At 39.7% G+C, this 72,089-nt stretch overlaps 3 protein-coding genes across 3 annotated transcripts in view; 2 read left to right on the forward strand and 1 right to left on the reverse strand.

Annotated features, from left to right (window-relative positions):
* Positions 1–12,030: 12,030 nt before the first annotated feature.
* Positions 12,031–32,690, reverse strand: LOC134846970 (histone acetyltransferase p300-like). The gene is made up of 17 exons (XM_063864433.1): positions 32,121–32,690; positions 31,610–31,779; positions 31,045–31,431; positions 30,237–30,479; positions 27,898–29,548; positions 26,534–26,652; positions 25,724–26,056; positions 25,115–25,438; positions 24,477–24,634; positions 23,983–24,102; positions 22,882–23,081; positions 22,366–22,513; positions 21,945–22,082; positions 21,419–21,698; positions 16,219–16,434; positions 13,856–15,581; positions 12,031–13,636 (listed from the first exon to the last, which is right to left on the reverse strand). Exons 1-17 carry the CDS (start codon positions 32,449–32,451, stop codon positions 13,038–13,040), a joined length of 7,143 nt encoding a protein of 2,380 aa, XP_063720503.1. The 5' UTR covers positions 32,452–32,690; the 3' UTR covers positions 12,031–13,037.
* A 13,419-nt stretch (positions 32,691–46,109) lies between these two features.
* Positions 46,110–47,611, forward strand: LOC134846834 (delta-type opioid receptor-like). The gene is made up of 2 exons (XM_063864229.1): positions 46,110–46,630; positions 46,827–47,611. Exons 1-2 carry the CDS (start codon positions 46,189–46,191, stop codon positions 47,609–47,611), a joined length of 1,227 nt encoding a protein of 408 aa, XP_063720299.1. The 5' UTR covers positions 46,110–46,188.
* Positions 47,612–49,054: 1,443 nt separating this feature from the next.
* LOC134845706 (nuclear receptor subfamily 4 group A member 1-like) overlaps positions 49,055–72,089 on the forward strand; it is a 271,497-nt gene continuing 248,462 nt past the window's right edge. Inside the window, exon 1 of the mRNA XM_063862758.1 lies at positions 49,055–49,075. The gene's annotated coding sequence lies outside the window, so the exon portion shown is untranslated. The remainder of the gene's footprint in view (positions 49,076–72,089) is intronic.

The raw sequence follows: 72,089 nt of genomic DNA on the forward strand, positions 1-72,089 counted from the left end.
TTCTCAGCTCTGTAAAAGTCTTGGCCGGCTGGAAGCTCTCCTGCACCACAAAATGCTCAAAGCTGTCAGGCAGTCCGTTGATCACGAGCGCATTGAAGAGTGTGTCCGTAATTGCTTCCCCAGCTTCACTCAGCCGCGTCATCAGCTCTTGACTTCGAACGAAGTAGTCATCGAGATCCTCCTCTGATCCTAGGCGCAGCTTCGCAAGCTGGCCTACTAGACTGACCACTGTAGGCCTCTCCACACTGCAAAACTTCTCTTGCAGCAGTCTCCAGGCCTTCGTCCCATCGCCATAGCCATCCGCAGCCACGCAGTCGTTCTTGATGTACATCAGTGTGGTGTTGTTCAGGACCAGAGCTAGATGTGACCACACTGTGTTTCGGTTGTCTTTCCTCTGCTGGATCAGCACAGCTCGCTCCTGCATCTTGGTGTTGTACGCCGTCATCTGGTCAGCATTCGGATTCTCAGGTAGCGTAGGTTCAGCTTCTGGTAGATCGTCATTGCCCATCACAGTCCTGAACAGGCCTTTGGTATGCATCAGTGCCACAAACTTCGTCGACCAAGCTGGAAAATCTTCAGACTTTCCACTGAATCCAGCCAGTTTCAAGTCCATCTCTGCTTTGCTAAAGGCTAGATAAAAGCTAAAAAAAAACTCTGACAGAAATCAAATAATTATTAAATCAAAAAGTTTAGAAATCTGGGCCCATAACCTGTTAAGATTCAGAGTTAGAGCAAGTAGGACTAGGGGATAGAGGTTTGAGAGTTATCTGAGGTTTCAACTGAGGAGAGAGAAGAGATACTGATTGTTGAAGAATGAATTGAGATTGTGTTTATAAAATGACACGACAAACTGAGCATCAAATAGTACCAGTTAATTAATTACCAGTTAATTAATTAGTTTATCAAATACCAGCAGACCAGTTGACCTTGTCTGAGTGCATTGAGTTTTATACCAGTTGACCTTTAATTAGGTTTCTATTGCTCAAGTCTGACCTTGAGTTTGGTCTGGTATTTCACTAGTCTGGCATTGAGCTCGTCTGTCCTCAACACAGGCGAGGAGATTTGAGCGGGGGAGAGTGGAGGGTGGGTAAAACGTGGGGGGTGTGTATACTGGAGGGACGATAAAAAAAGACGACAAAGGGAGGTAAATTTGGCAAGGGAAAGGAAAAAATATCAACAAAAAACGAGAAATTAAACAATTTGAAAATTGAAAATACCATAACTTTTTTAAAAACTAAATCTTGTTCCATCTGTAACGTGTATCAAGCCAAAAGCGACTGTTAAATTTTGAATATACTGCACTTTGGCTGAAATTAAAAAGAAAATCATAAAAAAATTGGATTATAATCCATTATATTTCATTATTATCCATTATAATTGATTATATTCGATTAAAATGGACATTTTTGATTTCACCAAAAAGTTAAATACCATTCACTGTTAAATGATTATAATCAAATGTTATAGAGACTGACTATGAAAGCCCAATTTATTCGATTATTTAAGATCATTTATCCACGAGGGATAGGACCAACATACGAGCTGTACAGCTCATCACGGCGAACCGCTGTTGTGCCCCTGCTTAAGAACTACATGCAATTTTTTTGGTTATTTTTCTGGGCTGGGTAATGTTGCCTCACCCTCAAGCAACGAGCACGGATCATGGTGGGCCTCGAACATCCGACCTTTCGATTGAGAGGCGGAGACGTAACCACTTCACCACTGCTCCCCTCAATAAAACTCCAGAATGGGTACGCAATAAGCGGCAGTGAAAAGTTTGAATTTTCGAGTTGCAAATACAATCGCGAACTCGTTTCGTATTGAACCATCAAAGTTTGATTGTTTTGTTTTAGCAGGGCTGGTTCTGCTCTTAGACTATACTTTTGTAACACCTCGCTATTATGATTACAGATTTTAACGATATTTTGTTTCGTCACTATTCATAGTTTTATTGGTGTCCGGTACATAAGACGACAGCACTTAGGACGACACCGAGGGTAACTGACTTTAATCGAGAACTACTTTTGATTCCCGTAAACAATTTTTGTTACAAATCCTCCTGCTCAATTCGGCGTCGTCAACTTCTGCTGCTCTGATATTCTCCGTTTTTTTTCGGAGTCTTGGTTTTCGTCCTAATTTTTGTCGGCCTGATTTTCAGTTTTTTTTTTCAAATGCAATTTATATTATCTGGTAAGATTTTCAAGCTGTTTTTTAAGTTTACTTTTTTGTGATTCAAATAACTTGGTTTTACTTGATTATGTAGGATCATGGTACAAGGAGATTCTTTACAAGGTACCATAGGGGGGGGGGGTAGTTAATATGATCCATTATGTGCTTTTTAATTCCAGTTTGATAAAATAAGATTTTTTGAAAATGTATGGTTTTTGTTTTTTTTCTGAGATGCGACAGAAAAGTTTTACCTAGTTTTTCTCAAAAATTACTCTACAGACTTTCAACAAAGGCACCAATTGAAAGGCAATCCTCTGCCCTGCTCGCATGCATATTCCTCTACACCATACCTCCCTTTCTACAACCATCAAAAATCTCTCTCGGTGAAATATTTGACTAAAGTTTTTGATTTTTTTTTTCAATTTCTAGAATACGATCCTCCCAAATAAAACATTTTGGTTTCATGCAATAAAACAAGTTGTGTGAACCTCCCTTGTTTAATTGGTCACGCCCTGATTCTTTCACAAAAAGTTTTGGCCGTCGGAAAATTTTTTTTGATTTTTTGAACGATATTTGAACCTTTTTGTCATTGTTTGAAACTGCGGAGCCAATTCTTAGACTAAATCTTCAATAACAAAACCAGATTTTGGATTTTGTTTGGTTTAGGCGGCCAAGATTTACGTCTTGTACAAAAAAGTTTCGGCTTTCTGAAAGTCTTAGCGAACTTTTGAATTTTGTCAAGTTTGTGTCCCATATTTCATATTTCAAAAATTTCCTTATTTCATATTCTTTCATAATTTAGAAGATAAACACCTCAAGTCTTGGTTTGAATTTTCAATATTACCTCTTTGATCCCGTATCGGACCAAATTTTTAACAATTACAAAACAAGTACCTTTGCTTTTTGCTGGGCCCTTAAATTTTTCGTTTTTTGAGATTCTTTGGAAAATAATTTCAATATTTTCAAAAGAATTTTTTTTTCAAAAAACAATTTTTTCGATTTGCAGAAAACAAGTACCATTGGAAAAACATCCCAATCTGCTGTATGCATGCTTACACGCCTTGTCTTTTTTAAATAGCACACTTTGAACAGCATTCGAAAAACACTGTTGGAGACTTTTGACTTATTTTTGAATTTTAGAACGTTTTTGAATCTGTTTGACTGTTTCTTGAAAGCTGCCATTCCAAACCTAAGATTTTGCACTCAATGAAAAAAAAAGTTTAAATGGAGTTCCCGTGTATTAACCGCTACGCCCAAACATTCTGACACAAAAATTATCGTCGTCGGAAAAGTCATTTTTTTTGATTTTCTGAATCTTTTTCGAAATTTTGTCTTTCCTTGAAAATAACCCTCGCAAGTCTGAGAGTTTTTGTTTCAAACGAGACGACAGGTTGAGTGAAGTTCCCTTGCAGCAGTAGCTATAGCCATTTTTTTCCAAACTTTTTTAAATAGCTTTCGGACAAGTCATGTTTGATTTTTTTTTACCGTTTTTGAAACGTTTTTACGCTTCGAAAACTACCCTCCCAAATGCTAGATTTTGGGTTCAACCAAAAAAAAAGGTTAGGAGCTCACTGGCATAAAATTTACAAAAAAGTTACGACCCTAAGAAATTTCAATGTTTTCTTGTCCATTTTTTGAGTTTTTTTTCCAGCCGAATACAATTTTCCAAAAACTTTCAGTCTTACTTATTTTATTACAGAATCAACCTGACCATTTCATGCAACATGAGTGCAAAAAAATTCAAAAAAGAATCAATTTATATTTCTAATTCGGCCAACTAGGGATAGTTAACACGCGATTTATTTCTTTTTATAACATGTGTAAGCGGCGGATTAATGCGTTCATAAAATTACATGTCTTCTTATGCATTTTTTTGTAGTTTACATTAGCGTGTAGACGGACAATATTTTTAAAAAAAATGAAAAAGAAACAAGAAATAAATTTTGCAGAATATTTTGCAGCAGCTCGAATGACAAGTGAAAGTGATCCCAAATAACTCATTAAAGCGTTGTCAAACAACTAATTTAGGATGATTTATTATAAAAGGTCGCATATTCAAGTTGAATAGCTGGATCGCTATCTTTATAATTCGAACATTATTTATAATTTATTTCTAGCCTAAGTTTTGGCAAAAGAAAAGCAAAATTTGATTTTTGAATAACATTTCATCTGGCATAGTATAAACAAAAATTTTTTAGTAGCTGGTACAAGTGATTGAAAATGAAACGAGTAAATTATTGTTCCGACTTTCGATACGAAAGTAACGGAATATTTGTGCTCGGGGTGGGTTTTTTTTTCTTCAGACAAATTTCGACTTTTTAACTAGCAATTTTTGATGGAATTTTTTTTATAATTCAAAAGGTATTGTTGTCCTGAGCTTAAATTTGAAAAGATGTTTCACCTGTGATCATTTTTCGTAAAGTTATGAGGGTTTAAAGATTGTCATTTTGGCCATTTTGACCAATTTGGGACAATTAACGCGCGATATAATTCGCGCTATTAACGCGTAAGCGGAGATTTAATCCTTCTTATAAATCGTTCCAATTGGTTGAACGAAGCTTATTTGCCATAATTGAGTTGTTACAAGGAACGAAATCTATCTTTTTGTAATTTAAATGGCGTGTGGGGGGATGACTTTCACAAAAAATTTCAAATTTTAGAGAAAAAAATTTCATTTATTTTTTCTTACATTTCATTTTTTAATGTTATTACTGATCCACAAAACCTTAAAAGGCAGTCGGAACAAAAAAATTTTATTTTATTTTATATTTTATCATTTTATTTTATTTCATTTAATTTTTTTATGTTATTACTGCTGCTCCATAAAACTTAAAAGGCAGTCGGAACATTCAGGGCTTCGCCATGTTACGAGCAGTCTTGTGCATATTTATGCTTAATTTAGTCGTTTTCATAGAGTTCTCAAATTTAATGCATGCACTACAAAAATATTTCTCAAAATGACCACCTATTGTAACAGTTCACCCAATTTTTTCGTGGCAAAGGAATTGTGCTAAAAAAATGTTAAACTAAGTTCTGTCTGCGATTCGATTGCTGGAAAAATATTTCCCACAACCATTTGACTGAAAACAAACAAACAAGCAAAAAAGGTCTCCAACGCTGTATAATTTAAGCCAAAAACCTGTTAATTAGGAATAGCATTTCAAAAAAAAACGCCACCACTTTTGTAAGAACTAAATTCTATTAACAAATTGAGATATTCGAGCTTTGATAATTCCCTGAGTTTTTAAGTTTATCTGTTTTTGTATATAAGATCCTACATTTTCAAGATACTAAGCTCAAAGGCATTTTGTTTCAATTTGGTTACACTCGGAGAAATGTCACGAGTCCTGGAAAGGGTTATGGGAAAATTGCGGAAATGATGGGTTAAATAATAAGCGAAGACAAGAAAGACAGAAAGAAAGGCAAGACTTCATTAGATTCATCACGAGACAATTAAACAAAAATTTACAAATTCCGTGGTTAATTGCAATGTTAGACGAAAAAGGAACGCACTTAAGGGGAAACAGTTATTAATAGTTATTTTGTATGCAATGCAGTTTCATCATGCTCAGACTAGCCCGGAGATGGTCCTTGTCTCAACCAGCCGTTTATGCGTAGGCGGGGTGGGTTGTAGTATTGATGTTAAAAAATGAAGCTAAGGTGTGCATTGGACGCAAAGTAATAGCAAAATTAGTCAATGTCAACTTCAATTATTGCAATTGCGACACACTGACTGGGAACCGGCTCTTTTCCAATTTCCCCCTCTCTTATTTTAGGAGTGAAACACTTTTATTTCACTGAGAAATCTGAAAGTTTAATTCCACTTTCGAACCTAGAAGTCAATCACACTTATCGTGACCTTTACAGTTTTGCTGTGGAGTTTGCCTTCCGTTTCACAAAGGAAATGATCTGAACTTGAAAAGAAATCAAAAATCTAATTGCCAAAAGATAAATTTGAGCTTCAATAATTTTCAAGATTTTTCCTTTTTGAGAAAATTTTTGAAAAACAAACTAAATGCAACCGTAAAAATAGATGGGATCATCGAGCAATGCTTTCTCTTTCAAAAATTTAACTTCAATTCAGAGGTTTTTTTTAAAACTTCAATTATCAAATCTCCAAAACTTCCTGGTTTCCAATTTTCTTTATTTTAACGCAAAAACAAAACCCTAAAATTTACAAAATTTTTTTGAAATAATTTCATTTACAAAACCATTCATTTTTTAAATTAGGTTTTATAGATTCAAAATGTCAGACTCTTTTTTCTCAGTTTGATTCTTTTTATGAAAATTAACCTTCAAAGACCGTATGTAGTGAAAAGTTTTTGCGCCACAAGCAACTTTCCCAGAAAAAAAGGCTCAAAATAACGTTTTGAGCACTTTTTCAAAAAATAATAACCAAAAAATTGCGTTCTTTTCGGCGAGCGATCCAACCCTAAAATTTTTAGGCACCCTTAAAGAAGTTTTGAGGTTGGCCAGCCAAAAACGGATCTTGTAAAATTATACCAAATGGGGCAAAAGTAGGAACTTAGCAATCAGAAATTAGAGGAGGGAGGGTCGCATCCCCACTCTGCACGCGACTGCATGCCAGAAATTTAACACAGAGACAAAGTGTAGCTTCCAAACATTTTCAGCAAAACACCAGACTGGAATTTAAGGCTAGCAGACAGAAATTGGGACTCAAGCCACTAATTCGAAGAAAGAGAAATTTAAACACAGAAGCGAAGCTGAGCTTCGCACCATTTGCGATACAAATAAGAATGACTATGGCTAAAATCAAACGGAAAAATGAAAGAAAAAAAACATCAAAAAATCGTTTTAGTAAAAAAAAAAATTACAAAAAGACATCCAAAATATTCCGAAAAAATGGCCTGCACCATTATAAACTCTAAAACGAGCTTGGGGAATGCAGTATAGAAAACAAATTTTCAAAAAAAAAAATTATGTGGAACTAAGAAGACAAAAAGCGGACAGTCAATCTAAATAAGCCAAAATCTTCAATTTGCAAAAAAATAAACAGATCTCAACTGGAATCGAACTCCCGGGCTTTTTTGTCTCAAGCATGAGGGTTACAACTTGGAATGAATCTGAGCCATCGAGCAACGGGAAGCAAGTCCACAAAAAGACGGACAATAATCCGAAAAAGCACAAAAATACTAGTTTGTAAAAAAAAGTCCGACCGGATTCGAACCGCAAGCCTTTGCCGTCTAAAGTTGTTGTTTTAACTCTACGCCAGATGCGCCGGATAGTTGAATGGAGTTTAATGCATAATAGCCAAGCAGTAACAAAGCCGAAAATACCTCAGCTGAAACCCTTCATGCCGAAAAAAAAAATCAAAAAAATTCTGAGCTTATAAAAATAGAAAGTCCCTTTTCCCCTCAGAGCACACAGACACCCACAAGTTTTTTTTCGGTCGTACCGACGCAAAAAGAGGCCACTAAGTCAATATTAGTTAAGCCGAAAATTACTATGCCGAATACAAAAGACAAAAAATGAAAACAGGAGTGAAATTTTAACAAATCTAGCTGCTAAAATTACAACCTTTGTGAAAAGCAAATATCGTTTCGGCAGGATTTTTAAAATACTAAAAGCAACTGCAGTGAAAATTATTTACAGCTTAAATGAACAATCTTTAGATGTGGCAAATTACCCGACAAAACATAAGCCGACAAATAAAGGCCGAAATTTTTTAAACCGGAATATTTACCATTTGAAAAAAAACGGTCCTGGTCAGATTCAAACCCAGGACTTTTGCCGCAGGCGTATTCGTTACCACCAATCTAAGTCTGCAAGAGACACTACAGAATTTAAATTCAGTATGAACCAATGTATATCAGAAGTACAATGAGTCCTGTGGACAATGTGTAGAGGACACTGTACAATGAGTCTTGTAACTTTGACCATTCTGTGAACAAAGTTATTTAAGGGAGAAAGTCTAGTACCCGATAATAGTACCATTGCTTATCGCAAGAGTAAAAAAGTTACATTTACAAGAACATGACGACGTAACCATTCAAACAGTCATTCAAAAACATACCGAGCGGTAACTTAAACAGTAAAACCTGAGGAGATTCTATTTGAAAAAATTTCTCGCCCCATTCCTGAAACGCTCGAAACCAAAACAATACACTTTTCGATTAGACAAAGCAACCTGAAATGTGATGCAGTATCAAAATAAAATTACAATGCAGGGTCAATTCTATACGGGAAAAAAACCTAGTTCCTGATCACAAGTTCACTTGCTCCCGAGATCCAACAACTAAATTTGATTAAAGATACCAAAACAAAAACATTTTCGAGACTTTCAAAACCAATCAGTTTAGAGGATGATCGGAATTTTTTTCTAGGTTTTCAAAGTTAAAAAATTTTCTAAGGTAGCCTCAATTCTTACACAGCCACGCACGCTTAGCATGCACTAAAAACGAGACACAAGTAAAGCAGAGGACAGATGCTATGCAATTTCCAAATGCTGCAGTAAAATTTCCAATCAATAAAACAATTTTAATAATGAACTTTTATTTGCGAGTTAGGTTAGTAAAAAAAGAAGGTTCGTGATAATAACCTAAGCTCATGGCTAATGTAATCATGTGTACTTGCTTTTTCTGCTTTCATTTTCGAGCGCTAAAGTGAAACCAGCAGAGACCGATATCCGCGTGGTTTTACCAGTTTGTTATTTACCGAATAAATTCTGTCGGCGTTTTTGCTTGCAGCTGTAACAGAACAGTAGAGTTTGCAACAACTGACGCAGAGGCGAAGCTGTCTTTCACAAACACTTGCTCGAATGCGACTAAAAAGCAGCTATATCAAGTGAAATGATAAAAAAGTAGAAATAAATCTCGGCTACGTGTCGGATTTAATTTGCGACTTAGCAAATTTGAGTCTCACGCACTAACCACTCAAACACGGACGCTTTGAATCTCCAAAAACTAGCCACCAATAACGCAGCTACATTTGCTAAAAAAATGCCAATATGATGCAGCAAAAGTAGCACCAAATACAAAAAGACACAATTTTGCTTGCAATATATTGGAAAGCATAAAACCAAATTATGTATATATTATGCATTTCAAAAATATTGGATATACGTTGAGTTGGAAAAGTTCTGAAATTGAGCTTTTTATCATAATACTGCTGTTTAAATCAAATAACTTTTTTGATTCCTTTGATGAATTAAAAATACATCAGCTGTATTAACTTTTTACCAACCAAATGACAAAGCACATATGTTAAATGCTGCTACCGCAGCCTACCAATTCAAAACTGCCACCAAAAGAAGCATTTTTTTGCGACTTAAATTGGAAAAAAGGAATTTCGTAGTACTACATTTTGCTTCGCAAGCGTAACAAAGAGGCGAAGTTGCAATTCGCATACACAAGCAAAAATAGGACCGATAACGCTACTGGTAAAAACTGAACGAGTAAGACTTCGAGTCCACAAAATTTCTTTAGTAATGCACGCCAATCATGAGTCTACATAATTGCAAAGGGACGCAAGCCAATTATGACGCATTAGCAGTACCAGTCATTTGGAAAAAGAAATTTACCAACTAACATGCCTCAATTTATAAAGCTGACGCTTTTTAACTAGTATACGAAAAAATTCATTAGAAACATCCGACTCTGCCCAGATTCGAACTCTCTTAATTTGTTGGAGTCTCCTTCCCTAACTCTACGCTACAGATCTATGATATTTTGAAGCTAAAGTGCTATTTGTAATATAATAGTCTGTGTTAATATCATTAGCATAGACTTTCTTAATAGCTGGTTATTGATCAAAAGTGAACATTTTCAAAATGAACACATTTTGTCGCATTAAAATTTGCATTGCAACAAATTTAAAGTCTTAAATAGGAAAAGATAGAGTTCATACTGTCACACACGCTTTGCTTGTAAGATGACGTTGTATTTGAAAAAAAAATCGATTTATGTAGGTCGACTATCTCGAGTTTTTGAGCTCTGCGGAAACACTTATGCGCGCATACTTTGCAGAAGTTACCTGCACTGTGGATATTTGTTGGAGGATGAAAAAAGCATTTTATTGAAGCTACTTGAAAAAATTGTCGACTGACTGTTGGAAGTATCAATGTAATGAAGGGAAACTTGGTTTTCAAGTAAGTTAACATCACTTGGAATGCAGCCCAAGCGTACCATTGCAAGTTAGCGAACAGAAATGGAGACAAAAAACTTGAATACCAGCAAAAAATCAGCCTTTAGTACTACACTAAAACCAACCAGAATTATTTTAAAAAAATTTCAATTTTTTCCTTCAAACGAGACAAAACAAGTTGACTAAGCCCATAAAACATAAGCTCAAACCATACAGGCCAAACTTAAACCATAAAAAAAGAAGAAAAATATAAAGCCAGAGGTAGTAAATGAGTAAAGCTTTGAGTCTTCAAAATTTCTTAAGTGACGCGCGCCATTTATGAGTCTACATAATTGCCAAGTGACATGAACCAATTATGACGCATTAGCAGTACCAACTAACATTAGCAATTTACCAACTAACATACCTCAATTTATAGAGCGGACGCATTTTAACTAAAATACGAAAAAGTTTATTAGAAACATCCGACCCTGCCGAGGTTCGAGCCCTCTTGTTTTGCTGCTGGACTCCTTCCCTGCCTCTACGCTACAGATCCAAGATGCCTTGAAACTAAAGTGCTATTTGTAATATAACAGGCTGTGTTATTTTTTTTAGCGTTGGCTGTACTTAATAGCTGGATCAAAATGAACACTTTCAAATGAACACATTATTTCGCAATAATTGCATCGCAAGAATATGAGCGACTTAGGTTTGAAAAAAAGAAAGTTCATACTATAACACAAGCTATGCTTGTGTAATTACAGGAATAAATCAGCTTTTGCATACAGAAAAAAGTTTGCAGCCTAAGAAAAATCCGTATTGTGGCAACTAAGCCTACAAAACCAAAGCAGTCAAACAATGTTTCTACAGTGCAATTTTTTCCCGGAAAACAAGTTCAGTTTCATACATAGTGAAAAAGATGAAGTCCAATTAAGCTGATACTATTTACTGAGCGGCCGAATGAAGCTGTAAAGCAACAAATTAAATATACCAAAAACGGGCCGCTTGCAGTTCAGATAAGTAATGTAGCAACTACGCCGACAAACGAACGTCCGGAAAATCAATTTCAAACAAAATGAAAAAAAAAACAGCGTCCGGCCAAAATTTTAACCTCAGATCTCAGGGTGTAAATGCAACTGGATCAAATGGGAGGATGCTGGAAGTTGAGCCTCAAGATTAAATTAAGATCAAATTTTTGCAGATTTGCAAGAAAAAACGTTTACGGGAAAGACTAGTTCCCGATTACAATACAATTGCTCTAGCAAGTGTCAACACGAACCCAAAAAAAAGAAAATTAAGTACTGAGTGTTACCTTTTTTTCCGCAGAAAATAAAGTGCATTTTCAAACTAAAAGTCACTCAATTTTTTCATGTCATTTACACTTTTGTTTTTGGAAAGAAAACTAGCTTTTGATTTGGCAGTTCAATTTGAATCGAACTTAAAAAAATCCCAAGCCAAATAGCAAAAAATCAACAAAAGGGTAAAATCTAACACAATTTTTCTTATAAAAATTAAAAAAAAACAAGTCCTAAAAAAATGATAAATTACATTGTTTCTTAACAGATTTTGGCTATAAAACGGATTTTTTTAATTCTAGGCACAATTGATTTATCGGCCAGCATGTCAGATTGATTTCACACACTAAAACTAAAAGCGATTTAATAATGATACTTTCACCAGCTTGGTTATCAATATACGTGGTTCTCTCAGAAAGGTTTTGGTTAGTTTTTGTTTAAATTTCTATAGATCTACGTGTTTGAGTGGGTAGCACTTAGGGTAGAAAACGAGTCAAAGTGATGAAAAATGTTTTCAAATAGAAGATTTAAACAGTCATACTAATAATAATCATAATACAACTTGTCACATTAATATGAGAGCTAAGCAGTATTCACATTCCAAATTATCAGAAAATGATGAGGCCCCATTGATGGCGGTGTGTGTCACAACTCCAAATATACTTCTTCCCCACTACTTGCTTTTCACTCATTTTTAACGAACTGGAGCACAGAATAGATTTGATTCGACAGTGGATTGACGAAGCACACTCTTCTGTATATGACTGCCACTGAGAAAAGGAGAGAATAAAGGATGTTCTGTAAAAAATGTCGACAATAAAGGATGCTATATGGAAAATAGATATTAAATTGTTTCTGATTCAATTCAAATCAAATGGCGCAAGTGTTGTGGTGTAACGCAAAATATAAATTTTTCAGAACAGATAAGCTGGTTAGAAATTGAGAAGCACGCACAGATTGCTTGGTTGACTTTAGTTAGGCAAAAGTGGTTGTTATCGTCATCGTCCTCTAATCATCAGCTCGAGAACAGATTAGGGGTGAAGAGTTGACGACAAGCGACTTGTGCCAGTAGTTGAAATCAGGACACAAAACAGAGCAGAGGCAAAACATGGATTAACTACACTATGAGCAATACAATTTCATTATAGCAAAAAATAAAGAAAAAGTAAAGGCTAAAATTACATTTGCTAAACGAATAATTTTATAGGGAGACACGTTAAAAATTACAAGTAATGTCACGGCGGTTTCAATAGTTTTCAATAGTTTCTGTACAACATTTTGCATTTTGGGATGCATATGTTCCTCCATCGGAAGATAAAACCACTCCTTTCGTTCTTGGTCTGAAAGGCTGCGTCAGCCTGTCTCTTCTCTTCTCTTCTCTTCCCCTCTTGGGGCCAGTTGGGATAAAATTTACAAACTATGGATTATGTAGATAGAAACATGGTAGTGTTGGAAGAAGGATTTGTTCATTGCTCTCCTCTATGGGCGACATCAGAGGCCGTCTGAATATCGAGACAGGTCATCTCCACTTTGCATTTGCTGCTGAGATTGCTGCTGCATATTCTTTGGGTCATTGGTCTGCATTGGGTTCATTTGCTGCTGAGCATGGGGTCCATTGCCCTGCGTCATCAGGTTGGGTCGCCCACCGGACACCGCATTAGTTCCTGAGGTGGTTCCCGCCGTCATTGGTCGTATCTGTTGCATCATCATTTGATTCTGATTAACCTGTTGCTGCATCATAGGCGCGCCAGTGTCGAACCTCCTTTGTTGTACGGACGGTGGGCCATACGTCGCATTACCTGGTTGCAGCGGGAACTGTTGTATAGTTGGTCTTACAGCTGTAGGTTGGCCTTGCCAGTTCGTGTTTCTGTTAGTGTTCATCATTTGGCTGGGACCGCCATTTGGCCCCATAACAGCGGGTGCGGCACCGCCTGGTTTTATAAGTGTCATCATCTGAGGTGTGGATCGCATCGGCCCTTGGGGCGCTTGCATCATTCCTGACTGGACGTTGGATTGCATCATTGGTTGTTGTTGCTGCATTTGTGGAGTCACAGCACGAGGAATTTGGGTCATAACAAATGGGGGTTTCCCTGAAAATGTAAAAAACGTGCACTAATTCAACGTCGGGACACGAGCAACATAGATCTTTAAATTAGCTGAAACTTCATTCTAATGTTAATGTTCAAGAAAACTTAGGCTCAATTTTGGCATGATATTAATCAGAACTGATCTGAAGTTGCGATAAATTTTATTTGAGTGAGAGGATTGCTTATTGCTTGCACCAGCTGTTGGTATCAGCTTTTATTTACCTTGCATCTGCTGCATTCCTGGTGTGGCTCCTCCTCGCTGCACCAAATACATGGCTCCCGGTGGGTTCTGTTGCTGCTGCTGCCACTGTCGATTCTGTCCCCCGTTGGGCCCAGCCGACATTATCTGGTTCGGGTTCTGCACCTGCTGTGTGGTGACATATGTCTGTGGCTGTCCTTGCGGTCTGGCCTGGAACTGATTCTGGTTCGGGGGGTGTCTCATCATTTGCTGCGGTTGCATTTGCATTCCAGAAGGGACCATATTGGGCGTCCTGTGCATGTTTCCATAGGCAGTACTGCTCACGGCAATTTGTTTGTGCATTTGATTCATGTCTGAGTTTACAGCCTGTTGTTGTTGTTGGGACACGAGTACATGCTGCTGCTGCTGCTGTTGGTTAGAGTGGTACATATTTCCGCCCATCTGGCTGATATTCTGAGGATTCTGACCAGCGTTCCCCATGTTGTTCGACACTTGATTATTATTCATCATAGTATGTTGTTGCGTTTGCTGCTGTAGTTGTTGGTTATTCTGACTCACAACATTGTTTTGCATGTTTTGAGACATTTGCTGATATGCACTACTGTTAGTCTGCTGTTGAATCTGATTGGGTTGGTTTTGGTTAGTATTCATAACTTGCTGTTGAGGCTGCTGAATATTTTGGTGTCCGTGTGCTTGTGTTTGCGTGTTGTTCACTTGCGGGGCGTTCTGAATATTAGATAGGCCAGGTTTCAGCTTCTGGCCTGTGTTTTGTATCTGATTCGCACTATGCATTTTCTGATCACTCGGAAAATGGGCATGTTGTTGGTTATTCGCATTACTTTGCGTGCTAGACTGGGGTGTCGCGGGAGCAGCTGCAATTGACCCTGGATTACCACTGCCTACCATTGCAGCTCTTCGTCTCTGCCACAATACATCGCTCTGTCGCCTCAACTTCATTCGGATATTGTGGCAGTAGGGCACCACACATTTAGGCGCGTTGCAATGCTTCGCATGGTAGCAGCAAATCTGGAAGAACTGCTTGCAATTACTACAGGTGTTTCTTTGATCTTTATGCTCGCAGTTCTTTGCATGTTGCACTATCATTCGCATGCGCACACAGTTTCTCACTCGGCAGTTCGCATCCCTACAAGTGACAGCATGCGGCAGGTTTTTCAGTGTCTCCATAAATGCCTGCTTTTTGTTTAGCTCAGCGGATGCTTTGCTGTTCTGTGCTTCGGGGTCATTCTCCGGAGTTCTTCGCACCAACTTGTGCTCATGGGTGACCTTTCCGTTGCAGTTGACACAGAGGTCGAAGTCTTCGCAGGTGTTGCAGTGAAATCTAATCTCAACAATCTGCTTGCAGTAATTACAATTGTACTGCAACCTCTCGTTCAATTGTACGTGCAGTTCGTACAAGAAGCACATGGATGAGTACTTGGTTCTCCTCAGAGAAGAAAACTCCCAGAACTTGTCTCTGGCCATCTGCAAGAATGAGTCCCGTCCGTCCATCAGTTCACATTGCACCAGGGGATCTGGGTCTTCGGTGGTCTGTTGAGTTGGGTTTGGGTTGATAGTAATAGTGAAGAAGTTCTCCCTGTGTTTCTCCATGGTTGAAAGCACTCTGTCTGAGAGGTCGGCTGCTGGACTTCCTTTTTTGGACTTGTGGTTGCTTTTCTTACTCTTGCTCTTTTTATTCACTTTCATTGACTTTTTGTCGCCGCTGACCGAATTTGAGCCTCCAAAGCCGTACTGTGACACAAATAACAATAAATAATTCAAACATAATTAAGAAATAACTAGCGAGTATTAAACATTGATTTCATTGTTAATCACATGTATCAAACGACACTGATCGTGTTTTCAAACGGAAGCAATGACGATTAAATGAAAGTACGGTCGTTAAACAAAAGACGCGATAGTTTGATATCGTCAGAAAAAGTTACCAAATAAAGGGGCCTAATAGCCGTACAATTCTGACCACTCAGGGGGAAAATAAATACCCCCATCGTATTTAGAGAAAAAAGGCTCTTGTTCACTTCTTTTTTTTTTTAGAAATTCGCCCCTTCACCACCCATTACGTCTTTTTACTTATTATTCTACCAATTTTTGACCGATCAATATATTCTATTTTTGAGTGTGTGCACGCCATAAAACAAAATTTCTTAACAAAAAATTTCCCAATAGTGCCAAAAACGGCATTTTAAAACGCTTTGATCCCAATTTTTCTCCGGCGTCGAAATTTTTGCCGAAATAGGAACATCAATTTCAAAAAAGACTAAATTTTCGATTTAAAAATAATTCTATCAGCACAACTTAGGTCTGGCATACATATATCTTCCTCGACATGCATTTTTCACACGATGAAACAAACAATCAATCTACTGACGTCTGCTGAGTCGTCCATGTACCCTCCGTCACTGAACTCATCACTGTTCAACTGCTGCTGCTGTTGCAGTTCCTTCTTCCTGCTTTTCTCCTCCTCGTCCATCTGCGACACCAGGTCTTCTATCGTGTTGGGCCAGAAGTCCCCTTCGAAATAGGGCAGATGGACAGTAGAGAAGTTTGCCGCACCTCCGTTGTCCTCCACAGAACGCATGATATCCTAAGCAACACAACACACACATACTCTACTCTTCTCTGTGATCCAGTACTCTACTCTGTGAAACTATACTACAATTCAGTATTCCTACAATTTAGACAAGCTACTTTCCTCGAGGCAGTCACAATCACCTGGACCAAAACATAGCCAACAGATAGTTGGAAAAGAGTAAAAAAACGAACGGAAAAAGAAAAAAACTGACTCGTTTAAATTTCGGTGAAAAACTGAAAAATTTTAATTCCGGTGGGAAATCTTAAAAGAAATCCACTTTCGAAATTTGAAGTCGATCGCGTTTTTCGTGACCTATGCACTTTTGCTGTTTACACAAGCAAAGCTTGTGTTATAGAATGAACTTTTTTTTCAACCTAAGTCGCAAATATTGTTGCGACAAAATGTGTTCACTTTGAAAATGTTCAATTGATCAATAACGAGCTATTAAGTACAGTCAACGTTAAGGATATTAACATAGACCATTAAATTACAAATAGGACTTTAGCTTCAAGGTATCATGGATCTGTAGCATAGAGGTAGGGAATTAGACCAGCAACAAAACAAGAGCGTTCGAACATGGGCAGGTTCGGATGTTTTAATGAAATTTTTCGTATACTAGTTAAAATGCGTCCGCTCTATAAATTGAGGCATGTAAGTCGATAGAATTCGTTTTTCGAATTTACTGGTACTGCTAATGCGTCATAATCGGCTTACGTCACTTAGCAATTATGTAGATTCATAATTGGCGTGCGTCACATATGAAACTTTAAAGACTCAAAGTTTTACTCATTCAGTTTTCCCCAGTAGCGCTATCGATCATGATTGTGTATGCGAAATGCAACTTCGCCTCTGTATTAAACTTGAAAATATATCATAAATCACTCCGCGAAAAATCAAATTTTAGCGCGAACAAATTTACGACTTTTTTCCCAAAAATAAAATAAAAATTCACCAACACTTATACAGGAGTCTCTTCGTTCATCGACTCTTAAATAGAGGAATAAATAATCAACAACACTTGCAACTGCAATGAAAGTTGCTTGCAGCTCAAGAAAAATCCGCGATGAGTTAATTTCACTACGCTAATCGACTTTTAATAACCCACCCAACGCCACCCCATAGTTTCCAACCGTCGTAACAAAAACTATCAAAAATTATAATTTAAATATCTCATATATCTTAATAATCCTTTGGAATTCTCTCAAAAAATCCCTATTTATCCCTGGTCAAATTGGAGGTACTACTATGACAGAGTGGTCCCTTGAAAACAACCATGTCCCGTGAGAATTATACTCTCAAGCCTAGAGCTCTCAAAACGTTTAATATTATGATTTAGCTATTCAGAAAGATATCGAAGTATATTTCCAAACAAATTTTAACTTTCGTTACATCGTAAAACCTCCCCCTCACCATTTTAAGGTCGAAAATTCATCAAAAAAAACCGACAAAATTGAGTTTTCATGACAATTAAGTTAACCTAATTATGGTAGCAAAACCGCCGGCAAATGAGTTGAAACGAGCATATTTCTTGAACTAAACAATATTAGAATTACAATTTTTAACCTGAAAAATTTTGCTAGATAAATAATTAAATTATGCAGTTTAGTTTTCAAAATTATAAAAAGCTAAAGTCACGCGTGAACATTCTATCATAGTTTCTTTATCAGGAGACCAGTCTATTATAGTACAACCAAATTGAAATTAACAACGAGGATAGCCGGTTACTGTGAAAGTAGCACAGAATGTTCCGACCATATAGAAAACTACGGTTTAGGTTTTTTCCAAATTAGTGTAATTTTTTCTGCTGGATGTGAAAAGGATCTGAGGTAAAAATATAATATTTGTAAATTAGACAGTCATAGTAACATAGGCAAATTTAGGACAAAAATTTTTGTAGAAAATTGACTAGAAAAATTAAAAAAAAAACTTGAAAAACCTTTTTTTGAAGTTTTTTGTTCACAAAATGAAGCTAAAAAACTCCAAAAACTAGTTTTACTTGCATAAAATTAAATTTTAGGGTCTTAAATTAGCTATAATTTAGCTGTTGTAAGACTGCTTGCCTGCTTTATTCGCTCGAATTAGGAAAAAAATTCAAACCGGTTTTTCTCGAAACTGGGAAAAATTTTTTAATGTCGTTCGAATCACGACTGAAAGGGCTTCATTATGATATATCATTCAACCCAGTCCGACGATTATTTGTGGTACCTGATTTTGCGTGGAAAACAAAAATAAACTAAAACATACCCGAATACAAAGTTCCTCTCCATTTTCATCGGTCGGAACAAAAACATAGCAGTTGGGAAGTTTCCAACAGATAGTTGAAAAGAGCCAATGAACGCAAGTGTGACTTGTTCTTCTTTTGATAAAACGTCAACTTTCTAAAAATGGATGGCCTTAAAGCTTTTTGAATATCTGGAAAAATTGATATTTTTCGATAAAATTCACAAAATTTGGGAAAACTGGATCAATGAGTAAAACTTGTATTTCGCTGGGAAAAAACTAAAATCCAGTTTCGAAGATAGAAGCCAATCACGTTTCTCGCGACTTTTATACTTTCGCTGTTCGATAGTGGAGTTTGCCTTCCTTTTACAGAGGCGAAGCTGCGCTTCGCAAACACTAGCAAGAACACGACCAAAGAGCAGCTCTATCAATTGAAATAAAGAAAAAGTAGAAATAAGCCTCGAATTAGCAAAAACTTGCTACGTGTAGGATTCGAATCTGCATGCTACTGCAATTAAGACACTTTGAGTCTCGCGCACTATGCACTCAGCCACGCAAGCTTAATAACCGACAAACGCTAGTCACGAATAAAGCAGCTACATATGCTAATAAATTGCCAATGCGATTGTCGCACCAACTACACTTTATTTTGCAAGTAATAAATTGGAATATAACAAATTGACGGCATCCACGCTACCTTTGCATGTAACAAATTACAAAACATAAAGCCACATTATGTATAGATTATGCAATTGAGAAAAATTTCGAGATAAATTGAGTTAGAAAACTTCTGAAATCGACTTTTCATTACTGTTATGTTGTTTGAAACGAATCACTTTTTTCGGTTCATTCGATGAACTAAAAATGCATCAACTGTGTTAACTTATTTCTATTCGAATGCCAAAGCACGTACTATCAAAAAACTGTAAAGATGCCCCACCATTATCGGGGTTACTTATGGTGAAAAAAAGAAGGTTCGTACTAATACAATAGCTTTACAAGTGTAAACACAGGAAATGAACTGAACTTGAAAAAAAAACAAAAGTCTAAGCGCGAAAAAATTAATTACAACCTGAACAAAATATAAGAAACGAAAAAAAATAGCACGACCTATATAAGGGTCTGAACACCTCGCGAAACAGCTGGCAATGCCCAGCCACCGATAACTTTGCTAGAAAGGAACATCGAATACAAGAAGGAAGTGACGATACTGGGAGTCCAAATCGACTCACAGCTGAGGTTCGGCAACCACGCCCAGAAAGCCTGCAAGAAGCTCCGCAAGCGAAACCAGATACTTCAGGCGCTGGCAGGCAGAGACTGGGGGATGAGTGCTACCGACCTCAAAAGACTCTACAGAGCTTATGTCAGACGCGGCGGTTTATACGCAGCGGAAGTTTGGGGTGCGTTCACAGCAGACTCACACATAGCTCATCTGGAGACCTGCAACAACATGGCAGCCCGGGCCATCACAGGAGCACCGAAAGGCTCGCCAGCAGCCCAAACAAGGGCTGAGATAGCGCTTATGACCATCAGGCAAGAAATCGAGCACTCTGCAGCCAAACTGCTGATCAGATGCAGCCAGTTCCCAGAAGACCATCACCTACGTGCACTGAGCCAGCCAAGACCACGCCAGAGACTCAAGTCCCGAGGAAAAGACAACACACCCCAGGACTGGAGATCTACTGCCCGGAGACGCCTAGCCACCATCGAAGAAGGCAGAGACCCGAGAGAGGCCCTGAACATGGACAGAGATGACCGACGCCTAGAAGACTACCTACACCAAGTCCCGGCCCATCACTTCCATTGCAGAGCAACCGGAGGGCAGCCCATGCCGACAGAAAACAGAAGAAGAGAAGAAGAAGTTATCCTGCACAAACTCAGGCTGAATAGGGCGCCATTCCTACAAGCAACAAAACACAGACACGGACAAGTGGATGACCCAAGCTGCCCCTACTGTAATAACGGAGAAGAAGATACAGAACACGTACTCCTACATTGCAGCATCTGGGATAAAGAGCGGAAGGACACACTTGGAGAAAACCCGAAACTAGACGTACTTCAGACAAATACAACCGCCGTCTTGGAATACTTGGGGAGAATTGGGGTTTACCCCCCGTCAGCACTGTAGATGGCCTACAACTAACAACAACAACAACAACTACTACTTTCATCAATTAATAAACAGGTTCATTTTCATCAGATCAATCAGAAATTGAAAGTACAAAAAATAACTCCTTTTCAGCGCTTTCTCCACAGTATTTAGCAGGGTATAAATTTTGACATAAAGCTTAGCAGGTTTTACACAGAGGCGAAGATGCGCTTCTCAAATACTAGCAAGAAAACGAAATAGCAGCTCTATAAAGTGAAGTAAGAAAAAAATAAACCTCCAATTACTTAAATTTTGATACGTGTCGGATTAGTTCCTGAGACCTCGAGATTAAATTTTGATACGTGTCGGATTAGTTCCTGAGACCTCGAGAGTCTCATGCCCTTCCCTCTCAGCCACGGATGCTTAACAATCAGCAAACAGAAAGCATATATCAAAAAGCCACAAATAATAGCAAAGTGCCAAATGAGCATTTTTATTTGATAGTTAGCTTGGAAAAAATAGTCATAATGATACATTGCGCTCGCTAGCCGGCGCAATAAAAGCCAATTCAAGCTGATGGGCAACAAATTTCTTGCTCAATCAAAAAACACTGGAGGAGGAATAATTTTTTTAAACTAACGGACAATCGAGCGAAAAGATAACTGTTGACGAATGAACTTAGCTGACCTTATAATCAGCGATGACTCTGTCTTGAATGGCCTTGTCCATCATCTTCTTGTACCAGTCTTGAAGTCTCTTTGGTTTCGGGATTTTCTGGTCTGGCGGGTGGCAGTGGAAGATGTAATCATCGCCCTCGCCAGGTGGACATGCCCAGATGTGAGCGTGGGAGTATCCCATTTGCTTGCAGTAGTCTAGGTAGTTGATTAGGATCTCGTGGTAAACAGCTGTTCGCAGATTCTTCGGCTGGAAGTAGTGCACGCTGTCCAGATACGACAGATACATGTGTCTAAACAAGAAAGCCATGTATACAACTTAAAATTTTACATCGAATAAAATAAAGAACTGAGACAGTTCAGCCTGTCCATAAAATCACATTTAGCTTTAAATTCCTTAATTACAACGTAATGCAAAATCTTCCTTATGATAAGGAACGTGTCGTCATGCACAGAACATTCACGTGAGAAGCTTGATTATGTCATTGAGTCATTAAAGCACACACTGACTGACATGAAAGAGTCAATCTGACACTCACCTTCTGTTAGGAGGCATGGCGTCCGTCCCGTACTCCTGCACGTGCATTCCGTAAAAGCAAATATCAGTTCCATCAATAGTCTCAAACGCAAAGATCGCTTTCGACTTGTACGGAAAGCTCGCCGGGAAGTCTGCGTGCCTATAAACAGCGTAAAACAGTGATTTGATCAGACCATACACCACTTGCGATACATTCAAACATCACGAATCGACAAAAATTGTGAAAAATCGTTCATTCTCATTTAAATTTTGATCTTTGCCAGAAAAGCTCCGCTTAAACCGAAAAATCCAAATAGCCGCCCTTTAAGCCGGAAAACAGAAAAATTTTTCCAACTCAGTAAGGATGCTGATATTACTCTACCATAGATACGCTAATTTATTGTAAGAAGCTCGCTAAAAAACGTAACTAAACTGAGACTTACTTTGACCTGACGCCCATTTTGGCATCTAGAGTTTTTTCAGAACTGGATAGCACTCTAATTGTGATATGACCACAGTTTGGCTCACGCGCTTTAGTGAACTTGTTTACTCTTGTTTCCAGGAAATTCGAAAGTTTGTTACTCGGGAGTTCTGAAACAAAGCATTAATCGTATCTGTAAAAACATAGTTCGCAATTACGCACTTAAAATTAACACTTCATAGTTCAAAAGAACGTGTCAGTGCACCTGCCACACCAGAAAATCCCGGTTGTATAAATGAAAATGGCGGAATCCTTCCATGCACAAAGGACCAAATACGCGAAAATTAGGTCAGCCAATCATAATTCAGTATCATAAGTTTGAAGGAAATTAGCGATACATTCAGTCACTTTGGACAATTAATTTTCATTGGTTGAGATTTTTGCACATTCGTAAAAGAATGGAGCGAATAGCCCCCGATGAAAACGTCTTTGGCAAAAACTCTTTCGGACTGAGTGGTTCAAAGCATATTTCACGTACTTTGGGCAATAAAACGGTTGTCTTTTCTCTTTGTGCTCCTGTTCTTCAGACAGGGCTCACACGTGAATGTACTCCAGATGTTCTCATGATAGAGAGCACAGATCTGGTGCCACTTGCGGCCGCATTCTGTGCATTCTACGAAGGGTTCCGGTTCCACCTTGTTATTGACCAGCTCATCAAAACTATTCTTCTCAATCATTCTAAAATCGAGAAACAATTATTCTGAAAACTATCTACATTTAAACTAAAATTAAATAATATGAAATTAAACATTAAATTAATTTTTCCCCCAATTTTCTTTTGAATTTTTCAGTGACATTGAAAAAAAAAACGCATCGCCTTTAGGCTATTAGACTTTCGATAATGTTCTATGACTTAAACTTTTTCAATAACAAAACATACGCAAGTTAAGAAAACTGGATCAAAAAACTATTTTTTTTGGATAGGAAACTTAAGAACCATTTTTGAGAATAAATATCTAGCTAGATCTCGACTGGATCCTCGACTAAGCTAGCTCCTTATTTTCCGAAGGCGCATGCTTCAACTATAGACCAAAGGATAAAGTGCCTGAAAGGTATTGATGTTCCATTCTTAAGGAACTCAAATTTATAACATAGCCAACAGACAGTTGGAAAAGAGTCAATGAACGCAATTAAACAAAAAAAGACGTAGATATTTTTGAAAAAATCGCAACTATCGAATTTCAAAGAAAAAATTGATGCCCTTAAAGCTCTTTGAACTTCTGGGACAATTGATGATTGGCACTTTTTATGATATTTTTGATAAAATTAACCAAATTTGAGAAAACTGGATCAACAGGTAAGTTTTCACTTTCGCTGTTCGATGTGGAGTTTGCCTTCCTTTTAACAAAGGAAAAGAACTGAAAATCTAAAGTCAAACCGCGAGAAGTAAGTTTGAGCTTGAACGAACTTCAAGACTTTTCCATTAAAAAATCATCACGAGCTACATAAGAGTCTTAACTACGATCATCGACTCTTAAAAAAAGTTGTTAACGGGAAAAATGTCCAGTTCCTGATTACAAGTACACTTTCTCTCGCAAGTAAAAAAACATTCAACTGTTTGGTATGCATTACAGCTTACATTGAGAATGCTTTTGGGACGAGTGGTTCGTCTGTCACTGTCATTTTGTTAGGATCTCCTTCCTGGAAACACTTTGCACAGTATATGTACTTTTCACTGATCAGACCGGGCCTCGGAGACCTAAACAAACAAACAAACACAATCATTCACTTTGGTGAAGGTAATACTATATAATCACGGCTAAATTTCACAGACCACATTTTTTCATCTAAGGACCGTTTTTTATCAAATTCAAGATGAAAATTACAATCATATGAGCTGCTCAATACTTTGCGCAGAACGACTACTGTGGCGTTGTCTTAGCTCAGACATCTATGCAGTTTTTGGACAGAAAAAAGTAGCGTCATTGTCAAGTTAAAATCATGGGTCACGCAACACAGGACCTCAAACTCTGATTTGGTATAGATCTCGCTCTCGCAGACTACCACACCATAGCAACCCATAGTTCGTAACTTATATGACTTACAGTGTAACAAATAGTTAGCTTGGTGTACCTGTTGATCCACTGGTAGTACTTCTGGTCTTTGGGGATGGGACAGCTGTTCTTGCTGTAGCAGTAGAGCATCTGAGGAAGGAACACGTAAGTGTGTCCACAGCAGTAACCCAACTCCTCCATGATCGGATCGATGCTTTGATCGAAGATCTCACTCAGCTAATAAAAACATCAAATTTTTCTGGATTGTTAAAGTGTATATTAGGGAAGCAACAAACTTATTAATAACCGCAAGCTTATGCTTTTTTGCTTTGATAAAAAAACAACTTTTTCAAGATAAAATGACAATCAACATTTGAATTGACAATTTGAATAAACTTCTCACAATGTTCACGAAAAAATTTTTTTCAATGCAACTGTTGCATGAAATTTATGCCATTTGGGACATTTTTAATTTTTATGCCATTTGAGACGTAATTAACCTTATCAATAATTACCACACATTCTCAAAAAATGCCTGCACTTGCACACAAAATCTTTTTTTTTCTAAAAAGATGATAGAAGAAAACTCGAATCAACTGATTCTATCACCAGTCCGCCCTTCACAAAATGAGTCCATAAGTTGTTCAGTTCTATCTAAGACAATTCAAGCGGGATCTAGCTTCCGACGTATTCTCCTTAAGCCGAATAAGTACTTACCTTAGTGCATGACTTGTACACTCGTGTGCTTTTCTTGTTGTACAGCCATGCATTGTTAAACATGAGCTGCACATGGTCTATGAACTCCCATGGGTTACTGTAGACTCCATCTTCCAGATTCCTCCTAATGGTCGACAGATCCATTGGCTTCTTAATGATGGAGAAGTAATCAGGGATATTGAGGAGAACTGGATCGACTGGTTGTTTGAATGCCCACGCATCTTCAGCCACGAACATCTTCTGGAACGCCGGCCACAGGGCATTTCTCAGTTCCTCCTTGGTGAAAGTCTTAATATTGCGTTGAACTTTCGTACTCTCCTCGTCCTGTGGAAAAACATCAGTTATAATTAACCTATTTTCCACTCCACCTTTGCATCCGCATCGAAATTTCACATTTAGGGACTCCATTTACCCATTTATTATTTTTAAACTCCCATTCTCTTGCCGTTACAATTATCTAGCTACAATACGCCTCGATTGAGTAGCAAAAGTCTCGAGAACCACTTGACAAAAGTATGTGCAAATAGCTTCTCGGTGATTAAGCTCTGTATCGTCAATTGCACTTTGATTTCTGGGAGAGTTTGAACTACAGAAGCGCTGGTAACATACCTTGGGCTCTTCTTTGATTGACTCTGTTTTGACCTTTACTGTCCCTGGCTCTTCTTTCACTGCTGTTTCCGTCGATGCGCCTCCACTGCAGTTAGCATTGGTCCATGGCTTATCCTCAGGGTCTGGCTTAATGCTACTGACATTTTGATTATGAACGACCGGATGTTCTGAACTCTGTGTTTGTCCTTGGCTGGCTCCCCTTACTGGGAAGGAAGGCAACAAGTTGTTGATCTTACTCTTATTATCTTCTAGCATTTCATTTAGGGAATTCTTGAACGGCCCGGTCGCATCTGGTTCAGATTTGACGGGTTCCATTTTGACATCCCGCACCACCTAAACAGATTGAACCATCGAGTTAACTCACTTCTTGGGCAAAGTTAGGATAATGAACCATGCCCATAACAAGAATAACCGGTTGCCATGCAGCTAGCACAGCATGCTCCGACCACACTAATATAAGAAAAGTTCAAAAATGAAGAAAATATCGAAATGTCATTTTTTTCAAAATTCCGTTTAAGGGCGGCTGAATAAGATAAAAAACTGCAAGTTTAAGAGGTAAATACATTTGAAATCAAAATATTGTTGAAATTTAATTGGAGGTCAGCCTTATCATTTCTCTAATTTAGTCTGAAACCGAAAAATTCAGACCAACTTTTCTCAACACTGACGCGCCTTTTCTGATTTTCTATGGAATCTAAACCGCAGCCAATTGGTGGAGTGGTCGAAACGCTGATTAATGTTTGCAGGCAGTTAGATATTGGAGAGTTAATAAATGTACTGCGAATTAAGACCCTAGAAGGTTGAGCCTACCGTAGGAGGGTTAGGGTTTGACTGATTAGTCTGATCCATGGGTATCCAGTTCTGAGTGCTTGTCTGGTTCTGCTGCTGGTTGGCACTCATTTGATTCATTTGTGGTTGATTTTGTGGGTCTAAACGAGCAAATATGTACTGATTGTTATGCGAAAAATTGTTTTCGAAAAATAGCCGATAAATATCCAACATGGCCAACAGACAGTTGGAAAAGAGTCAATACATGCAAGTAAACAGAAAAAAACTGACTTGTGTATTTTAAAAAATCTCAGTTTTTAAAAATATATAAGGCCTTTAAAGCTCTTTGAATTGCTAGAACACTATATAATAAATACACTTTTGATAAAACAAAGCAAATTTGAGAAAACTGAATCATTAAGAATTTTTTTTTACTTCGCTTGGTTTTTTCTGACCTTTACACTTTTTCTGTTAGATAGTGGAATATTCCTTCTTTTAAACAAATGAAGTGAACTTAAAAACAAATCAGAAGTCCAACACCGAAAGAGTAAATTTTCGACTGAACAAATTTTAAGACTTTTCCTCAAAAAAATAACGACCTGCAGTCATTAACATAGAAGTTGCAACTTATTGATTTGAACGAGCAAATGAACGAAATTTTTCTTCACGCAAATCTGTTTTGACGACACATACATTTAAAGTTCTTGAGAGCTTATATCACTTTACAAAATTAGACACAGCATAACTGCTAATGAGAATCTTGTGCATTGATTGGAGCAGAAGTTTCACCGAAATATTGGCTGGCATAGCATAGTTCTTTTGAAAAATGTTGATCCTCAGCGCGAACTTATTCAAAACTTTCAGCCGTTTTCTGACGCCGGGCAAAGTAATTCTTTTTCAATTCTGTTATTTGTCATTTTTCGGCGGCATAATGTGGAAGTCAAGCTTGTCAGCTTCCCGAAGAACTAATTGGAGCCCATTAATTCACATTCCGTATATTGCTTGCGAGGATGTTTTCACAACAAGAACACCTCTGAAACTAGTTATGATATACTGGCTATTTTACGCCTTGAAAACGATATTTTTCAAGTTTTGGCCCGGCTAAATATTTTTCAAAAAGTTTCATCTAGCATTTGTCAAAATTTGAACCCTACAAATTGTCGCAAAGAAAACGACAAAAACGTGAAGAAAAATTTGTTCATTTGCTCGTTGAAATCAAAAAAATGCAACTTCTGGGTCCCGTGTTTGTATATAGAGTCTAAACCACGTTCATCGACTCTTAAATACAGATTTATTTTTGATCTAAAAAGCACTAGAAAAAATATTTAAAATATCGTCTAATTCAGTCCTCTTTTTAGAACTGACTGCTGCTTTATTGACTGAGCAGTGTACTGTAGTGTACATACTGTTGCTGTTGGGATTTGCCGTTGTCGTCATTTGTCTTTTCTGCTGTCTCTTATCTTCGATCTCCTTTTGTATCCTGTATATCTTCTGAGCCAGTCTCAAAAAGTAGTCCTCCTTATTCTCCGCCGTGTCATACATCTCCACTTCTACACGCTTCGCATAGTTGATCAGGTTCTCCAGTCTCTTATCCATCATAACTAGGTCAGGGTTGGGAAATATTGTTTCGACTAGTTTATAAACCAGCAGGCATCTCACATTTTCTTTCACTTGCTCGTGCCACTCTTTGTGACCACAAGGCTTTTCTACACCCTCTTTTCTGAGAACAGCCATGAGGTACTGGTTATGTTCGTTGTTTGTGGCAGCATTAGCCATATTTGCCGCAACATTCCCTCCGCCTGCGCCACATCCCGATCCCGCATTTCCTGGTATCGCATTGCTACCAATGTTATTTCCCCCCATGACTTGGTTGCCAAAGTTACCTCCAGACATGTTGTCGCTGCCGCCATTATTTCCTAAGTTTTCTACATTGAGGAACGCTTGCGCATTGGATCCATTTGGTATTTGTTGATTGCTCATCATCCCTTGTCCTTGGTTGATCATGGATCTCTGCGGCTGCATAGCATTGCTTACATTCATCGGAGCCCTAATTTTGGGCTGTGGTCCGTTGTTTGCAAACAAAGTTTTCTGCTGTTGCATTTGGAACTTTTCGTTTGGGTGGTTCATATTATTTACAGCATTTGAGTTCATATGCTGTCCTGGGAAGCCTTGGTTGATATTTTGGTTCATCATTTGCTGATTGCTCACCTGACTGCCATCTGGGACCACACGTGGACCATTTTGAAACATGTTTGGGGGGTTGTTATTTGACCTTATTTGACCCTGGGGCACTGCTTGAGGGAGCATTCCTCCATTGGGACCAGTACTCAAGGCCATGTTATTATTAGTCTGCAGACTCTGTTGCCCTTGAAGGACAAACTGCCTCTGTTGATTCTGGGGCTGCATTTGACCTGCGTTGTCGCCCAATAATGAAGGACTAGTCATCGACATGAGACCTGCCTGTGGGTTGGCGGGAGCATTTCCACCTGGTAATCCACCCACTGATTGCATCAAGGCTCCTCCAGGTGATTTCTTGGATGTGTTGCTTGCATTAGCGTCATGGGACTTCAATGGATAACAGACGGGACATTCTGGTCGGTTGCAATTTTTCCAGTGCTGAATGATCTGTCTAGACGAAGAGCAGTGTGCCACTCGGCATGCCTTTCCCTCTTGGCACTCGTACAGATGCTGCAACACTCCCTTCATCGTGCTACAGTGGGGCAGTTTGCACTTGAGGCTTTCGGGTCCAGCGGACTTGGGATCCTGTTTATTACACTTGTGGGCATGCAGCAGCAGAATCAACTGTTGCTGGATGAGTTTTCTCTTGTCAGTATCCACTGAGTTGTTAGATCCCCCGCCGCCGCCGCCGGTACCTAGGCCATTAGAGGCGTTAGGAGTGGGTGTGGCTTGTGGAATCTGCGGCGAAGCTGTGCTCTGGTTGTTCTGTGCTGTGCTGCTGTTGTTTGTGACGTATTGGGGTAGGCGGGGTGAGTTCTGCTGATGCGATACGTATTGAGCTTGCTGATTTATCTGCTGCTGTTGAGAAGGCTGAACAATCTAAACAGTTGCTCTCATTAGTACCTCATTGGGCACGTCCATTTTCTTTCAAAATGATGTCAAAAGAAAGCTGAATTTATTCACAGCGTTTTTTATTCCAGATTCCATCGTCTGCTGCTTTTACCTGAGACCTTCAATTATAGTTAGTAGACATGAGTATTATCGCCTTCGTGGCATGTGGGAGCAGAAAGATGATTATAAAGCACAATAGCAGCCGAAAAAGATTTCCATCTAATTGACAAAAAAATCAGGCTAAGGCATTATTAATTCCAACTATTCTTATTACTTCTAGCCTTGAAAAGGAAATTGAGATGCAAATGGACATAAGGGTTTATTAAATTTTGCTTAATATCGACCTTGAATTGAAAATGATGGTCAATTATTAAACACAGTGCCCATTTGTTTCAGTATTCAAGGCCAAAAAAAAACAAATCCAATCTCTTATTAATTCCGACTATTTTTAACATTTCTAGCCTTGAAAAGTGAAACTGAGATGCAAATGGACATAAGGGTTTATTCAAATTTTGCTTAATGTCGACCTTGAATTTAAAATGGTTGTCAATTATTGAACCCAGTGCCCCTTTGTTTCAAAGCCAAAAAAATCCAATCTAATAATCCACACTTGTTATACTACATTTGAGCACTTGACTACATTCGAAAGCCCAGGACTATTCAGAACAACTTAGACCTGGGATGCTGCAGGGTGCTGTAATTTAGAGTGTGGTTGATGCTGCTGCTGTTGCTGTTGGCCTGCGGCGGAGGTAGGCGCGGAGGCAGGCTGTGTCATGTTGATGATAGTGGTGCCGGTGTTAATGTTCTGGGTGAGGTTCATGTTGATCTGCATTCCCCCTCCTCCCCCTACACTGTTTCCGGGGTTGTTTCCGGATCCGTTATTAAACTGGATCACTTCTGTCATCCCACCTTGGTCCATCTAAAAGGCAGATGAAGACTTTCAAGTAATACGTAAACTTCACTCCGCAAACAAATCCCCTTTTACACTAAATAATTTATTTTGTCTTTAATAAAGGTAAAAGGATAGAAATAGCTATTTTATTTTCAGCTATTATTAGATAAATGTTATTTCTTTTTCCCACCACTTCACGACGAAGTTTAAAAAAGGAATCACGGATAAGCCTACGTCCCCCCCCCCCTCCCCCGAATTCGACTACCTCATTAAAATCTCGTGGGTAGTCAAGTGTCGTATACCAAAAAAGCCTTTCAGCAATTATTCAGATTTAAAAAACCAGTCGTCGCAGTTTCGAGAATAGTTGGCCTAAATTTTTCCATTTTTCAGAATGGATAAATTTCAGACTACATTTACCAACTAATTTTTTTATCAATTTTTCATTAACGTTGGCCATTATTTTCTTTTGTTATAACTTAATAAACAATTAAGTCCCCTATTTAAATACTAAAACAAGCGTGGTGGGAATATTGTGTGCTAATTGCAGTAATAAACTATTTTTGCTTTTAAAAAGGTGTGGCGGCGACTGTACTTTTGCGAAGTGTGGCGACTGTTGATAGAAGGTGGTTGAGGTGGTCTGCTGTCCTCCGAGCATATTGTGAGACTCTGCCGCCTGCATGCCCCCAGTGAGTGAGTTGGACCTGCTCATGACACCACCGCCGGGGTTGATTGTAATGAAGTTGCTATCGCCAGATGTCGTCTGCTGGCTGCTGATTATGATTTGATGACCAAATGGGTTAGTGCCGTTGCTGTTGTTACTTGTTCCAGCAGAGTTTGGTCCCTGTGGCAAATTCTGAGAGCGTACGCTAGAGTTGTTCCCACTGCTAGCCGAGAACTGCTGGGTTTGCGATTGGAAATTCTGCTGCTGGAACATTTGATTGTTCCCTGACACGTTGAAACCCATGGAGCCAGAAAACTCCTGTAAAAAAAGCGAACTGCGTGACTTCTACCAAGAACCATGTATCACAATGATCTGTATTTTACAGAAAATCTAACAATAGAAACTCATTACACACAATATTCAGATCAATCACACAATATTTTGCGGATTAACATGCACTCAAAGTCACTGATGTTTTTTGTCGGTGGGTCGTTACCTGTTGAGATTCTACTCCATGGTTCGAATTAGTGAGGAGTCCCGTGAGGTTGGGGTGATGGGTCTCGATTCCATTCCCACCCACTCTGCTTCCCAGTTGCTGTGAAGTGGCAGCAGGGGAGTTGGAGAACACGTCGGCCGGAAGGTTGCTGCACAAATCATCAATCAGATCTAAATAGCAACAATGACCTTCATAAACTACAATCTTGAGATGAATCATGATAAAACCTGTGTCTCCTAATCGCCTAAATTTGACACAGGAAAGCAATATTACTGCCTGGTCAGTCTAGTTGAGCATAAAAACCCTGGTCATGATAACACTGACCAACTACTAGCGCAAAATGACAATTGAACCAAGAAATACCGATCGACGTTTCGTTCAAAATAGTATACTATTTATATTTTACTTTGAGTAAACCAAAATGTTCTTTCGCTCATTAAAATATCGAAGAATGTGCATCTCGAATGCCTCTGTCTGATATACGGCGACTTCATGTCGCAGTAGTTTTCACCTGAAGATGTTTCTGGCAAGTCGTTAAGAGATGTGTTTGAGCCACATTGTAGGAACCCCCCGGAGGCAGGCGAAGACTGCGAATGCGGTTGCACCATTCCTCCTACGGACGATGTTGACGATGCTACTGAAGAGGGTACTCGACCCATGCCACCTACTGACCCCATCATACCACCCGGGGGCATCATGCTTGAAGCAGCTCCCGATTTGGCGGCAGGTGAGCTTTGTGATCTATGCATGGAGCTGGGGGGCGTGGTCTGGGACTTGGGCCTCTTAGCGGCTGGGGGCCCAATATTGTCGACACTGGAGGGTGCGGCGGGTGACGCCGACATCTCCTCAAGTTCACTGGTTCACTACTTTGAGGTCAATTGAGTTGTGTTCGCTACTGAAACCAATCCAATCCGAACTATTTCGAACCCCACTGCGGCGACGTGATCGTACCTTCAGACGAACATATATAATAGATGCCCGCTACTTTTATTGTCATCAACGCATACGCGTAACAGCAGTTTCATTTTTTGTCGCCAATTCAAACTTTCAAATGCAAATTAGCTTCTAATTGGGCTCACATTTACCTGAAAAAAAAAAACAATTCAAAATCAACAAACTTCACAGTTTCCATTTTACAAGTACGTTTCAACACTTTAATTGGCTTATTGATGGCATTAAGAACTGTTAGCCCACAATTCAGATAAACCAAGATCCCAAGACAAAGGTTTTAGAATTGGAAATCCTACATATCACAACCGTGTGTAAAACAGCGGGACCTCCTGACAAAGGATAAAGTTGAAGCTGCCTACGAGACCAGTCAAGTCAAAATAGTCGCTCGTGCTGCAGGTGATTAAACGCAATATGCAATCAAACCCTAAATGAAATGAAACCTGGTTTGAGAGAAAGGCGAATCTTTTAAACTTTAAGACATTTAGGTTCGCCTATCTCAACTTCATTTCAAACAACTTAAGTATGTGAGACTGTCATTTTAATTGAAACCACTCGGATATTATTGAATACTTCTATGGGCCTCTTAACAGTCAATCTGACTTTGCTTTCCACCATCCCGCCTCTAAATTTAGCTTGAAACAATTACAACTTGTCTACTGGATGTCAACTTGAATTTCAGTAGCAATATACTTCACAGCATTTGGTCGAGTTCCATTCTTGTCAAACCACAGCTTCCCTGCTCAGTGCCCTCACGGGACGCACAATTAAACTCATTCTTAGCAATGTAACAACATTACCTGTGCCGCCTCTTTTCTTAACATATGTTTGGTCGTATCACATTACACTCTATGGGGACCGACCACGGCTACGTAAATCAAAACTAAACCAGCCTGGGCCGTAAAAGTAGGCGGCTGCCGTCCTCAGAAGAATGCGTGTAAATTAAATCGGCTGCAAATTTTTTCCCAACTCGGCACTTAAAATGGATAATCTTTGTACACTCTATGGACATGTGCACTCGGTAATGGATTCAGGTGTAACTTTTTAAGCTTTTCTGGATTCTAATTTAAGGCGTTAATTACCACAAGCCGAGGAATTTCGGCCGCAAGACGAAATAAATCGATTCTGGCAGACACTTAACGCCTCGCGCACGATCGGCCCAAGTTAACCCTGAGTACCCTTTGGGAGCAATCTATCCTTTATTTCCCTTGCCTGATCTTATTTGGGAACGAATTTGATTTGGTACATCCCTACGTAGGAACAGTAAAAAAAAAGCTAACTTAACCCCATTTTGACCAAATTCCAGTTGGCTTTTATGAATTACGTTCGCTTATTTCTTAATCCCAAAACATCTTGTGAACGCAAGAGGGGCAGGACATTAATCGGGCCCAAAGACATTTTAATGATACTCTTAAAATGTCTTTGGCTTTGATACTTTCTTAGCTCAATTTGCTTTAAAACTGCCGCAAGCTAGCGAATAGAACAAATGAGACAAATAACTGTCGAAAAAAATTCAATTTCAGAAAAACAGTCCAAAAATACGACCAACAGCATTTAAAGTATTTCTAGTATTCAGCGCGCGGCCATCAAGCCGACAATACGGATGTACTCCATTTAGCCGAAAGCAGACAAAAATGCTACAAAAAAATTGTTTAAAAAAATTTAAGCAATCAAGTTTGAACTTTTACACCACAACCGAGCTGATTTTTTTTAAAGTAAATTTTGTCCAATTTTTGACATGGCACATGCTTCAGAAATGACACAAAAAATGTTGACTAAAAAAACAAAACACAAACCAAAACCATTCTAATTGAATAAAAAATAATCAAAAAACTCAAAATTCGAGTTTTTCAAGTGTCAAAATAAAGGGAGGACTGTCAATTGAAGACTCTCAGACAAAAAAAGTATTTTTGTTCAATTTCACAAGCTGAAAAAACAAGGTCCGACAGGGCTCGAATCCATGGCCTCAGGTAGCTCAAGACAACAACGTTACCTCTGGACAAAGTGGAGGTGAGCCTGAAAGTTGTTAAGGTTCAATAAAAAAGCAAGTTCGGTTTCTTACAGATTTGAAGAAAAGTTGATTATTAGACACTTGATTTCCGTTTATTAGACACTTGAACTCCCAAGTCTTATAATCTAATCATACTTTCCAATTTTGTCCAGTTTTTAATTAGTTAATCAAAAGCAGGCGAAGGACTTTGCCTAATCTGACTACCGATTCAATATTTCAAACTAAGAATTAGAATGTAATATACTTGTAATCAAAAAAGAAAGAAAAATGAGTGACTTAGAAATAAAGAGCGAGTTATTTGCCAGTCATAGTAAGCCAAATATGTGATTAGAAATATGACAGAAATGAGTTTAACAATAATCGAAACAACAAAAACTGATTTTTTTTCCATGGAAAATGGTTTACTTCTGAATTGTTTGTTTTGAACTTTTGATGTCAGATTTCAAAGAAAGCCAATAAAAACAGAATCAGACGACATACATTTTAGTTTTTCGTTAAAAAGAAACAAAACGAACCGACGGAAAACAATCCGAAAAAATAACTACTGCTGGAAACGAACAAAAACTATTTATTACTTAAATGGAGGTCGTTTTATTTTAATTTTCAAGGAATTGAGCATTGCAAAATCCGATTGCAAAATCAGTACTACCCGATTGCAATATCCTTACTAATCGCTAGCTATATTACTAGCTGTTCACTTGAAAAAAGTATGTTCCGCTTTGATAACGCTTGCTCATCACAGGCATCAAAATCTCTGTTTGCATAAAACACAGGTGATCAGTTCGAACATAACTTTTGTCGTCCCAAGCACGGGTGTTATCTCTGTGCCAGATACGCAAAACGAGTAATTCAATTTAAAAAATATTAGATCAATTTGAAACAACTGTGTCATTCTCACGTGCGATTACTGTGAACGCCATTTATAAGGGAAAAGTCTAGCACCCGCTAGCAAAGCCATTGCTAACCGTAAGCTTAATAAAACAGAGGCGAAGATGAGCTTTGCACCTTGTTGCGATACAACAATTATAGGATGAGTGCACCATGACTCTAAAAAAAATTAGCAAACAGAACTTCGAACAAGGTTAGCATTGAAGAAGGAAGTGGAAAACGATTTAAAAAATTTAAACGCAAAAAGCATTTTTTAGTTTTTGAATTTATTTGAGTTTATTAAAGACGTCCTAGAAGGGTTGAATTTTGGCAGTCAAAAACTGGTGTCAGAGTCTTATCAACTGCCACTTTTACACTCCAAGAAAAAAAAACGGTAAATGATCCGACAGAATTGAAGCCGACATCCAATGAGCTGAAAATTTAAACAAAAAAACATACCACGATATCAGTGGCGTATGCAAAGTAGATTACAGACCAGCTGAAGCTGGATGGAAAAACTTGTTTAATATTTTCTAAGAAAACGTGCTGATGCGCAAACGGGCAATATAAGAAATCGAAACAAGCAAAAATAGGTTTTAAAATTATTACTTTGAAAACTACTGAAATAACAAATTCTTATACAGAGTTTAAGAATTTTCTCCCCTGCTGCGATGGCCTCTATTTTCGATTCGGCGATGTGACTTTTTCGATAAACTGCGCCTGCAGCCGCTTTTATCGTATGCGGGATTTTTGATCGCACTTTACTCTTCAAAGGATTCATGAGAGCTTTTCCTATTCTCGTCTTTCCTTAGCAGATTAGGAGGTCGCCGTTCTGTTTGTCCTTGTGGTTTATCCTCAATAAACCCATGTTCCAATGAGTATAGGAGTTCTTTCCGCAACTCGGGATCAATTGTGCTAGTTTCGTCGACAATTCGTCTCAGATCCTTAGTGGAAGTGTCTCGTCTTGTGGCGTTCCACCTGGCATTGGCTTCAAGGAGTATTCATAGTGCTTTTGCTCGATCCTTATCCCTCGCTGAATCGACTTCTGACTTAAATAGCGGGCTGATTTCCCGACTATTCTGCCCCTTCCGTACGATTTTGAGATTCTCTCGACTGATCAATACGTTTCTTTAGCTGTAAGGCAGTGAGGGCCGAGCGCTCCACCTGTCTTTATCTAAACGATCAGAGTTTTTTACGAAATTATCCCCTAAGATTTTAAATTGACATTTAGGAGGGCGTCCAAAATGGGCTTCAAACGGAGAGCATTGATTTGTCTTTTGTTTGCTCCATCTAAGATCGCGAATTATCGTGCTAAGGCAAAGTTTTATTGATGTAACATTTGCATCCAACAACATAACTCCCAATCTTCTTTTGATAGTTTGTATGGTTCGTTCAACTGATCCACACCCCCTGTGGTCCCCCACTGGGCAGGATTTTTGTTCAATATTATGATCGGAACAAAATTTTTGCATTGTTTTTCCCTTAAAACCAGAGAAATGATCGGTTCTTACATACTCCGGTATTCCGTGAGTATCAACGTAAGTACGTAGAAATTTCACTGATGATTTACCCCCAGTTGACTCAGTGATTTTTACCGACGGAAATTTTGAGTATCTATCTATAGCTACAAGTAAGTAAATTTTCTTCCCCTTGTGATCTTCTAAAGGTCCCGCATAGTCGAGTTGTAATTCTTGACCCGGCTGCGATAGCAGTGGGAGTGGTTTTGAGTCATTCTTCGGTATTATATATTTAGCATTCTTACCAAAGCGAGTGCAACTCCTGCATTCTTCGGCCATGTTTACAATGTCCTCGTGCATGTGTGGCCACCACAGATACTTCGATACGTCTAGCATCGCTTCCTGCACGGGGTGGCCACGATGAATCCATTTGTGAACTGCAAGCCGCAGCTGGCCTGCGACAGCTAGCCGACCGTCCACGAGGATACAATCATCCACCACCGACATCTGATGCCAAATCGAGTTCGTATAAGGTCCCATTAATTCAAAGCTGTGGCGGTCGTTATGTTCAATGACACGCCGAGGTCTGTCCATCCATGTGTCCTCGGTGGTTAGTTCAGCTAGTGGAACTCGATCGAATAATCTCGACAGGTTAAGTACATTGTTCTCTACGTTCTTCTCGGCCACGCTCCCGTCTCGACGTGCGTTCGATTCTTCTTCCTGCTATTAGGCTGACTTCCGGGCTGTCTGTTGGGATATCCGCTGTTAAATCCACCTCTATCACTGTTGTCCCCTTTACATCTTCTGTGTTCTGGTGTGGGCTGATCATTTCCGTGGGCGCTTCCAGTTCTAACATGTTTCTTGGGGTTGATTTGTCATTACGCTCCGATCAAACTAGATCCCAAAATGACATGAGCTTGGGTGGTTCTGTTCGTGCTGGTGTTGACGTAGATGGTCCGGTTTCAGGATTTTTCTTGTAGTATAAGTCCATTTTCGGCCATTCGACCTGCGGTAAATCTGAGTCCGAGCTGTCCGACACGTTTCCCCCGATGTTCCTCTGTGAACCGTGCTCGTTCTCTGGAAAGTGGTTTCCGTTACTTGTTCCAATATCTGGTCTCTTCTTCCCTCGTTGGTTTTTCGCTCTATTATTTTCACTGTCTTTTTCGGTTTTTCTTTTCCTGGTTGTCTCTCCATCTGTTTTTCTTCCGGGTATTTGAAATTATTTGTTGTGAAATCGACGGACTGTTTACACTGAGATATTTTGCTTGAACTGTTCCGTATACAGTTTGTGAGACATGAGTTTTGATCGTTTTCGTTCCGGTCGAGCTTTATTCGTTTTTGAACAGATTGGTTGCTATAGCAACCGTGGGAAGACGTGTCTTGTGTTCTATCCAGTGTGTTTCTTTTTCCAGAATGTTCTAGAACTTCTTTGTTTCGGTCAGGCTGTGTTTCATTGCTTAGCCGACTGTTCAAACAGTCGAATGTTCGATGAAATTCCTCAATCGACGCTACCACAAATTTCTCATCCATTTTTGACTCAGGCCACGGTTCCTCGTTTGCTTCTCTTGACAAATAATCTACTATTCCCATATCTCTACCCGGTATATGCACGACCTTAAATTGGTAAGGTAACAATCGGTCCACGCACCTAGTGAGTTGAGATTGATATGTTTTATTTGATCTGTTTTCCGCCAATGCTGATGTGAGAGCTTTATGATCTGTGGCTATTGTAAATTCTTTCCCTAAAAGATAGTGTTTAAATAGGTCTATCGACCTTACTACTGCAAGCAGTTCCAGTTCATTGGACGAGTACTTTTTTCTTGGGTGTTCAGATAACGTGAAGCGAACGCTATGGGTACCCACTCGTCTTTGGCTATTCTCTGTTCCAAAATTGCCCCCAGGCCACTGTGACTTGCGTCGCATTTTACCCGAGTATCTTTTATGAGATTATAATAGTTAATTTGTGCGATCCGTGCTACTGCCTTTTTATTTTCGTCGAAAATAAGGGAGTGTTCGTCCACCCACTCGAATTTTTTCACCGGCATTTGTATATTTTTCATCTTCTTTTTCTCATTTTCCTCCCTTAACAGTGGTCTGAGTTTATCGGTTAACCTTGCTGCGTTGGGAATCAATTTAGAGAGGTGATTGATACTACCCATGAATGATCGCATTTGTTTAAGCGATTTTGGGGGTTGAAGATTAAGTATTGCCTCCGTTTTTGTAATTTTGGGGATTATTCCACTTGGTGTAAGTTTATGTCCTAACCAATTCACTTCTGTTTGAAAGAATTCACATTTTGAGGGCTTTAACGCTGGATTTTCATCATCTTATTTCTTTAATACTTCGAGTACCAACTTTTCATTATCTTTTTCGTCTCTTTTTGAAACGATCAAAATATCGTCGAGAAAGCAAAATGTGTTCTTATCATGGTTTAAGGTCCGGTCCAATGCCTTTTGAAATTCAGCAGGCATGTCTGCTAACCCATAGAGCCCTGTAAGGAACCTGTATGTTCCTGTTGCTTGGCCACTCACAAACTGCACTGCTTCGCTGTTTCTGCAGTTAGTTTGATTTGACTATATGCATATTTCAGGTCAAGTACCGTAAAAGACAATGTCCCAGTTGTTTTTGTAGTGACAATTTGACTCACCCCATCCAATAATTCATCTACATTTGGCATTTGTCTATTAATAGGCTTTGCGTCTAATGCCAATTTAATGGAGTCGTCTTTTATCACTGTAATTACTATTGGAGCAATAAAACAGTCGCTTGTACATTTGTCTAGTTTCGTTATATGACCTTTCGATAACAATTTCGATAACTCTGCCTGGACCTTGTCCTGCATATGAATAGGGGTTCTCCTACCTTTTTCTTGTATTGGACATAACGGGTACTTGAATTTTGTGTTAACCACATGATTTTTTGACTTTCCCTGCCGGTCAAATTGGGAACTAAATTTTTGGTAAAATTGTTGTTTCATACCTTCTGACTGCTCGCAGAGTAGCACGTCAAACCTAGATCTTTTTGATGGTGCTGGCCTTCGAGATGTATGAATTCCCATCTTTCCTTGTAGGTCTAGCCCCAGAATGCATCTTGCTCGTCGTTCTGTGATTAACAAAGATGCGTTTTTGACTTCCCAGCCTGCTGAACAAATACTGGCTCGTATTGCTCCCAATATCAAAGCTGGGTGATTGTTATAGTCCACAAACTGTGCTGACAGGTTCAGCTTCCCGGCTGGAATAAATTTTGTTTCTGATGATCCATCTAATAGTTGTTTGGCCGTGGTCCAGTTCAAGAATGAAGTTGGACTACCTGTGTCTATTGCCAAATTTATGATTTGATTGTTTACTCTCACCAACGCTTTCAGTGCTTTTATTTGATGCGACTGTGGATTTCTGCGTATATCAATATTCCATATATCCTGAGTAACAGACTGAGGCTTCGTTTCGATGGCCATAATCTCGAACTCGTCGCATGAATCAGAGCTATGAATTAGATTACACTTTTCCTCTGAACTTGAAATTCCTTCTGTAACCTCGTTGACTTGTTGCCAACGGCACTTTTTGGCCAAATGGTTTGGTTTGTTAGTTTTTGCAAGTCTTTCCCATTGCCATACAGTTTTTAAATATCCCTCGCTGAATGTTCTTCCATATTTAGTGCACTGTTTTTGCTCTGGTCGAAATTTTGTATTCCTTTGCTCATTGGTTTTCTTCCTGAATTGGTATTTATTTGGTCTTTTGAAGTTTTGACCCTTGTTCCCAACTGACATTATGGGTTCTTGCTTTACGTTAATCTGCGGCCCGGGAAATTGACCAATGTTTGTGTTTCCCGACACTGATTTTCGGAACGCTTGTGTCGCTTGTTTACTCTGCTCAAACTTAATGGCTCAAACTTTAGAGTGTCCTATAAGGCAGTATTTTTCATTTTTGATATGAATAAGTCTCTGACTACTTCTTCTTCCAGCTCACTCAATTCAGCCGTGCCTGCCTGTGCAGTTAGTGCCGCATGAATTGATTCCAACGTTTCTCTATTTTCTGGCTCTCTTGCGAATAACCTATATCGCTCATACGTGATTTTCTTTGTTTTTTCGAACGATATTTTTGCCAATCTCACCATATCCCTGAACTCAAGTTTTGATATTTCCGTGTGCCGGTTTTTTTGATTAAATTTCTTTTTTCCCTCAGTACCCAATGCCAGAAATAATCGAGGGGTGAGTCGTTTCTGTACTTCCTTATAAAAAACGTTATGAGCTACTTTGGGCCCGTGCTCCCTTCTTTCTTCATTTTCGAGAATAACTTTATCCCTTATTAGTCTGTCTCTTGCTTCCCTGTCCGTTACTGCCTGTGCATCTTCATTTGTTCCTGGAGTCTCTGAACGAGGAAGTGGTTCTTCAATAACTGCTTTTGGGTCTTCTACTAATATCTTAGGATTCACGTTTGCTTTTACCGTCACCGCTAACAAAAATTAGTCAAATCAAATTTTGAAATTCCACGGAGGATCCGAACTTGCTGATGTCGAGAAAACAGGAATGCCTATGTCCGTTCGGTTGTCCTGTGTCATGAATCCTGCTGGCTGCGCCATGTGGTAAGGGATAGAATGGTATAATACTGGTGTGAAAACAATGTCGGTTTCAAGATGTAAATTTGAACTTTGAAACTATTTCTTTTGGTTTTCTCTAAAAGCTTTCAGGTCAGACCGAATTCCGTATCTACCGTATGGAGATCTGCCTCTCATATGAATCGCCTCAGTGATCAACACTGAACAACCTTGATATAATAACAATATATGATTACAGATAGCAATATGAAACTCAGGGTTAGTGTACAGCAAGGTTAACATATAATTAATGCACATGCAAATGTGCTGTACCACAACTCATATAAAATAAATTTCAATCGGTCTATTGATTTCGTGCTACAAACAAATCAACCATCAACTTGCGTTTGCTGGCGTCTTTTTGTAGCGTTTAACCGTTTTTGCTTGGGGGAGCTCAAAGGGTCATAAGGGGGGGCGGGGGGTTTGGGAGAGATTGCTCGGATCAAGTTAACATCCTCCCCCCCCCCCAAAGGGAACAAATTAAGACCCTCCGCCCCAGCTTTAAAAACATCCGACCCTGCCCAGGTTTGAACCGTCTTGTTTTGTTGCAGAACTCCTTCCCTAACTCTACGCTACAGATCCATAATAAAATTGAAGCTTAAGTGCTATTTGTAATATAATAGTCTGTGTTAATATTCTTGGTATTGGCTGTACTTCATAGCTGGTTATTGATCAAAATGAACACATTTTGTCGCAACAAAATTTGCTACTTAGGCTGGAAAAAACACAAGTTAATCAGAGAAGAAAATTTGGATCAATTGAGCAATCTCCCCTCCCCTTTTTTCGCGTGGGGCTGGGGGGAGGGGGGCATATAGCTCAATAGGTACTTGAGACATGTTTATAGCCACTTAAAAATAGTTTGTAGGATAAAAAATCATAAAACAGATTTTCCAACGAATGTGGAAAGCCAAAATTTACAATATCGAAGCACAAAAATTTCATTCAGTGAAAAAAGAATCAATAAAACAGGCATATAAAGCGACTTTTTCGGTCCTAAAAGGACAAAAAAACTATTGCGAGTAATAATAAGGTGCTGCAGAGAACCGTTTTGGCTATTCAAATAGGCTTTCCTCGATGAGGCTATGGTCTCTTAAACAAAAATTTGCAAAAAAAATTTTTTTTTAAATATATTTCGGTTTTTTTTTCTTTTTCAAAACTTTTTTTGATACTCATATAAATAAACTTCAGTCGGTCTATTGATTGCGTGCTACAAACAAATCAACCTTCTACTTGCGTTTGCTGACGTCTTTTTGTAGCGTTTAACCGTTTTTGCTTGAAGGGAGATAGCTCAATTGGTCATAAAGGGTGGTGGGAGATTGCTCGGATCAAGTTAACATCCTCATTCCCCACCAAATTGACCAATTGAAGATCCTCCGCCCCACCGTTTAATTTAAATTAAACTAGCGTTTAACGCACATCCGGTGCATCGAAATTTTTCGACAACTCATGAAAAACCGCATATATTGGAAACAACATCTGCGAACTTTTAGTGTACTGACTGCACCCAATTACAGGGTTGGTGATTTCGAACTTTTTGTTTTTTTTAAATTCCCATTTTAAAAGCAACATCTCGAAAACTTATTGGGCTTCTGGAGAAATTTGGAGGCCAGATTTGCAACCACTGAGAGTCCCTGAGAGCACCCTACTATAGGGTTGGGAGTTCAAAATTTTGTGAATTTTTTTATACCTGTTTCCCGAAAAAAAAATTGAAAAAAACGTCTTGTCTCGGAAACTAAAAGGATAAGGATTTAAGCATTCATAATAAGAGGCAAGATTTGAGACGCCTGGGTTTACGCTGAAAATAAGGTTGTATCTTCATCAAGTTAGTAGTTTTAAATTTTTGAATTTCTTTTTAGAGCAGATCCTTGAGAAATTTAGAAAAAATCAATAACGTCACATCTCGGAAATTAAAAGCATTTGAGAAGTCGCATGTGGCAAGATTTGCAAATCTTTAGAGTACCCTGACAACGCTGAACTTTAGCGTTGGGAATTCCAAATTTTGAAAAATAATTAATTTAAACTTTCTGAAAAATTTTGAAAAAATCACAAAACGTCATATCTCGAAAACTACCAGAATTTGAGCAGTCATATTAGGAGGCAAGATTCGCAATCCTTGAGAGTACTCTGACAGGACCTAACAACAGGGTTGGGAATTTCAGATTTTTAAAAATTAATAATAATTAAAGTTTTCTGAAAATTTTTGAAAAAGTCACAAAAAAACACGTCATATCTCGAAAATTACAAAGAATTGAGCAGTCATATTTGGAGGCAAGAATCGCAATCCTTGATAGTATTCTGACAGTACCCAACTACAGGGTTGGGAATTTCAGATTTTGAAAAATAATAATTTTAAGTTTCTGAAAATTTTTGAAAAAATCACTAAAAACGACATATCTCGAAAACTACAAGGATTTGAGCAGTTATATTTGGAGACAGGACTTACAATCCTTGATAGTACGCTGAAAGTACCCAACTACAGGGGTTAGGAATTTCAGATTTTCAAAAAATAATAATTTAAGTTTTCTGAAAATTTTTGAAAAAATCAGAAAAAACGTCATATCTCGAAAACTACGAAGACTTGAGCAGTCATACTTGGAGGCAAGATGCCCAACCTTTGAGAGTACTCTGACAGGACCGAACTACAGGGTTGGGAATTTCAGATTTTTAAAAAATAATAATTTAAGTTTTCTGAAAATTTCTGAAAAGATCACAAAAAACGTCATATCTCGAAAACTACAAAGAATTGAGCAGTCATATTTGGAGGCAAGACTCGCAATCCTTGATAATACTCTGACAGTACCCAACTGCAGGGTTGGGAACTTCAAGTTTTGTAAATTATTTTGTTATTCGAAATTTCTGAAAATTTTTGAAAAAATCTCAAAAATCGTCTTATCTCGTTAACTAAAATGATTCGGCATTCAAAATTGGAGGCCAAATTCGCAACCCCTAATTAGATATTGGGCAGCTGAATTTAAACTCGGTAAAATAACTACTAAAATCAAATTGGAAAATCGAAAAAAAAATTCTTAACCATTGCAATAGACGATATAGCTTAAACAAGCAAAAATAATACGTTGAAAAAGCTTAAACATGGGGAGATAGTGAAGCCCGCATTTAAATATATAATAGATAGATAGATAGATTTGCTAAGCGCTGCGTGCAAAATGGTATAAAATGGTCTATTCTGATTGACTGAAAAATCGAACTCAGAACCAAGTTAACATCCTCCCCCTAAACGTATTTGGGGGAGGGGAAGGGGGTGGGGAGAGGGGGGAGGATGTTAAATTGGTCCGATTGCTCAATTGATCCGAAAATCTCACAGAGAAGAAAATCTTGTTTCCAATCGGCATCAGATTTGTTGCAAATTAGCACACGCTTCGATTTTGTTTTTGAGAGGGAAACAAAAGATTAAAACAAATTGTATGACACTGAGTATGAAACAATTCATTTCACAGCACCATACGGAACGGAATATGTTTTTGTATTGTTTAATCGAAAGAAAGCAAGTTAGTTATCAAAAAATTTGTTTAAGTCTAGCATTCAGTCACGTCTGAAACAGCAGAGAACAAGTTCACATCATTTACATATGCAATGAAATTTTTCCTGAATAATCTAGTAGCAATTAAAGCAAAGGAAGAATAAATTGTAATCGCATAATCAGACCATATAATCACTTATAATTTCCATTTTAGTTATATGTTGGCAAGAATGAAGACTCACTCGAGGGCAAAATTTGGAGGAAGATAAAATTATCGATCACAACGAAAAATCTTTCGAATTTTTCAATTGAGCCAATCTATCTGAAAATGACAGCCTCGAGCCCTAATTCGGAGCCTCAAGGCTTGAATGCATTTTTTCACCAAAAAAATCTGATCTCACAATGATTTGATGTTAATTGCGAAGAATCGCAATTTTTCACGGCACATTTATAGAAAGTCTGCTGCGAAGAAATCGCAATTTTTTACGGCACATTTATAGAAAGTCTGCTGCGAAAAATCAAAGGGAAAGGAACCATTAAGCGGACGACGGAAACTGCCTTGACATTGAGAGACCTAACTAACGATTGTCATGTGAACAGATATTATTCAAGGAGTTATCAAGGTCACTGAAAAACAAATCTGAGACAATTCTGGCTTGAAATAATTCACTTTCAAAAATACTATGAATCCTGCCCAAATTCGAAAATTTTCCGAAAATACAAAAATCATTATCATTACCAAATATTCTACAGATAATGAGTTCAAGACCAAACTTGGACATGTTTATCTCCGTTACAAATTTGAGCTGGTCTATTTGAGAAGCTAGCGAATATGTTTCTGGCTGATGTGTGTTCAATTCTTGGATAGTGTTACCGCCAAATCCTGCCTATAATTTGATTTACAATTCAGAGGCAACAACATTGCCACAATTCATGCATGATTAGATTTTACGCTCTTTCACTCGTTTAATTCGCCAATTCCATTTGAAGTTAAATAACAACTTCGTATCTCGACTCATATATAACCTTTACAGTAAAATTTACCCTAAAATATACAAAGAGAAAGAAAAAGAAATTAACAACCAATCAAAAAACGTCTACAAAATCCTTACAATTTCCCTAACATATTCCACATTTCAACGGATACTGAAAAACGCACAAAATCGAATTCTACTGAGATCTACTTTTTTCTTATTTGATTTTTCAATAATTTTTATCGCAACAAATGACATCAACACTCTTTACTCTGGCTTTGTTTTCATTGCCGCTAATTGGCGTGACTTTAAATGGCTCCATAATTTTGAGCCTGCTGCGTAAGAAACAGATGAACAAAATAGCAAACATTTTCTTCTTCAACCAAGCTCTTGCAGATGTTCTTTTCTTGTCGCTACTTCCCTTCATCAGTCTTGAATTCTATCTTCAAGACTGGCCATTCGGAGAGATGTCGTGCCAGACACTTATAGTTCTGGACTCTATGAACCAGTTCTCAAGCGTGTTTCTCTTAACTGTTATGTCTGTCGACCGCTACTTCTGTCTGTCGCGACCTCTTACCAGGATGCAGTTCCGAACCAAAAACTACGCCTGGCTTCTATCCCTCGCAACTTGGATCCTATCATGTCTGCTTTGCTGCCCTCTTTGGTTCTTCAGCCAGTCGTATGGAAGCCCAGGTAACTAAATTTTTTACGGCTCAAACAAGTTTTCAACCTATAAACGCTAAACAAATTTGTGTATAAAAAGTTTGGCTCTAAATTTTTTCAAAATCAGAGCCCTTTGCAATGGTTTTTTCTGCTGGTGACTTAACGACTGATAGATAATAAATCCTATCTTTTTGTTCGCGTCTGTCTGATCTCTCTCATACTTTAGAAGATGCAGAGTCAGATGCATCGGAGAAATGCTACTTCCTCGAAAGTGAAGATTCTAATTCAGCCAACCAATACAAAGTGTTCACACTCTACGCGTTCACCGTCGGCTTCCTCGCCCCTCTGCTCGTAATTTCAGTCGCCAATTACTCCATCCTGGGCCACATCAACAGGAGCAGCAAATCAAAAGCAGCTGACAGCTACCAGCCTCGGATCCACACTCCTAACCAGAACAGTGATAACGAGAAACGGAAGAAGACTTGCGTCATAGTTGTCATTTGCACTGTCATTTTTGCAGTATGCTGGCTGCCACTCTATCTCTTTCTCATTCATGTTTATTTCTTCGCCAGCAATCAAACAGAAGTACAGTCCACAACTCAGCTTCCTTCCTCGTATATCGATTCAAACTCAACAACAATCACCCTTGTGAGTGGACAACTGGAGATAATGGAGACTGACCAAGCTCCTTTAGACACGACTAATGACACCATCCGAATGGCCTGTTTACTGTTAAGCTACTGCAATGGTATGTTGAATCCCCTCGTTTTACTGGTCATGTCTAGTTCTGTTCGAGCAAATATTCCATTCTTTTGCTCGAGATCCAGTACATCCCCAAATAGCCACAGTCACCGCAACCAACGTCCTACAGTGAAAGATCCACGCAAAGATAGTGCAAGTGCGACTACAGTTCAGAAAATAAGGGGTACGGCGAAGGAATCAAGTCGAGTAATTAACCAATTCAATATTGAAGACAATGCGAATCAAAAAAAGAAATCGAGTTACGTTTGAAAGGAAACAATCACTTTACCATTGTGCAATATATTTTATGAATGATCATCAATACATAGGCACAGAAGTTAACCAGATTACTTATAAAAATATATTTTAACGTTTTAGTGTTGCAAGAAAATGAAATTTTTTGAGATGGCCGGGTTATTTAATTAAAGGTGAAAGCAGACGTCTGCTGCAAGGAAACTAAATGCGGAAATTTTGTACCATTTTCCATTTCTCAACACGGAAAAATTTCTGGCATTTTATTGACCTAAAAGAGAGCTCAAGTTACGACAGTGGTTCATTGTCATAAATCACTCGAATTTATCTGATGTTAACTTGCGTCAACTTATTTTGCGCGCTAAAACAATCAAACAGGTTGCTTCTCACCCTCGTTGATCACCACAATTACAGGCTCTTATTTAACAGCTGCAAAATATCCATAAAAAACATGCATCTGTCAAACCAAAAATTAAGAAAAAGATATAAAAACACTTGCTATTGTAACTACAGCAGAAACCAAACTTCTCAAAATATGTGATACATTGCATAGCAAGATAGCGGATAGAAAAACGTTTTTCTCGTTTTACCTTGACGCTCGTCGGGAAACAAATGTCCGGAAACAATGAAAAGCATGAACTTATAAACTCGAAACTTTTACGCCACACCCCTCCTGTATCAAAATCAAAACATAGAGGCGAAGCTGAGCTTCGTACCACTCGCGATACAATAACTATAGGATTAAAACAGCGAGACATTCAAAAAATATCACAGAAGACTTCGAACAATTGTTATTGCTAAAGAAACAGCTAGAATAACAAAAAAATGAAAATCAAGTTATTTTTTAATGTTGAAATATATTTAGATTTTTTAAGAGTTCCAAGTGGCGTTAAATATGAGCATTCAAAAACATTAAATTTGGGGACTAAATTCAAAAACTGAAATTTTAGGTAAACCAATAAAGCCGACAGCCAATTAATTGAAAACCAACCAAAAATGTGACGCAAAATCTTATCTGAAAAAATACAAGTACTGCCAAAATAATATCCACGAACGCTATATATGTACTGAAATCAAGCTGTAATACTCAATTCGCAAATTAAATCGAGAGCTTAATCGAAAGCCGAAAAATCATAATATCGATTTTGAAGCGAACTATCGATAATTTAACTATCGATAATAATTCGAACTATCGATAAAAAAACTAGATGTATCAAAATGAATGAAGATAGTTTTGAAAAAGCATGCCCAGACAAAAAAATGCAAAAATAGCATAGGAACAAAATTGACCAAGCGGTAACAAACCAGAAAACACCTCAGCAGAAACCTTTCCTGTCGGAAAAAAATGTTCTCCCTTCTCAGAAAACATACGCACACTAAAACATTTTCGTTCATCAAACGACGCCATTCGTTCATCAAACGACGCCATGCTTAAGCTGTGTCATCACATTTAGCCTAATTGTTGTGATAAACTTATTAAATAGTTTCAGGTCATATGTTTCTACGAGGTAGCCGTGGTTGCCTCATTTTTCAATGATCCACATTATTGGTGCAAGTTCTCTATATCACGCCCTTCACCCGAAGAACAGTGACGATCAGGAACTCATCCAACTAGCTGACCAATTGCGAAATTATATCCTCTTAAGAACTGGACTTCATTGTCCCGGTCTTTTCTCCCCAATTTAAGAACTGGACTTTGTTGTCCCGGTCTTATATCCCCTGACTAAGAACTGGACTTTGTTGTCCAGGTCTTAGACTCTAAGACTTAACCTATCTCTATCTCTATTACTACTTCGATCTAGTATTTGTTCTATAAGTTTATCACATCATCTCAAGAAAACACCCTTAAAACCTACAAGCGAACATTAATCAAAATGCTAGAAAACGGCAACATCTGTAACAGAAAACTCAAAATGGGACCTAAGTTCTCATGTTATACATGTGACAAGGTCCTACATCTATCCCCCGAATGCACTATGTTCACTAACGATGAAGTCAAAGTCCTCAACAAACTGAATGATAACCTCCTCCACATCTGCAATGACTGCAAACCCAAACGTGACGATCTTGTCAAAAACAAAACTACAACAAGTAACAAACTTGACGAACAACTTGATAACCTGCAACTACAAATGAAGGTTCTCACCGAAAAAATGGAGCAATCCAGCACTGTCATCACTCAAGTACAAGCCGATATGAAAACACTTAAAGAAAAACCCTACAATTTCCGAGCAGCCGTGGGAAACGTAAGCCCAGGAAGAGTGGTTAATTCGCCAACTGTACCAAAAGCTCAACTTGGTATCCGAATACGCGGTGTTCCCGAAAGCAAAGACAAAAGCGACATTGAACGAATGCAAGAAGATCTCGGGACAATCGACAGAATACTTGCATTCCTCCAAATTGACGACCGAAAATTATCCAAGGCAACTCGGATTGGAAAATTCAATCCCGATAAGGGGCCTCGTACCCTGCTGTTCAACACCGAGAGTAGCATAAGTAAAAATTTGATCCTAAAATCGACTTCCAAACTAAAAGACTTCTCGGAACTTCGGGTCTTCATCAGTCCCGAGTTATCCAAGGCGGATGCCGAAAAGGAAAACAATTGTCTCAAGAAAAGGAGGGAGCTGATAGTAAAAAATCACGACCCGAGCAAGATAAAAATCAGAAATCTTAAACTAGAATTGAAAGAAAACGAAAAATGGATTGTTTACGAAGAAAGTAAAACTTCCCAGGAAACCGATAATAATGCAGACCAAGCTGGTGATGTTGCCATTACCGGATGACTAAGACCGATGAAAATGTTGACATTCAACACCAGAAGTATCCTGGATATAAACAGGAGAAAGAAATTGTCAAACGCAATAGCAAACTCAGAATACGATATTATCTGTCTCTGTGAAACCTGGCTCACAAAAGACGTAACAACTGCCTCGCTCTTCCTAGAGAACTATCAAGTATATCGCAATGACCGGGAAACATCAGATAACAGAAAAACAAAGCACGGTGGTGTACTCATTGCCATCAAAAATGAAATCTCACATGACTTACATTCCATTGAGAGTCTCAAGTCTGATTATATCATCATAGAAATACATTCCAATAAAAGATCAATTATCTTAAGCTGTGTTTATAATGCACCCACTCCTAGCACATACCAATGGTCCACTGAAAGTTTCTTAACTTTGATGAATGAAATGGCAAATCTCAAACTAGCCAACAAAAATGACCTCTGTGACTTAATACTCACCGGTGACATCAACTTCTCACAAACATACTGGGAAGCACTCTCCTCATCTGACATATACGAGAGTCAACTACTGGACAAATTAGTTGAACTAAATCTTTCACAACATGCACCAACTCAACTAGACGTGCTGCTTTGCGACAATCCAGAATTATTTTCACAATGTCAAATCGACAGGAATATTCGAGATAAACTAACTAGTCAGTTCTCTGACCACAAACCACTCTACACCACAATTGCCGCCTTTAGCTGCATTAACCTTCCAAAAATAACAAATCATCGATATGCTTTCAAACGAGCAGACTGGGACAGCTTAAATTGTTCAACAGAAACAACCGTTTATCCCGTACTGCTACAGTAACGTGAACGAAATTATCCGACAATGGTACGAATGGCTGTGGGAAAAAATCGAAAAGTTTGTACCTAGAATAACTGAGCATCGATCAAGGTTACAACCCTGGATCACGCCAGCCACCTCCCACCTCATCATAATGAAAAGAAAACCAAAACAAGGTCTCGAAAGACTATTAAAGATCAAAAAACTTGAAAAAGATATTCAAAGGTTTTCCGAAGATGACCTAGCGGAATATGAAAAAACCGTCCTAGAAGGAAGAACTTTCAGCAAAAATCAAAAATACCTTAAATGCATACGCAAGACTCCAACAATTCCTTCGACGGTCAAATACGGAAACACTGAATCATCAAATGAAAGAGAAAAATGTGAATTATTCAATGACTATTTCGTCAGCGTGTTTGGCACAAAAGAACATCAAACCGGTATCCTCTAAAAGTGAGCTGAATAGATTTATTGTTGACCAAAGTCAAGTTAGCGAAATAATGAGGCAACTTAATGTCAATAAATCAATGGGACACGACAACATTGGCAATCTCATTTTGAAATCATGTCACAAAACTCTAAGCAAATCACTTACCCTTATATTTCAAACCTGCCTTAACAAAGGAATTTTTCCTGAAAGATGGAAAATTAGTGAAGTAACCCCTGTTTTCAAGGAAGGAAGTAAAACCGATGTCAGTTGCTATAGACCAATCAGCCTACTCTGCTGCTGCTCAAAATTACTTGAAAAAATAATATTTGACAAACTCTATACTAAAGTGAAATACAGATTACATGAAAGTCAACATGGATTTCGAAAGCCTAGATCCGCCACAATTCAACTTCTTCTTTTTCTTGACCGAATATACGAATTGAACGATCAACAGGATGTACAAGAACTTGCAGTTCTATACTTGGATTTTGCCAAGGCATTCGACACTGTACCTCATGATATTCTGCTTACGAAGATCAAAATTTTTGGAATTGGCGGGGAAATTGCTGTCACTGATATATTCATACCTCAACAACAGAAAGCAATGCATTAAGATTGAGCCTGTCGCTCAACCCTAAAAGAAGTCACCAGTGGAGTTCCGCAAGGTTCAATTCTGGGACCGCTGCTGTTCTTACTTTTTATAAACGATCTACCTGAAACCATGAAAGACACAGACAGTTTTGGGTACGCAGATGACTTTAAGGCCATTCTACTAAATCAAACTTCCCTTGACACTGCACCTCTGAAAATAGAGAAATGGCTACATGGAAACAAAATGCAACCCAACATCAAAAAATCAACGCTCCTCGGCATCAAAGGTGATTTAAAAGCTAGTCTCCTGAACAAAAATCTTTCCTCAGTAAACTCACAGCGTGACCTAGGACTGATTGTGTCCAACAAGCTCACATGGAACGAAAATTGCTCTCGTCGGACATCCAAAGCAATTAGTGCTCTCTTCCAGATTAAACGAAGTCTGACTATGAAAAGCAGTGTGACCACCAGGCTTAATACATATACTGGGTATGTAGTACCCATAGTAACATACGCATCCCAAGCATGGACTCCTAGCAGATCGAACATGGAACAACTCGAACGAGTTCAAAAGTTAGCAACAAAATGGATTTTGGGGACAAGCAAAACTTATACTGAAAGACTGAAGGACCTGAACCTTCTTCCTTTGAACCTATACATGGAAATGCACGACATTTTAATACTAATAGCCCTGCTTGAAAATCGTTACGATGTAGAAATAGAACGAAAACCATCTGAATCATGCGAAATCACCCGACAGTCATCAAGAGGCGAATTTCAAATCCCAAAAAGCCGCTTGCAAAGAACGGACGACAATTTTTTCAGACGAGTGAAACATCTATACAACTGTCTTATCCGAGCCTGCCCAACTTTTAGCCGTAGACCAAGCAAAGCGACTCTGACCTACATATACCAGAAATACTTCAAAAAAATGTACAGTGAAGTCAACAAATGTACATGGAAACTCTTATGCAGATGTGGAAACTGCAATGTTTACAACAAACTGAGATAAAACATGGACTGTAAAAGGGGTGAAATTCCCTAGAGCTAATGCTCTGAAGCCTATTCTACTACTACTACTACTACATAAGAGACAAACAAGTCAATAAAAACAGCCAAAACCGATTAAGCCGAAAAAAAAAGAGAAAGAAACTGAAAAAAAAATTTAACAAATCGAATTGGTAAAACTACAACCAATGTAAAAAATTCGATTCGGCCAGATTTTTAAAAAGCTTTAAGAATTAAACCAACTACAGCGACATAATTGTTTACAGCAAAAACAAAGCATTCTTAGATCTGGCTACTAAGCCGACAAAACAAGCAGACAAATAAGTCCGAAATGTTTTTGAACAGGAATATTTACCGTTTCAAACAAAATAGGTCCTAGCCCTATTGGAACCCTGGACCTTTGTCTCCCGAGGCGTATTCGTCACCTCTAGGAAACGGTTAAAAATTTGAGTTCATTATGAATCAAGGTAAGTTATTTACGGGGGAAAAAAGTCGATGAAGAAACCCCATTACAATACCTTTGCTAATCGCAAGGATAATTATATATTATTCGCTTGAAACGATGTTTAATAAAATTTTGCAACCGATCTAACACAAGCAGAGAGTAATAAGGAAAAATAAAGTGAAAAGAAAATTATATAAATGAGAGTTAGTGAACTAAAACTACAACAATTTTCACTTTAAAATTGCTTGAATCAGAATAAAAACCACGCTTTCGATAGCAACCTGAAAAGTAGGCAGACAAACAATAGTCGGACCGTTCAAAACCTTAAATATCAAAATTTAACATTCCGGTCGAGACCTCAACTCGACAATCCGAAGGCACGCGCTTCACCCCTAGACTATGTGGGAAGGGACTAGGAAATTTACGCGTTTCATCAATAAAGCAAGTTCAATTTCTTACATTTACAGGAATAATTGCTCAAGTGAAAACAGTTCAGCTAACAATTACACGTAAATTTTTTCTTACTAGTGAAAAGTACGATAAAATAGCCAAAAGACTGTTGAAAAACAGATAAAAAAGGCTGAATAGTTAGATTTGCAGCATTTTCAAAGAAAAACGTATGTTATTTAAACCCATTGAATTTCAAGAATCTTTTATGATTTCACTTTTTGAGAAAACCGGATCAGTAGGATTTTTTGTTCATCTGGGAAATCTCAAAAAATTTACTTCGGAAACCGATTATGAAAATAATCAGTTTCAAAGAGACCAAAATTTCATTTTGTTGTTATTAGACAACGTAACCTGCCTTTCATCCAGCAAATGAAATAAAGTTAATTCAAAATTCAAACTGAAAAATCGAACCAACCAAAAAACGACCTGAAAAATGTTTTCACCTCGTTCATTAGCACTTAAAACAATAACCAGACAACATACGTATCGGCACAATTTTGACACCAAGCACAAACCAAATTTCCTAAAAGCGATTTACATTTTAAAACCGTTTTGAAATAGTTATAAAAAAGCCAAAGGTTTATAATACGAAGCACTCTTGTAACATTTTTCACAAAAAAATAAACCTGTTGAAAATGACATACCTGTAGAACACTTGAATTACTATACAATAAAAAGCCGAGGCATCAGTGTAGCAAAGTGTAAATAATAAAATTGGTTATAAATTCATTGGTTACATCAAACAAAAACAAAACATCAGAAAACAAGCAATAAACAAAACAAAAAAAAACAAAATCGGTTACAGTTCGGAAATTGGTTGATTAAAGTATATGAAGTTTCGGATACTATAGAAAATTAAAGATTTAAGAATTAGGAACAAGCTGGTAATAAAACTTTACAAACAATTTTACAGATAGTCCAATTATACAACGTATATACAGAGTATATACAGTTTCTCTTTCAAGCAATGTGTGAAAAATTAAACTGAATTAAAAAATATAGAACTAGCAAAAACGGTAATCACGCCACGTATTTGTATTAGTACATATAGGATTGTTTCTCAATTCACTCACGTAAAATTCTTTCAATTTTTTCTTGAATTCTGTTTTCGATTTTTCTAAATTGCGCAAAATTATGGGCAGTGAATTCCATTTTTTAGAAGTCAAATGAAAAAATGATTTTTGTAGAGAAGCAGTCGAACAATGTTTGTCAAAAATAATTTGTTTCGTTCTTTCGTTGAGCCTATAATTGGCAGTCGGTAGTCTCAGTGTATTTTCAAAAGCCTTCTTTTTGTTTGTAAGATATTGGTATAAGTATGTTATACACTTTAACTCAATTCTTTTCTCGATTCCAATGAACGATTTGCTAATGCGAAGAAGGGAAGAAGATTTAAAATTCGATCTGAAATATGTTCTTTTTAGCGCCCAGTTCAACTGTTTCTTCAGAGATAGCATCAAAGTAGCATTAATTTGTTGTAAAAAAATTGCTGAATAATCTAAATGTGATAAAACAAGACAATGAAGCAAGGCAACTAATGATAATGTCGGCAGTTGTTGTCCAATTGTATCAATAGTTTTAATCCCTTGGGCCATTTTTTGGAGAATTGTTTTGATTTGAGCATGAAAAGATAAACTTGAATCAAGAATTATGCCTAAATATTTGCATTCTGATTTTTTGGCTACATAATGCCCACTAATTACTAGTTTATCAGTATCCACATTTTTGCTATCATTTTTTTGACAAAATGTTATAAATTCCGATTTAGATGCATTCAGATTCAATTGGTTCTCTGCAAAAAATTCCGTTAGATTATTGAGTGATTTTTGCAATCGATTCAAAGCATCCTCAGAAATTATAGAAGAGGAAAAAACCATACAGTCGTCAGCATATTGAACTAAAGTACAACCCTCATATAATCGCTCTTGTATGTCATTAACATAAATATTGAACAACAACGGACCAAGTACCGTTCCTTGTGGGACACCTCGTTTTATTTCAATCCAGTCTGAAAAAATTCCATTGACGTTTACTCTTTGAATACGTTTGTTTAGGAAGCTAGCAATTAAAGCATTTGCTCCATTTGAAAAACCGAGAGAAAGCATTTTTTCAATTAAAACTTCATGCGAAATAGAATCAAAAGCCTTGGACAGATCTAATAAAGCTGCATGTACGATTTTTTTTGAATCTATTTGATTTCGAATACTTTCTGTCACATAAACAAGAGCATCTTGTGTTGAAATGTTTTTGCGAAATCCGAATTGAAATGGTGTCATTATTTGAAATTTGTCAAGATGTTCTGTTATTTGGGCATGTAAAATTTTTTCAAAAATTTTAGAAAAAGCACAAGTTATTGATATTGGCCGATAATTTTTTGCATCCATTGGGTCATCTTTTTTGAACAAAGGGGTTACGTTTGCTTTTTTCAGTTCGATCGGGAAAATGTTCTCATCTAAGCAAGTATTTATGACAAAAGTTAAATGTGGAACTATAACTGATTGACCGTCAATGATTGCCCAAGCAGGTACGGTACAAGGTCCGAGAGGTTTTCCAACATTGATTTTTCGAACTATATCAAAGCATTGCTTCACTGTAATGTGTTGAAAATGAAAAGATGCAGATTCAGAGGCAGATTTGTTGTAATTCGGAGGCTTTTTAGCGCCGAAAAATTCGCCTAATTTTGAAAAAATATAATTTAAATGATTGGCAATTTTTTTGTCTTGGGTTATCATTTCACTGAAGGAATTTCGTAGAACTGTAATTCGATGGTTGCCAGAACATGTACCTCTAACTTGGTTAATATATTTCCATTTTTGTTGGATAGTGCTGAGAAGTGAAAAACAATTTTTTGAATGATCGAATTGTTTACTTCTAATCAATTTGCTCATTTGATTACGTAAAAACTGGTACTTTGACCAATTATCGCTTGTGCTTTGACTGCGATATGATCTCAGTGAATTCTGTTTCTTAGTCAACAATTGCTGACATTCTGAATCGAACCATTCCGTTTTCAACACGTTTTTTGGTTTAAAATTACGAACAAACTTTTTTTCGATAGGAGCATGTTGCTGTAGAGCACAAGAAATTAAATAAATCATCGTCGAGAACATGTTTTGTGCGTCTGTACATTGATATAAGAGATACCAAGGAAGAGCGGAGAGTGAATTGCAAAATTCATTTTTCTGATAATTTTTCTTATTGAAAGTCGTAATTATCCTCGGTAAAATTTTGCCGCATTTTATATCCGTCAAAATAAATGAAGCAAAATGGTCGGTTTTATAAGGTGTATCAAAACAAAACTCAATGCCGTTTGTTTCATAGTCACTGATTATGTAGTCGATATGAGTTTTTGTTGAGGAACTAATTCTGGTCTCATCGTTTGGACAAAAAACCTTCAATCCATATGGGATAATTATAGAATCTAAATTTTATTTTTCTTTGCTATCCAGATAATTTATGTTATAATCACCCAAAAGCGTAATTTTATTAGAAACTGAAAAAGCATTATCTATGTTAAGCGTTAATTGTTCCAAAAAATCAATAAAGTTTGATCTGCTTGGGTTATAACACAAATTAACTAACATTTTTTCTTTACTCGAAATGTTAAATGTAGATTTGCACTCAACCCACACTGACTCATATTTTTCTTTATCAAATAAATTTAGATCAGGCCTCAATTTCGGAGCCAATTTGACTGGTATATATAACAAAACGCCACCGCCTTTCTTTTTTACCGCTGATTGCCTATCATATCTGAACATCGCATGCGTTCTAGGTTGGAAATTCCATAAATTGTCACTATCTTCTTTTTTAAGCCACGTTTCGGAAATTCCTATAATTGTGTTTTCGCCCATATCATCAAGAAATTTTTTCAATTGCATCCGTTTTCTAATAATACTTTGAAAATTCAAATGAACAAATTTAAGATTTGCACAATTTTTTGAGCAGATACCGTAGACTGTTTCAATGGTTTCGATAGGACCAGGGTTTCGATAGGACCTATTTGGATTTTCAGAATTTCTCCTGATGGGACTTCTCCCCTAGTTGTTTTTAAACATCTTTCCAAGTTTTTCTGCAATTTTGACAGTCAAACAAAAATTTGGCTATCATACAAAAATTTTGACACAACAAATTTTGAAGGAAACACGTCCAGAAACACAATATTCAACTTTAAGAGACTTCAAAAAATCAAAAATTGGGTAAACTCCCGTTGTAGCAAAAGCAAAATTGTTGTTGAGCAAAATTGAAGGTTGAGTGATTCCGCACCCCACCCACAAGGATAGAAAAGAGGGAAGACTTCATATATTCTGAAATGGATCAAAGTTCCACTGTCCAATGAAAACTAACAGTATACTTAAGCTTCCGACCATGTTTTTAATGGCGTTCGCGTGTTCTAGGTATTTAGCGACCTGACCATGAGGGCGTTCTTATTACTAGAGTGGGGGGTATTTAGGTAGTAGCCTTTAAGCTGTAACACGGTTTGTAGTCTCATGTCGCAAGTGAACCGAATTGGCTCCGACCGAATGAGGTAGTAAAACACAAGAGATGGTAACCCTGACTCTTGAGCCACCGGTTATAGGGCATATATTTTTTAGCCTCATATGTGACTTAAATACGCGACTGTTACATAGTGTTTTTATGGCGCTCCTGGGTGTTTTTACGAAATCAAGACTACGGGATCGAACCCACTTGACACAACTGCGGGCTACATGCCCATTCTAGAGTACCGGTGGTACGGTTCAACGGGAACGTCTCCACCTTCTGGTTTTACCGTGATAGCTTTTTAGGAAAACTCGAGAAAATTTCCAGGTGCTCTTTCCGATACGAGGCCTAGCTAACCGAGTAAGGGGCCACTAGAGGGACAAAAAATAGGTCAAAGACAAAAAACGAAACAAAAAACGGAAAAGATTAGAAATAGGAAGAAAAAACTGTAAAAAAATTCGAAAAGGCACCGTGGCTTTGAATTTCAGATTAGTTGGATCAAACCTTTATATTAATTAAAATAGTATACTCATACTGTTTTCAATAAGACAGATCGTTTCGATCAAAAAAGCAAAAATTCTGCAGGTGCCCGAGTTCGGGGCGTTGAAAGGGTTTTCAGATAGCCTTGCGACCTTAGAGGACTACTGGGAGACCAGGATGGAACAGGTGACTAGGCGAGTGGCAAAGTGGTTCTCAGGACTGGGATCTGAGAAACAGGAGACACGCGACTGGGAAAAGACTACCAGCAACGTGACCAGAGCAGTGCGCCAGTGAGAAGGGATCACAGGGGTATTCTGTTTGGTCAAACGGGTATCGTTGAAATCCACTTTATACTTTAGGAGATAAGTGTAAAGATGAATAAGCGGGTCTCCACAGTTTTGAGGAAACGTTTTTATTTGAGCAGAGCTTGGAAACAGGTTCTACGGATTTCTCTCGAGAGGTTTAGCAACCATCGGGCTTAGGGTATTTTTCGACTCAGATGGGGGATAGATAGGGGGGAGGTTAGAAGGGGGGCTGAATAAGATAAAGGTTGGTAGTTGGAAATTGTAAAAAGGGCGGCTTCTTTACAGTATTGTAAAAGTCGCCAACTTAAGTCATATATGAGGTTAAGAAAAATAGGCCCTATAACCAATGGCTCAAGAGTCAGGGACATTATTTCTGTGTTTTTCTACCTCAAGTGGTTGGAGCCAATTCGGTTCACTTGCGACATGAGACTACAAACCGTGTTACAGCTTAAAGGCTACTACCAAAATACCCCCCCCCCCCCACTCTAGATAGAAATAAGAACGCCCCCATAGTCAGCTCGCTAAATACCTAGAACACGCGAACGCCATTAAAAATAGGGTCGGAAGCTTAAGCATACTGTTAGTTTTCATTGGACAGTGGAACTTTGATCCATTTCAGAATATATGAAGTCTTCCCTCTTTTCCATCCTTGTGGGATTTCAGATGGATCAACCTAAAAACTCTCCCTAACTCAACATAACAATATAAAAACACCCTCAAGAAAATTAGATTGGATACTTTCATACCAACAGGACCTCTAGAATTGAGTAACTAAATTGTAAAGCAAGTCTAGAATTGATTTGGTAATTAGGTTTGACTCAGGAAGTTTTAAATATACAAGTTTTAGCTCAAGAAACAAGTCTTCTATTTGAACCTTTGGGCAGCTTCAGCTGTCCACCTTTCCACTGAAGGTTCACTCTGGTACAATCGATTGTTTTTATTTCTCTCTTCCTGCAATTTCGTCTTCCTACCAGGAACAAGATAGCTCTACTCTCCTCGTATAATTCCAGTAAAATTACGAATAGCAACTTTACTGCAGTATATTTCAGCAACTTTCCCGCGATTATTACTCGATTCTTCTGTTTGTTATTTTCTCGTATTTTCAGTTGTCGCGAGAAACTTGAGCCTGACAGGATCATTTCGATTTTTTCAAAATTACTTTTCTCTACAAAAACTAGATTAAAAGTTCAGCTCAAGGTCAAACTTCTAAATATGACCGACTGGCACATACTCCCCGAACTCAAGAACGATGTCCTCATCGCGTGTCTTCGTCTGTCAGTGAGCCACCAGAATGTTGAGTGCGTCTCAAGATACAGTGCCAGTGGTCATTTACAGAAGTTTTTAGCAGATTTAACTTTATCTACAACCCAAAAATCACAGCCATGCAAAATTGTCACATTATCGCTAAACAGCAACCAAAATTTGCATCCACCTGCACCCTGTATTCCAGCTTTATTAGCTATTTATTAAAATTTTTTTTGTCCCATCCAATCAGAAAATTTTCATGCAGCATTTTGGTTTAAAGAGAAATTATAGTATATTATTAACAATATTTTTGTATGTTAAAATTTCATTTCCGTGCCCTCCGATTTTATCTGAGTTCACACTCAAGCCCCTTTTTTCCTCTCCCGCTCAAGGCTCCAGAACAAACTCCTGAGCACCCTGCTCGGTTCGCGCCCCCCGTCTTCGAGGTACTTGATCCAGATGCACTTGACACCGTAATTTGCCTCGATAATTCTTCTTCACCATCGGAACTGATTATGATTTCTTCCCACGCCTTCAACAGTTCGTATTCTCGCATCCATTCCCTTTGCTCTTGCAATTTCTTCGCCTGGTTCGGTAGACTCTTTACTTTGAATTCCCTGTTCAAGCAAAAGGAGTGGTGCAAGCTCAAGCTCACGTTCTTTGCCAATTCCTTCTCCAATATCGATTCCCTGGCTTTGGTATTATCTCTTGAGACTTTAACAACCCTTTTCCAACCCGTGGCTATTGCATTGCGATGGGTTAGCAAGGGTCTCTTGAAGGCCTCCAGCCCCATCTCGGCCAGGAATTGACGATATTCTTTTTGATGTTTCTTCATGTGATTATTCGTCAACGTGTACAGCCACGACGTCAGTGTCGTCCTAAACCATGAGAAGAATTGTATGCGACTCCACACGTGCCTCACCTCCATAGGTACAGCAAATATTTTGCATGCAGTCTCAAACAACTCAAGCTTCCGGCTATAGCCAATGGCATGTATCGACCCCACTGTTGGCGCCTTCGACTCCCGATACTTCGTTACGTTCTCCTCAATCCATCGCAGCGCTAGCATGGAGCTCACCACGAAGAGAGTGACCTTCTGTTGATGATCGGGTAGCCTTATTGAAAGGATTTCCTCCACATCCCATATCAAGCAGAGGTTTGACTACTCTGTGTACAATACTGTCTGTGCCAGACAATGACATGAGCCTCACCCGCTCCCTGACTTCTTCGTTTAGACTCGCCTGGGGATGTGGGCACCAAGGTGGTCTCAACAACTTCCAAACAGTTCCCAAACTCGTAGACAAAATGTCATCTTTGCCTCCCAGCCTCAGCTGCACCTTCCTCTCAGAGCGTGGCACGCTGATGACTTCAGGCAGCTTCTCAAGCAGCTTGGTTTCTTCCTCTCAGTCGGATCAACCTTGGTTATCTTCTCTGTCCAGAACTTCAGCAGCTCTGTAACTTAAAAACTCATTGAGGCAGCTCCTGCCTCCGCATCCAAGAAAGGGTTGTAGGCCATCCCCATCACACCGGATACGTACTGGTACTCTCCCCGCTTCGTGGGCTTCGAAAAACCTTCTGCCAGAGCCATGGTACGATGCACGTCATGGTCCTTGCCGAACTTCTTGTTGGAGAACCTCCATTTTTCATCAAGCTTTCCATGGCTCTCCAGAGACTGCCTCAAACCATCTCCCTTAGCGATCCCAGTACTCTGGTACACGTTCAAGATGACGGCTGAGACTCGCCTTTATATTGCTTTATTTCCTGTCACTTTCTGACTACATGCCTGGACGGTGGTGTCTGGCATCACTGACATGATCAAACTCAAGAAATAGGTGGCATCTTTCCTCCGCGCCAGAGTTAATACCAAGTTGTCTAGAGCAATCTTCTGCCTCAACATCTGATACACGCGCAAGCCCTTGTCACCTAACTTGGGTCTCTCGCATGAAGTCAGCATCTCCAGCGCCACTCCTGTCAAGCTCCACGTGAACATCAACTGTCCCGCCGTCCTGACAAAAGGATTCGCCATCAATTATTGTGCCGAAGAGGGTGCCCTCATCTCATCTTCAAAATACTCCAGCAGCAAGTTCTCCCAATTTCATCCCAGCTTATTCCACAAATCCAGCTTATTCACTTCAGCTCTTTGTTGGGTAGCCCAATTCCGACGCTTCCTGGATATTGCGCAATCAAGTTTATTCAGGCAGCTTTCTAATTCTTTCGTGGTTTCTGGGGCTATCCACCAGGGGCGAGCGGTGTTTCTCGTTGCTCCTCTCTCAAGAGCGTCATTTGTCATTTGTTTCCCCTACACTCTGGTGTTGCGTTGAGATTCAATCCTTGTCAACGTCTATTTGCCACGTCTGACCACTGGTAGGACCCCTTTTTGCATTTGCCTTCTGAGGTTTGAAGTCTTCTTCCGTCCCTGGAGTCGTCGAGGCTTCCATTTGGACTATCACTTCAGCCAACCTCCAGGCCGCTGAATCGCCCTTGTAGGCCATTGTCTTTTACCTCGCTAGAACCATGGGAGCCGTCTCTTTCAAGTATTATTCCGAAACCGCCTCCGTGAAAGGATTCGCTTCTTCTACCTCCCGTTTCCTTTTCCTAGACCTTACTCCTTTGTTAGGGGGCGTAGTCACAATCATCACTGACTCCACTTCTTTGTCCGGATCCCCTTCATGTGGCTCTTGCCTCCCCCTTCTCTAGCTTTAAAAATATTAATATCTTCAATAATAATATCAGTTTTACACTTCTTTTCAATTTTAATCCTATTTACCTGATTTACAGTTTTTCCATCTGGAGTATAGCTATCTTTAGATGATTTGTCCTCCGCTTTCTGCTTCTGTTCCCTCAGTCAAACCATCTTCTCTAGCAACTCTCCTCTCGCTTTCTCATCCAGTCCAGTGGCCATCAGGACAGGTTCTCCAAATCCCAGCACAGTGTCCCACAATCCTCTTTGAAATCGCCCAACTCGACTTTCTGTTCCACTTTCTGGTTGAAATCGCTCAAGAAATCCTGCCATACCTTCTCATCCAGCGTGATCAGGAACATCCACTTATTCTTTTCAAAGGCGCTCTCTTTCCTCACTTCATCGCTCAAGAGCACCATCCCCATATTAGAGGGTTCACTCGCCAGAGGCAGCTAAAGATTTTTGAGGGGAGACCCCAAGAGTGGGGTGGCCGTGTCCGCCCAGTCCTCACCACTCAAGCCTTGTAACAGCTCACGCGTGGTGCAAGGATTGAAACTCCAGGTCACCGCTCCTTCTTCTGGCATAGTCACGAACTCCATTTCTTCTCCAGCGTCGCTGAGAGTTTCGTCCATATTTTCACCCTCTCCTGACTCCGCTTGATCTCTCTCTCATGCATCCTTTAATCTTTTTTCTACGGGAAGGCATCTTCTATCCCCCGGGGTGCCGACGGACAGGGGTGAAGGTGTCGTTGTGTCCGTTACTTTGTGTTCAGCGAGGGGTACATATAGGGTCCCTGCCGCGTCCAATTGTTGTCCCTCCTGTCGCAACTCCACCTCCTCCAACCCATAAGGTGCCAGATGTTTTCTCGTGCTGCACGTCATGTCATCCTTCAGAGCTATGTGACCTTCCTGCATGATCATCCTCCCGTTGTCTCATACTGGCATTCTGCTCTCAACTCAAGCGTCTTTAGAACTTCCCTAACTTCATACTTAGGAGGCATCGAACCCCGCATCTTCTTTCCTTGAGTAGTCCATGAAATTATTTTGATTTCGCAAATGTGTGGAAACACACCGCGGCTGAATATCCGATAAACAAGGGGTCCCAATTATCCGTGAACGCTTTCTGCTGCCGCTCCACTGCTTTTCTCGCATGTATCGACGGGACTACTATCTGTCTATTCATTCCCAACGTCATCCGTCTCACCGTCGGTAACTCGGGAATCACAGCGGGTAGCACGTCCCGCTAAAGTATCGTTTCTAGCTCCTTTTTCATGAACTCAAACTCTTCAACCACGCCAGGATCCTCATGACCTCTCTCGTGTTTTGGGCCACTGGATTCAAGTTCCAGAACTTCGTGTAAGCCTCGGTGGGACCTTCTCGTTTTCCCCCCATCCTGCACTGCAGATGGCCCCTGAAATTGAGCACTATTAATTCTAGATCCTTCACTTTCCCGAACAGCACTGTTTCGCTCATCCGAGCTCTCAAGTCCTCCTGCTTACACCAATTCAGTGCCGTCCCATCCAGAATGCTGATTAAACTCAAGTGTACCACTGGATGTCGATACGCTGTCACAAGTGGATCCGGGAAGGCATACGTCACGGCTGGCCCGTAGACGCAGGTCACCACCTCCCCCAGTCCTCTGATCATTCCCAAGGGTTCCGATCTCATCGCTAGACACAAGTCGGTTAGGAGGGGTATGCTTCCGTTTGACTCCCTCATCTCTGCTCTAGTCTTCGGATTTCTTTCCTCGCCTGTCAAGTACCGGTTTTGCATTAAGAGGTATTCCACCAGCAGTGTCTTTAGTCCGGCAGCACCTTGGTAGGAATAAGTCTTCACGTTGGCATTTTCTCACCGACAGTGGTTCGCCATACTTCATTAATCGATGAAACGCCGTCAAGTTTTCATGCGTCAAGAGTACCAGCGTCAAGTACCCTGAGGGTCTCTACACCTCTGCTAAACATGTATGCCGCACCCATGTTGAACAAGTACCTGGGGTATACCAGATACAAGGCCAGTAGGAGGTTGATGGGCATGTTCAAGAGATCCTGCACAAATGCCTCGAAGATGGTTTTCCCGCATAAAACTTTTTATCCATATAATTCTTCTCCCAGCAAGGACTCAAGAATCTCAGGATTTCGTACGTCTTCATGGTCCTCAGCTAACCCTTCGAATGCTCACACCAGAAACCGCCGATAGTGACCTCGTTGGCTGACGTGACAAATCTTCCCACTGTCAATTCTCTCTTCTCTGCGATCTCAAGCTCCTCTAGAAGTTCCTCCAGAAACTCCCAGATCTGCTTAATCAAGGGAGGTGCGCTCTCCCTCGTCTTGTCCGTCACATTCTCTAGTATCGGTGCTAGGAATGGCCGCCTCCCTCTCTCTTGCGTCAAACAATATCCCATCGATTCCAGCTTCTCAGCTGCCGCTACTTTCTTTTGTTCATTGTTCGGTCCTCTCGCGCTGCTGGTAGAGCTCGTTATCGTCAAATTCTTGCTCCGAAACCACAGGCTGGCTGTCAAATGAATTATCACTGGATGATCGTCCCCCACATCCGGGTTGAATTTTAACCGCCGGGCAAGATTCGACACCTCAAGACAAAGGACCTCGTCCAACACAATCAAGATGTCCGCGAGCTCATAAAAGCCAATCAGAGCATGGAACACATCCACCCATGCCGCCACTTCCGACTTCAGAAGCCTCAAATTCATCGGTATCAGGATCAACATAGCATACACGAACTGCAGAGCTGGTGGCATGCCTGCGTAGCCTGGGGATGATGCAAGCACCGCCTTCGTTTTTGATCCCAATCGGGAAGCTACCAATTCCTGTACTTCGTTCATCGCTGCAAACAGCGTCTGGATCGCCTCTTAGATTTTCTTTGTGTCGTCTCCTCGCTCCTCATGTGCTCAAATAGTCCCGCTGCGTGTAGGTGGTCGTTCATCCTCGCTAATAACAACAGCTCCGGCTCACACGCTGTCTCTGACTTTATTGCTACAATCAGAGTCAACATCTGATTTAGCTCCGCGCCCGGTAATAGATATACCAGCGTTTCTGGCCAAAACAATTTCGGGGACGTTTCCTCGAAGTCCGATGCCGCCACAATTATGGCTCTCGTTGTGTCAGGATCTGATCGATCGTAAACAGCCAACGTCTTGGCTAGCTGCGAGGTTCCATTGGATCTCCCGCACCTTGGGTCTTCGGCCAGCTTCGGACCCGTATATGCAGTGTCAGCAAGCCCCATATTTTTAGGCTCAAGAAGCTTCTCCACGGCCTCCAGATGCGCGGGAATCGCCACTCTGATCCTGGCTGTGCTGGTCCGATGCTTGGGAGGCTCCACTATGAGGCCTGGACTCCCCATTTCCTTGAGGAGCCTGTGGTTCACTGGCCCCATTATAGATTTCTTGGGAATCCCCGTAAAGTCCGCAGTCTTCAGTGTCTTGGCTCGAGAAAAGTGCGCCTCATGGGCCTTCAGTCAATCCACACAATAATGATTGCTCAAGTCCTCGTGTAACAGACTCTTGAGTTCCAGGACCTCCACTATCTCGTGTCTACAGGCCAGATCCTCGAGATCTAGATCTTTCACTGGCTCCAGGTACCGGGCTCTACTCGCTTCTCCCGGACCTTCTGTCTTCTTCCTGTTGTCCACCACCACTACCGATGACACTAACGAGCTCTGGGGCGTAGAAGACTCCGCCTCGTCTCTCCCCATGGTTGTTGAACCTAGTTGTCTGCTTCTGCTGCTTCTTGAGCTTCCTCTAGAGTCGACCCTTCCATTCACGCGATCAGTCGCGGGCCAAAATGGGAAGAAGGAAGGTTTCGGGGGCGGAAGTTTACTTGAGGAACTCGAGGAAGTTTATGTGCTTCTGGAAGACACCGTTCAGCCACTCCGTGCCCTGGGCCTGTCGAAGTGGAAGCTGTCCGAAGACGAAGTCTCCGGAAGGGAATCCTCCATCATTCTTGCCATGTCAAGCAATCTCATGCGCAGTACACTTCTCTGTTGAATTTGCCTGATGATTCCGTTGATATGGCGCACTCTTTCATTCATATCTCTCGCGTTCTGGTCGGACATCATATTGTAGGGGACGGTGCAAATGGTGAGCACTGCTTGGTCAAGATAGATTCTCAGCTCCTCAAGAATGCAACTCACTTTGTCCTGTAGCCTCATCATCTTTCTTGATTCACCTCTGGAAACATCGTTGGTCCCCATCATCAAGGTGACCGTGTTTATTTTCCCCATCCCATGCAACTCTAGTGACGCCAACATCTGGGGCATTGCTGCACCAGAGATAATCAAGATGTCCACATGCCAATTCGCCTGGATCCTCGTTAAGACCCGGACAAGACTATCCCCAATAATCAAGTGGACTGTGCCTTTGGGTATGCTCGGCTGCGCAAAGCATTCTGCATGGAAGGCATCACTTTTCTCGCGTTGCGCCGCTGTCCAATCCTCTCGATTATGTCGGTGATACACGCCGTCAGTATTCTTCTTGTAGCTCGAGATCACGACGCTCCTCACTGGATATTTCCTTAACGTGGGCGGTTGCTCTTCATGCTCTGATTTCTCAAGATCTCTCGAATGCAATCTCTCCTCTAACTCCTCGAGGCGTGATGTCCCCGTTCCAGTTTGAATGCCATTGGTCGAACTGGGCGTCAATCCTGGCAGCGCAATGTCCATTAATGGTCTGATTCGATCTGCCTCTAGATTTCTCATCGAAGGGACGAGCTTGGGTGGTGTCCGTGTTTCCAGGCCTTCATTCATGTGCTCTTGGGCTACGCGGTCCAGGTTGAAGCGGTCGCTCGACCTGGGGGCTTCATACATTTCCATCCTCGACTCTGGTCTCGATCTAGTCACCGCTGGTTCTTCTTTTTTTCCTCACCACTCGCAACTGCTTGCTGCCTTCTTTGCAGTCGTTCAATTCCTGATTTTATCTGGTCACTAATCGCCACGCTTTCTTGAAGTCTCTGCTCTTGCTCCCGTTCCGCCCTCAGCAGGTCCCTGTCAAGAAACGCTTTGCCTTGCTCCAGAATTGCTTGGTCCCGCTAAAATTTGGCCTGGTCCCTAAAAAAAATCGTCTGGTCCCTATCCAGATTGGCCTTATCCCGTTCCCTCTGGGCCCTTTCCAACTCCCTTTTCATGCTGCTGAGATCTGGGTACGATTCTTCCGGTTGTTGTGACCGTATCATTGATGACGTCTTGCTAGTTGATTGGATCCCTGTCCCTGCCAGTGGTTTGGTTGGGATTGGAAATTCTTCTGCGCCATACTCCGCGGTGTTGCTCAAGCAGATTCCTTGCCAGGTAGAATCCCCTTACGCCTCCGTCAACGTTCCAGGACAGCCACCTGGTTTGCTCTTGATTTGAGATTCCATCCAAAGTGTAACACACCATTAACACCGCCTCGGTACCTGATTCCCTGCACTCTCCTTGCGATTCCAGTTGCAAGATGGCATTGAGCATCACAGCTAGTCTCTCGTCCGCTTGCGTGTAGTCGAGATTCCTCAAGCGCTTGATGGGCTCATCGAGTGTGGGCTTTTTGAAGGCTGCCGGCACCGACTTCCAGAAACGATCTGCCATTGCCGTGCGTCTTTCTCAAGAGTTCTAACGAAATACCTTTCTCGAGAAATAGCTTACCTAGATCAACTCAAGAAATACTTTTCCTAGATTTTTACTCAAGAGATACCTTTCTTCAATACCAATTGCGAGAAGCTGTTTGATATTTTTTCAATCCAGTTGTCGTTATTGTGTTTTTGATTCAAAACCAATCTGAAAATAGTTTTAGATCAGGATGTTTTTCCGCTCGTGGCTAACCTAAAACTCCCCCCTTACTACCTTAAAATATTATCCTAACCATTTCAAGATAAAATGATTTATTAAGTCATTAAAAACATGCAGATTTATATTATGTTTTAGCACCATAGCGTTTGAATTGAAAACTCATGTTATAATTGTCATGCCAATCATTTTAAAACATATTTTCCTGACCCGTCCCCCCCTTATACCTAGCTCAAGACCCCCGTGCCCCCCTAACTCGAGAACTTCGTGTCCTCCAGAATGTCAGGCGATGCTCAAGTAGTACTTCTTGTGTAGATGTACCCTTATTTCCGTCTCTGCAAAGACCACGTGCGAGATGGCGTATAATTCCCTCGGGCTCAGTTTACCTCTGTTCGGATCATAGACCGGCATTGAAACCTCTTCTACCTTTCTTTTGACCAGGAAATTCTTCAATCGTGTCAATGCCAACATCACATGCCGAGGATCTATCACGTTTCTCTCGTTAGTTCTTTTCACCAAAAAGCACAGATTTTTGCCAGGAACTTGAGACACTGAGGGTGGAAGTGCAGCCATTCCCCCCAACCCTGGTCTCTGTCTGAACAGAAACTCCACATTCTGGTTTTCTCTCTTAAAATCTGCTTCCAATTTGGTGTTAAAACTCATATCCGCTGTTCTGCAAACTGCGCTGGTCCTATCTGACAAGATAAAGTCGCTGTCCGTGATCAGGTTGTTCTCTGAGTACTCATTCGGTATCTGAAACTTGGTCTTGATGGTAGGCTCGGCTTCTTCCAGATCCAGGTCTAGTCCATTAGTCTCTCTCATTTCCCTGAACTTCTTTATCATCAAATTTTCGGTGTGGTTAAGTCCTACCCCAATCTCCGGACAAAAATAATTATCGACGTCCCCGTCGATGGTGCTGGGCTCAAGTTGTCAGGTGGTATGTCCATCGGCCGGTCAGTCGTCGTCCAACCAAACAGCTGGTTCCCCGCCTTTACATGCTTTGCAGCAAACATGTCGACATGCTGGATACTTTGCGCCTCCTTCTCGTCAGCTTCCAGATTGTGCATCCACTCTAGTATCCTAAGATTTGTGTACCTCCTTCTTTCTGTCTCGCTCTGTTCTAGGTTCATTTCTTTCTCTGGCGTAGTGCGATCCTCCTGCAAGGAGTGCTCACCATCTTCGATGATCTGCCACTCCTCATCGGCTGTCAGTTCATCCACGTTCACCATCTCTGCACCTAGCTCTTCTGGCTGTGTTTTGTCAATTAAGAAGTCATCGCCATATCTTTTGTACCTCATAATTGTCTTCTTGCGCCCACCCCTTCTTGTTTTTTTTGTCGCGGACTGATCTGTCCACTTTGGCACCTTGTCCAAATCTGGTACGTTCCAGTCCTCTTCTGCGAAAGATCCTTCGTGCGAGCCTACCTCCATCTTTTCATTGTCGTCCATACTCATGACTTCATTGCCATCGTTCTTCTCCCTGGTGCCTTTCTCATTTACCTCACATGCTGGCTCCACCAGTAGATACTCGAGTCCTTCCATGTTCTGTGGTACGCAACAGTCTTCCGGTGATAGGACGTGAGGTTTCAGATTTTCGTAGTGTAACGTACGCCCTATGCTCAAGCGATAGAACCGACCTTGATGGTGCACTTCCGTTATCATAAACGGTCCCCTCCATTTCTTTAGTAGCTTTTTGTCCCTTTTGAAGGTATGACGTTCTAGAACACCCAGATATATTGTCCCACAGCATATGGCTTTGCCTGAATCATTTTTAAAATCATACTTCCTCCGCTGTCTCATCTCTTTTTGCGCTGTATTCCTCCTGCACAGCTCATTCAACTCTTGTTGTCTTCTAACTGCTTCCTTCACATATGCCTGAGGCGATGTCTTTTGTTTTCATATTCCGGATAGAAGAAAGAAGTCAGAGGCATCGCGCTCTCTCTCTCTCTCTCTCTCTCTCTCTTTCTCTGCCTGTCAACATCATGAAGGGACTGATCCCTGTTGTTGAATGCTGCATGCTATTGTACGGCCCTACCACTTGCGGCAGATATTTGTCCCTGTCTGTCATGTACCTCGAGTAATATACCCTGAGTATATTCACTAGCGTTCTGCTCTGCCTCTCCACTAGCCCATTCATTTGTGGATGGTATATCGTCGAGTGTGCCTGTGCAATGTGGGATCTCTTCATGAGTTCTTTTATCAGGTCCCCAACAAAAGCTTTCCCATTATCAGATTGGAAAGTCATCGGACAGCCATAGCGTGATATCCAGTACGTTATCAAATGATCACAAACTTCCTCCGCCGAGCTTCCAGTCAGCTTCCAGATTGTGCATCCACTCTAGTATCCTAAGATTTGTGTTCTCCCTTCTTTCTGTCTCGCTCTGTTCTAGGTTCATTTTTTTCTCTGGCGTAGTGCGATCCTCCTGCAAGGATTGCTCACTATCTTCGATGATCTGCCACTCCTCATCGGCTGTCAGTTCATCCACGTTCACCAACTCCTCACCTAGCTCTTCAGGCCATATCTTGTCGATCAAGAAGTCTCGACATGATACCAATTTTCTCGTCTCCGTCGTCATGGGCATATCTGGTTCTGTCCATTTTGGCACCTCATCTTGCTCTGGGTCATTCCAATCCTCTTCTGCGAAAGACCCTTCGTCCGAGTCTGCTTCTATCTTTTCGTTGTCATCCATACTCATGTTCTCGTTGCCATCGTTCTTCTCCCTGGTGCCTTTCTCATTTACCTCACATGCTGGCTCCACCAGTAGATACTCGAGTCCTTCCATGTTCTGTGGTACGCAACAGTCTTCCGGTGATAGGACGTGAGGTTTCAGATTTTCGTAGTGTAACGTACGCCCTATGCTCAAGCGATAGAACCGACCTTGCTGGTGCACTTCCGTTATCATAAACGGTCCCCTCCATTTCTTTAGTAGCTTTTTGTCCCTTTTGAAGGTATGACGTTCTAGAAAACCCAGATATATTGTCCCACAGCATATGGCTTTGCCTGAATCATTTTTAAAATCATACTTCCTCCGCTG

This window comes from Symsagittifera roscoffensis, chromosome 5, assembly GCF_963678635.1.
Source record: "Symsagittifera roscoffensis chromosome 5, txSymRosc1.1, whole genome shotgun sequence".
Classification (NCBI taxonomy): Eukaryota; Metazoa; Xenacoelomorpha; order Acoela; family Convolutidae; genus Symsagittifera; species Symsagittifera roscoffensis.

Coding starts and splice junctions, on each gene's coding strand:
- LOC134846970 (XM_063864433.1), bottom strand. CDS start 32,451: ATGTCGGCGTCACCCGCCGCACCCTCCAGTGTCGACAATATTGGGCCC. Junction 29,549..30,236: donor AGCACCCTGCAGCATCCCAG/GTCTAAGTTGTT, acceptor GCAACTGTTTAG/ATTGTTCAGCCTTCTCAACA. Junction 25,439..25,723: donor CAATCAAAGAAGAGCCCAAG/GTATGTTACCAG, acceptor GTTTTTCCACAG/GACGAGGAGAGTACGAAAGT.
- LOC134846834 (XM_063864229.1), top strand. CDS start 46,189: ATGACATCAACACTCTTTACTCTGGCTTTGTTTTCATTGCCGCTAATT. Junction 46,631..46,826: donor CCAGTCGTATGGAAGCCCAG/GTAACTAAATTT, acceptor CTCATACTTTAG/AAGATGCAGAGTCAGATGCA.